At 41.7% G+C, this 72,089-nt stretch overlaps 4 protein-coding genes and 1 pseudogene across 4 annotated transcripts in view; 3 read left to right on the top strand and 2 right to left on the bottom strand.

The window, feature by feature from the left end:
* Nucleotides 1–3,046: 3,046 nt before the first annotated feature.
* Nucleotides 3,047–4,003, bottom strand: LOC117368337 (olfactory receptor 1361-like). The gene has a single exon (XM_033961911.1). It carries the CDS (start codon nt 3,998–4,000, stop codon nt 3,047–3,049), a length of 954 nt encoding a protein of 317 aa, XP_033817802.1. The 5' UTR covers nt 4,001–4,003.
* A 28,618-nt stretch (nt 4,004–32,621) lies between these two features.
* LOC117364184 (olfactory receptor 5V1-like) lies at nt 32,622–33,554 on the top strand. Its single transcript, XM_033953190.1, has one exon. The coding sequence runs from the start codon at nt 32,622–32,624 to the stop codon at nt 33,552–33,554; it is 933 nt and encodes a 310-aa protein (XP_033809081.1).
* A 6,774-nt stretch (nt 33,555–40,328) lies between these two features.
* On the top strand, nt 40,329–45,017 carry LOC117365950 (annotated as a pseudogene).
* Nucleotides 45,018–61,406: 16,389 nt separating this feature from the next.
* LOC117368331 (olfactory receptor 1F1-like) lies at nt 61,407–62,336 on the top strand. The gene has a single exon (XM_033961897.1). It carries the CDS (start codon nt 61,407–61,409, stop codon nt 62,334–62,336), a length of 930 nt encoding a protein of 309 aa, XP_033817788.1.
* A 9,736-nt stretch (nt 62,337–72,072) lies between these two features.
* LOC117364130 (olfactory receptor 1361-like) overlaps nt 72,073–72,089 on the bottom strand; it is a 924-nt gene continuing 907 nt past the window's right edge. Inside the window, exon 1 of the mRNA XM_033953053.1 lies at nt 72,073–72,089. This exon is cut by the window's right edge and continues 907 nt beyond it. Coding sequence (XP_033808944.1) covers nt 72,073–72,089 — 17 coding nt within the window.

Genomic DNA, 72,089 nt, shown 5'->3' with positions numbered 1-72,089 from the left:
AGTAAAACAGAAATTTAATCCCAATTGTTGGATATGCACAGCATTGGATTTCCGGGTTCAGCGCCGGCAGTGGGCTTTAACCGCACTGCTGCTGCCAGCTGAATTTTGGTCCATGGTGTCAGATCACACAGCTTACTTTGTCTGGTCATTTCCACTGTTGCTGTTTAGTAAATTGGTTCTTAAGCATATTTCGTTTGATATTCAGTGGGGCCTAGCTGGCTGGAAATGGCTCCCGGCTGGCTAAGTCCTGTTTGGCCAGCTATCCACTGATATTCAGTGGGAGACAGCCAGCTATCTCCTGCCGAATATCTGATTTGATGGCTAGCCTGGTGACCGGCTATGTTGTACAAAACAGCCGGTCACCATCGATTTTTATTGGCTGGCTGGCATAGCCAGATAGACCCACCTTAAAAGCAGTTCTATCTTTGGTCATTTGCCTTAGCCAGCCAGCTGATGAAAATCAGCTTTGATGGCTAACTAGGAACCGCCAAACTTTGAAGGCTAACTAGGAGCCACCAAACCCAGATATTCAAGGTTGGTGACCTCCGCATGAATATTTGGGATTGGCTGCCCCCCACGTTTTCAATATCGGGCCCATTATTCTATACTTTTTTGTATTAAATGTATTTCCTTATTTCATAACTGCCAGTAAAACAATGATGGATCATATTACCTGAACTAAAAGACAAATCCAGATGGATCAGAGTATCTTGAAATAAAAGACAAATCTTTCCTATCGTAGCCCCTTTGCAATGTCATTTATCATATGGAGCTGAATTGGATCTAGACTGGTCTCTGAGGCACTCCACTGATATTCTGTCTCTCCTTGGAGTGAACTTTGTTTATCACAATTTTCAGGGATCACTCACTTGAGCAGCTTATAATCTAATTTACCACCTTGGGACTGAACCCTAGTTTGTTCTTGAGTGTTATTGGAATCTAAATACATCACATTCAGCAGTTGACTCTGACCTAGTTCTGGAATTGGAACCCTTATTCCAGTAGATGCACTGGGGTGGCAGAAACATGACTGACATGGAGGGGCATAATTAAAAGATACGTCTAAGTCTGTTTGGGGCCTAAGTCACTAGTCTCCCAAAGTCAGACATAGGAAAATGTCCATTTTTGAAAAATATATCCAACATATATATATATATATATATATATATATATATATATATATATATATATATATATATATATATATATATATTGTAATCGTCTAACTGTACGTCCAGCTGTCTGATCATCCAGACCGCTAAGTTGTCCATCTTTATACCCCACTAGTCTTTAAGCCTGTTACATTAACGGGTACTAGAATAGATGTGTGTGTCTGTCTTTCTTTCTCTCTCTCTTTGGCTGCTATCTGTCTTTCTTTCTTTCTGTGTCTCTCTTTCCTTGACTGTCTACCACCACCCCTTGCCTACTCCCTCTGTCCAGCAGCACCCCTTCACTGCTCCCCCTGTCCAGCAGCACCCCTTCACTGCTCCCCCTTTCCAGCAGCAGGCCTTCTCCCTTCCTTTTACCTCCCCCTTGTCAAGCAGCACCCCTTTACTGCTCCCCCTGTCCAGCAGCAGCCCTTCTCCCTTTGTTTTACCTCCCCCTGTCCCTGTATTTCTCTGTTGCGCCATACCTGCCTGTCTCTCCGTGACCCCCTTCTGTTTCCCTCCCTTCCAGAGCAAAGCATGATTCCTGTCTGCCACCCAGCACACCCCTCCCCCTCAAAGCAGCCCCCTTTCCCTCTCCCCCTCTACTTCTTACCAGCACACCTCACAGCACCCGCATGACACCCTCCTGCCGTTGTAGAGACAAACCGCCACTCAATCCGTACCCCAAGCCGCTCCAAGGTGAGCACGTGCCGCAAGCTGCCCCACGCACCACAAATGGAATTCGGCATGAAGGCACACATCACAGCGGCAGGAATCACGGCCTCCTAAGTGTGCATGCGCGCTTATGGTTTTATTATAGAGGATTTTCGTCCAAAAATTCATCCAAGTCAAAAACGCCTAGAAAAAGACCTTTTAGACGTGGGCAGGGTCAGCAGAGTGATGGACTGGACACCCAAACATGGCAACACAGTAGTGGGGTACCTTACAGGGCACTGCTGTGAACTTCACAAAAAGGGTGCCACATACACATCTCACCACAACAACCATATAGGTCATGGTAAGCCCCCCCCAAAACACCCCCAGAACTGACTAGAACCACCTGTCTACCACCTCAATAGCCTTTATGGCTGCAGGTACCACTTATATGGCAGTATATAAGGGTTTGGGGGGTGCACATGTTTCACCATGCATGTAGTGGTTAGAGTGGCTTATGGGCCTGGGTCCTCCTCTCCATGGTTCACAAGCTCATCCCCCAGACCACTTAAGCCACCTCTGTGCAGCTCTACTAGGCTTTCCTATGCCAGGCTGCCAGGTGCTGATGTTCTGGAGGCAGATATGCAAAGTTGTTATTACGGTTTTTATGGCAGTGGAGGGGGGGTTAGTGATCACTGGGGGAGTGTGTAGTGTCTGTACTTTGTACCTGCAGTGGTTATCTGGTCACTTTGGATACCTTCTTGTGACTTAGGCCTGGTATTAGATGGCCTAAGTAACAACGTCCAAGTTCCGTCTAGGCAGTGTTGTAAAACCTTCGGTTATACATGCAGTATGACTAAGTCTAGAACAGCCCGCATCTCACCCAAATCCCGCCATCACCACTGCTCCTAAAACGCCCTTTTAGCTCTGGGCGTACTGCAGCACTGTGAAGGCCTAAGTCATTTTTAGATATGTCTAAAACCCAGTTCGATTATTGACACTTGGACGACTTGTCTCACTGATCGTCTAAGTACTGATTTAGGCCGGTATTTTAGACATATTTCCATTTCAATTATGAGCTCCTTAGTCTATTGCAGATTGAATGCAGTCAGCAAGTAATCCTATTAGAGATGTATCTAGGTTTAAGAATGATAGTAGTACATATTTGGCTTGAAACACGTTAAAATAACACAGGTTTCTTTTTCTTTTGCATATTTTTCAGAAACGTCAGCTTGCAGTTCAGATTAAGACATCCATGATCTTGTCTGAAGGGTACTTCGCCACACAGCTCTCCTAAGGGCCCCTTTCACTTCATTGTTCCTCAGACTGTAGATGAAGGGGTTCAAAAGTGGAGCTACAATGCTGTACATTACACTTGCTGCTCTGTCCTTCTCCAGAGAACTGCTCGCTGAAGGCCGGAAGTAGAGGGAGATCACTGTGCCATAGAATAATGCCACAACTGCAAGGTGGGAGGAGCAAGTGGAGAAAACCTTGGACTTCCCATGCGTTGAAGGCATCTTTAAGATGGCGGAGGCAATACGCAGATAGGAGACTGCTATCAAGATGAATGGTTGGATAACAACAAAGGAACCCTCAATGAAGATGACCAGTTCATTGGTGGATGTATCTGAGCAGGACAGCTTTAGCAATTTGGCCAACTCACAGAAGAAATTGTGGATAGTGTTAGACTTACAGAAGGACAGCTTAAAGGTCAGTAGAGCATGGAGCAAAGAGTGCAGAGATGCAGCAATCCATGAAGTCATCACCAGCTGGAGGCAGAACCTCCTGGTCATTACAATGGCATAATGCATTGGGTCACAGATGGCTACATACCGGTCGTAGGCCATCACTGCAAGGAGGAAGCTCTCAGCTGTACCAAACAAGATAACAAAATACATTTGTAACAGGCAGCTAGAGAAGGAGATGGCTTTTGTTTCTGAAAGGAAGTTGTTAAGCATTGTGGGAACAGTGGTAGAGGTGAAGAGTAGGTCCACCAGAGAAAGATTCCCAAGGAAAAAGTACATTGGCCGATGGAGATGGGCATCAGCACTTATCACAGTAACCATTGCAATATTCCCAGATAAAGTGACAATGTAAAGAGTCAGAAAGAGAATGAAGAGGAGTGCCCGATGCTGTTGGAGATCAGAGAATCCTAATAGGATGAACTCAGTCATATCTGTTTCATTGCCTCCTTCCATTGTTTTGGGTTTGCTGCTGAAACTTTGGAGAGATGATAGCAAGATTACTAGTACAGTCATCCTGTATATATAAAAGGCATAAAAAGCAGTTGTGTCACAGTTTATGGTAGTCTTATTTGTATTGGTGGCCACCATGAGGGGAATTCTATAACAGTGCCTATGTGGTACCTATTCTATAAAGAAAAGTAGGCCCTTACTCTATGATATTCAGCTCTATTAAACCAGTTATCTCTGCTGAATATCTGCAGTTAGTAGTTAGCCGCTAATTGACTTAGCTGGCTAGCTGCAAATATTAGGTTCTGGATGGCTATGTATAGTGGTCAACTGGACCCCATAAATAGCAGTACTATCTATGCTTGCTATTAATGTAACTGGCCAGTGCTGAATATTCACTTAGCTAGTTAAATTAGAGTCAGCCAAAAAATACCTGGATATTCAATGCCGGTTCCTAGATACAACCCAGCATTGTATATCCTGGTTGTGCGCCAGTGTTGGGCAGACAGCATGCTGCCCTGTGCTGGCTTCAAATTGCCTAGATATTTTCCCTTATAGAATAATAGCTTAACCAGGTATATGTACTGGTGTGTGGTTATGCTATAGGGCTGGTGTAAGCACTCATGCTGAATGCCGGAACAAGTTCTTCCTCTGACCACTAAATTGGGGAAAGGAGATTATGAAAACTGAGGAGAGATTTATTGAGAAAATTTGTGCTTAGAAAAAGCCCCAAACAATATTCTTCTTAACCAAATTATATACCACTGTACTGGTCATCAGCTTCTTAAGGTCTAAGAAAAATCTAAGATGTTCTGGCAGAAAAAAAGAGGATGAGCGTTACAATTCATACAAAATGCTGCGGCCAGGTTAATTTTGGGTGTAGATAGGATGACACATATGACGGCAATTTTGAAGAAATTACACTTGTTACCAGTTTCATTTCGATCCATCAAACTGTTTATCATCAAACACTGGTATTTTCAACAAGTCATTGTGAACTATAAAATAGGCAGATCTTCACCATCCAAGCTAATTCCAGCCACATACTGAACCCAGACCTTAGAAGCCCATCCACTACTGGGGCTGTCATGTAAGCACCACTCCCACACACGCCTACTCATCATGAATGAAGTTATAGCTCTTGATCTATAGAGTCTCGTGTTAATTCTATCCTCTTTTAATTCAGGAATCCTTTGTGTCTGTCCTGTGGATTTTTGAATTCCATCACTCACAGTGAATGAATATTACACTTCCCCCTTGTGAATTCCATATCTACGGATTCGCTTATTTGTGGTTTTAGACCAAAAAAACACATTTTTATTTTTCAGGCTATTTTAAGCCATGTAAGCCTTCCCTTAAGCCTTACCTTGTGGTCTAGCAATCTTCCCACGCTCCTGCCCTGTGCAGATCACTCACAGGAAATGGCTCGAGAGACTACGGGAGCTCAAAGCAGACATTTCCTGTGAGCGATCTGCACGGGGCAGGAGCGTGGGAAAATCGCTCCTGCCTGAAAACCCGCTAGACCTCCAGGTAAGGCTTAAGGGGGTTTTTAGGGCTTAAAATAGCCAGGGGAAGCGGGGGTTAGGGGCAGAACCGGCTCAAATATTATTCGCGTTTTTTTAATATTCACAGGCCAGCTCTGCCCCTAGCCACTGCGAATATGGAGGGGGAAGTATACCTCTTCTCAAATAAGATGATAGCAGAAGAGCACATATTTGTTTTTGACTGAGATTTTTGACTGACTTGATCCCAAGCTCTTAAACATTACCCACTAGAAACATCATATTGGTCTTACCATTCTCCCTATATTCACCAGAAATTGTTTTCAAGCTGGGGAAAAAACATTGTCTCGGCTGTGCTGTAGCTTCCTCCTAAGCAGGGTCAAGACAGAAACTATGAGCTGAGAGTGACAAGTATTTTCATGATGCCGGGAGCTCTTCAAATAGGTGTTTCTTCCTGAAGACTCATACAGAAAACCTAAGGGCCCCTAAAAGTATCTTGCAACCAGCTCACCAGCAGATTAAAGGAATACTTATCCTGTTATATGGCATGGGCCAAGAATATGCAGCAGCACCGTAATACACTATGTCACAGGGCTACACATTCCTAAAAATGTGCGTTTGTGTAGATGGATAATCTTTTGTGGGCCAGTTTGTTGCTAGAGTGGAGGGTGTTAATGGAATGAATCTGTGACTCCACCTCCTGCACAGCCCAAATATCTTTTGCTGCCCCACAAGTTTCTCACACATCCCCCTTTACATTACCTGAATATCCCTAGCTAGATGTTCTAGATCAGGGGTAAACAGGTCTAGCTCTTAAGCGATACAAATTGGTCAGATGCATTTGTATTTGTATGTATATACCTATTCTTTTCTAGGTATCTTGAAAACCTGACTTGCTTGTGGCACACGAGGAGCAATCACCTACCCCTGTTCTAAGAGTTTGTCTTCCAGAGTATAGAGTAGAAGGGGTAGCCTTATCTCTAACTATAGAACTATGTAATTCTGTCACTAAAGGTAACAGTGCTTCTGTATCACTGTACTGTTAGTACCCTATAAGAATGACTACTGAAGAAAAAGGATGGCGAGGTATGTATGTTATTTATGTACAGTATTAATTTATGGAACACTACTATAAACAAAATGGAAGAAATCGCTCGTGATACACACAGTCAAAAATCAGGTTTCTATGACACAACTAGAGTGCTGTATAATGAGAGGAAAAGGTCTCAGAACTCCTGCGCTTTCAATGAATGATCATTTAAATAACTTATGCAGGTCAGGTTATCATTCATTGACCAAAAACCTTTCTCTTTTAAATTTTTAAAAAGTTTTTTTATAACTTCACATAAATATTGATTATAAGAACATAAGAAATGCCTTCACCGGATCAGACCGAGGTCCATCTTGTCCGGCGATCTGCGCACGCGGTGGCCCATTTAGGTTCTCCTTTTTGGAGACCCGGATTTCCCGTATCCCTCAATATGATTTACAAGAAGGTGTGCATCCAACTTGCGCTTGAAACCCAAAACAGTAGTCTCCGCCACAACCTTATCTTAGTGCTCCATTTTAAAGTGCGATAGTGCAGTTTAATGTAAATATGCCTGACGGGTCCCATTTAATGGCTTCCTCGGGGGTCCTTATTGACAACTGCAAAAAAAATGATAACTGTTATTAAATGTCCAACACTGTTGGAACACAACTGCATTTTGCTACAGCGTTGCTGCTTTGAAAAAATGGCGCCAGTAACTCTGAGACGCCGAGCATGCGCATCTGAAATACTCATACTAGTCTCTGCCAGGCTCAAAATGTCTTTGGGATTAAAAACCAGAGGATATCCTGATGTGGTGGTGCGTCGCGCATTAAAACGCGCAAAATATCTCATTAGAGATCTTTTATTGGATAACGTAGGTAAGAAAAATGATAAAGATGATAACGTTCTTACCTATGTGATGAGATATACTGCACAGGGAAACATACCAGCAGTGATTGTGAGAAACAATTGGAAAATTATCCAGATCATCCCGGTGTTTGAGGATACGTTTTTAAGGATCGCTTTCACCACAGAGAAAAATCTCAAAGACATTTTGAGCCCGGCAGTGACTAGTATGAGTATTTCAGATGATCAAAGGGTTTTACCACGGTGATCCAAGATGGCTGCTGCTGTCTGATGCTGGGAAGACGCCTGAGAGTGTTTTCCTTACCTTTTGGGAAAAATGCCAAAAAGAAGGGGCAAGAGTGTTGGTGGAGCCTCCCAGCGCTCAGGACCCACGGTAACCACAATTGAAGACATCTTTAGACGCCTTCAAAACGAGCAAGTCGGGTCGGGGAATCGCTCGCCGGAAGCGTCGGTAGAGAGGAGTACTTCGACGACTTCCCATGGGCTAGACGTGACACTGAGCCCCGACGTCAGGACGCCTCCCCTCCAGCCGTTGCCGCTGGGAGCTAGCTCACCGCGAGAGGAGAGCACGTCAGACGGAACAGTGTTCTCCCCTCGAGAGGCCAGCATGTCGGAGGGCTTGCTGCAGGAGACAACTCAGAGGGATTTGCTACCTCTGGAGAAACCAGCGACTGGGACAACTCGTGCTACGGAGGAACAGGGCACTGAAGAGGTAGACCAGACATCTGAACTATCTTTGACTACACTAACAATTCCTTTTGTTCCAGTTAAGCCCCCAGAAGTCACTTTAGACTCGCTCTGGGAGTTAGTTGTGGCTTTGGGTAATTCTCTGACTCCTCAAATTAAAAACTTGGATAAAGAACTTAAAGACCAGAAAGAAGTCATTAAGAATTTGAAAGAAGATATAGAAATATTGAAATCTGATAATCAAGAAGATAAGAAGGACATAAAAATGATAAAAAGTAATCATGATTTATTGGTAAAAGATAATTTGATAATGAGGAGAAAATTGGAAGCACTTGAAAACAATTCCCGGATTAACAATTTACGTTTAATTAATTTTCCAAAGGTCTCTTCAATTACCCCAAGAGACATGATAAAGCGTTACTTTCTGGAAATACTAAAAATTCCTGAGAACTCATTACCACCACTGATAAGAGTATATTATTTACCTATAAAGACTCAGGATGTTCAGAAGAAAGATATAAATGGAAAATCCCAGGAAAGTTCTCTGGATGTATCCGCTTTATTAGAACAGTCGGACAGAGAAGTGGCTATTCCAGCCACTCTCCTACTGACTGTAGTTTTGGCTCCAGATAAAGACTGGATCCTAAAACTTTTCTTTAAAAATAGAACCAGAGACTTCCTGGGATTTCATATTCAAATTTTTCCGGATGTCTCTAAGGAGACCCAAAAGAGAAGAAGGGAATTTTTAATGTTGAAACCTGGTGTGACCCAGATTGGGGGGTTTATTTTTCCTTAGATATCCTTGCAAATGTGTAGTAAGGTATCATACTTTGAAATATGTGTTTTTTGAACCAGCTCATTTGACAGCCTTCCTCTCCACAAAGCGCCTTGGGAATGAAGAAAAATCAGCGTACAAGGAATACTTAGCTCTTTTTCAGCATCAGATAATGTAATTTCTCTTAGTTATTATTTTTCTTTAAATCACTCCGTTTCTTAAGTCTTGGATCCTAATTTTGAGGACTAGTGTGTGATTAAGCTGAGAATTATTTCCTCTTTTTGGATAGAAAGTATTTTAATGTTTTGTTTAATATTATGTTTGCTTAAATGCACTTTCTGTAATGCTTGTTAAATAATGTAAAAATTTCTAAAATAAATAAATTTAAAAAAAGGGTTTTACCACACGATTTTTTTTTGATGTGGTAAATGTAGCATATGTGCTCTAACAATACAGGGCAAAGAATTTCAGAATCCATTTGATGGCAAGAATTATTTGATTAATCATTTTATGATCTGTGATTCAAATTACATCATTTATATTATAGTGTGTCCTTGCACTAAAGTCTATGTCGGTAAATCCATCAGACCGTTTAGGATCAGAATGAGTGAGTATAAATCTAGCTTGAAGCATAACATCATGAATACTCCCTCAGTAGATCACTGCAAGGAAATGAAACATGATTTCAATCAGTTCAGACGCCTTTGCATTGATAAAGAAGTAAGAAATAAAAGAGGAGGTGGTCGCCAAAGAAAACTATTACAGCGCGAGGCACGCTGGATCTTTAAATTAAATTCACTGAAGCCAAATGGCTCGAATATCAATGTTGGCTGGAAGGCATTTTTTAAATAAACTAAACTAAACTAAACCTTAAGTTTGTATACCGCATCATCTCCACACTCGTAGAGCTCGGCACGGTTTACAGGGAATGGTACGGAGAAGGAACTCCAAAGAGGGATACAGGACAGTATAGAGAAAGTTTAGAGGGGCTTAGTATGATAAAGGGGAGTAAATATTACCTTTTTGAGAATAGCCAAGTTTTTAGATGTTTTCGGAAAATTTGGAGGGCGCCCAGATTCTGAACTGGGGTAGAAAGGTTATTCCAGAGCTCTATAATTCTGAAGGAGAGGGATGTCCCTAGTTTTCCTGGATGGGATATGCCTTTTAATGAGGGGAAGGATAGTTTGAATTTTTGGGTGGATCTGGTGCTGTTAGGATTCGAGGAATTCCAAGATAGTGGGAAGAGGGAAGGAAGAATGCCATGAAGGATCTTGAAAGTTAGGCAGGCGCATTTAAAGTGAACCCTAGAGACTACTGGAAGCCAGTGAAGTTTGGACAGGAGTGGGGAGACATGGTCGAATTTACTTTTTGCGAAGATTAATTTAGCCGCGGTATTCTGAATCTGCTGAAGTCTTTGAAGGCTTTTCTTTGTTAGGCATGAGTAGATGGAATTACAGTAGTCTAGTCTGGAAAGGATGATGGATTGTACGAGGACAACAAAGTGTTGTTGATGGAAGCAGGATCTCGCTTTCCTCAGCATGTGAAATAAAACATTTTTGAATAGCTAAATGTTGTAGGAGAGTATCATAAATAATGAATATCTTACTGCTTTTGTTTAAAAAACGTGGTTTTAAAATCTATCTGTGTTAACTAACGTAAGCAGATGAGGTCATAGCCTGAAATATTCTTAATGCGCATGCTCGGTGTCTCAGAGTTATCGGCATCATTTTTTGAAAGTAGCAACGCTGTAGCTAAATGCAGTAAGTACTCCATTGATTAAGATTGCATTAAATAACTCGAGAGTTGTGTTCCAATTGTGTTGGACATTTAGGGTTCCTTTTACTAAGGTGCACACAGGATATTACCGCGCGCTACACCGTGTGCTAAGCGGCTAGAACTAACGCTAGCTCAATGCTGGCATTAAGGTCTAGAACGCATGGCAATTTAGTGCGTGCTATTCCGCGCGTTAATGCCCTAACGCAGCTTAGTAAAAGGATTCCTTAATAACAATTGTCATTTTTTGCAGTTGTCAATAAGGACCCCGAGGAAGCCATTAAATGGGACCCGTCGGGCATATTTACGTTGAACTGCACTATCGCACTTTAAAATGGAGCACTAAGATAAGTGCATCTTTATAATCAATATTTATGTGAAGTTAAAAAAAAACTTTAAAAAGATTTAAAAGAGAGAGGTTTTTGGTCGATGAATGATAACCTGACCTGCATAAGCTATTTAAATGATCATTCATTGAAAGCGCAGGAGTTCTGAGACCTTTTGATTGTGTGTATTTATTTTTGGCCAATTGAAATCTTTATGAATTCAAAGTACAGTTAGCCAGTCTTCCTGATTAAAAACTACATAAATGAATATATGCTAGATTGGATGTTGTTGGATCAGATGGGTGCTAGATGGGATTTTGGCATATCACCTATTATTAATTAGGGATATATTTGTTAAAAGTTTCTATACCGCTTATACTGATTTAAAAAAAAGTTCAAGGCGGTTCACAATAAAATACATTCGTAATCAAAATATATTAAAATCAAAACATATAATCTGTTCGCAAAATCTAATTCCCCCTCCCTCCAGCATATTATCTAAGCTTTAATAAACTAGCTGAGGAGAGAATAGGGTGAGAAGCAGTCTGAACACTTATATAATGCTAGAGCTACAAGGGAGCTCTGAAAGTTATTCAGAGGCATGAAAACATAGGCCTAGTAGGGACCTCATGAAGTCATTTAGCTTAGATGCTTCTCCAAAACAGATTTACTGTACTTACATCATCTCAGGCGGATGTTTGTCTAGTCTGTAAACCTGCCACTCAGTTTCAGTGTATGGCCCTGGACATTTTTCAGTACTCTAAGTCGTGCAAGGACAAAGTCATGCTTTTGTATTCATGGATTTTGTTGGCAATTTTCAAAAGCTTCTTTAGTTTTTTCTTTGAAAATTCACTCTCCTGCTGTCTTTGCCGGTCCACTTGTGCCAACATGAGCTAGCAGACGTTTCACTGCGTCAGGGTAAAGGACTTGGCGCTCCTTCTCACGCTCATGTTTATAGTTTTTTTTTAAAACTTATTTTAGTATAAATAATTTGTATTGTGCATATTTTACTTTGAATAAGTTAGGGTCGCATTTTGAACTGCGTTATTTTGTTTTATAAGACACTGTTATTTGGATCAGAATTTTAATTACTTGTTGTAATTTCTATTGTGTAAACCGCCAAGAACTGATGGTTTGGCGGTATATAAAAATAAACTATTATTATTATTATTAAGAGAGAGATCTAGTTTTAATTCCCACTGCAGTTCCTTGTGACTGGTCAAGTCCCTCAGGGCTCCTTTTACAAAGCCGCGCTAAGGCCTTCACGCGCGGAATAGAGCACGCTAAATTGCTGCGTGTGCTAGCCGCTACCACCTCCTTTTGAGTGGGCGGTAGATTTTCAGCTAGCGCGCGCTATAGCGCGTGCTAATCCAGTGCGTGCGCTAAAACCGTTAGCGTGGCTTTGTAAAAGGAGCCCTTAATCCTTCATTGCCCCAGGTACAACAACACCTTAGACTGCGAGCCCACTAGGGATCTGCATTAGAGAATGACACGGTGACAAAATTCATCACCGTTCCCGTCCCCGCGGATAACCGCGGGAAATAATCCCATGTCATTTTCTAGTGTCTATTTCAACCTCAATCCTTCTACACCAGCATTCTTCAAAGCAAAGCTTGTGGGTCAGTGGTTGTGGCCATTCATACTCTGATTCTTATGTGAGCCAAGGATAATGAAGCCATTGTGACATCACTGATGTGATTGGCTCTTAGGCACTGGTGGAATGAGGCATTATGACATCACAATATCTGCTCTGGATACCAGAGACTGTCATTCTGTAGTGTCTGTTTCAACCTCAGTCCTTCTACATCAGCATTCTTCAAAGCAAAGCTTGCGGGTCAGTGGTTGTGCCCAATTATACTCTGATTCTTTCCTCTCTCCTTAAAGAATGACATGAAGATGGTTTCCCGCGGTTATCCACGGGGACGGGAACAGTGATGAATTTTGTCACCATGTCATTCTGCATAAACTATGCACAGTGCTACATACTAGCAGTGCTTTAGAAATACTAAGTAGTAGTAAAAGTTATCACACACTTTTTCCATCTTCTACAGCAGCTGAAAAGTACACTCAAACTGGAAAATTTAGTCTCCTCAACTTATCACTCTGAGAATTAATTTTAACCTATATGCACACACACTGTGGAAGAGCCCACACAAATTTTTAGCTGACCTGAGGACAGTTTTCAGATGGGGCGGTTTATCTGGCTAAATGGTTTTCAAATTGCCGTCATTTTCTCCCTGTGTCTCATTTCCCCCTTTTTACAAAAGCTGGCAGCGCGGGCCAGTGCGATAAATGCTCTGACGCCCACAGGAATTGAATGGACATTGGAGCATTTGCCATGTCACACTTGGTTGTACGGCTTTGTAAAAATAGGGCCTTTATTCTACTCCAGTCAGGAAAAAAAAATAATAATAATAATACGAGGGGGAAGTTGTCAACCAACCAACCAACCAACTTCCTAAATTCTAAGCATTATTTTGCCACTATAGCTGAAAAGAGTGTTATCTTATTTCGTTAAGTACCAATTTGCAGAAACAAAATTCTATATCTTGACATTGTTTCAGATCATTGATTGAACTATATCTATGTCATTCTCTTCTTGGTTAGGCTGAGAACTTTTCAGCCCCCCCTTGAGCTTGTGCTTTTCTCACCTTTGGAAGTTTTTGTTGAATTCAGGCCTGAAAAACGTGTCTTCTTTAAAGTGTTATATATCTACTTCCAAACCGCTTGTAGCCACAGAACGCATGAATATCCCATTTGCACAAAAGATACTCTTAAACCCATGCTACTACTACTCTTATTGTCAGTTTGTTTTTAATGGAGCCTGAATCTCAAAAACCTCTTTTTAAAACAGGAACCAGCTGAGATCCAAGACCCCTACAACTCACAAATAGAAAGAAAGTAAGCCTGACGCCTCCTCTTGCTCACAATTTTGAAATGCTTTCCCTATGCTGGAAGGCAGCCTAAAATCTACTGGATAATTAATATGAGACCGAGCGTCCTTTGAGAGAGAGTCCCCAAAGAAGTAATTACTTTTAGGGTTGTTGCCACAGTTCTGGTGTTTTCAAGTCACAGTGGTGTATGTTTCTTGGTCTAGAGCAGCGGTCTCAAACTCAAACCCTTTGCAGGACCACATTTGGGATTTGTAGGTACTTGGAGGGCCGCAGAAAAAATAGTTAATGTCTCATTAAAGAAATGACAACTTTGCATGAGGTAAAACTCGTTATAGTTTATAAATCTTTCCTTAATTGCTTCTGATAATTTCAGCTATACACAGCTGAAAGCAGTGCAACATGCAGAAAGTGAAAAACTATTTAAACTTCACTTTCTGCATGTTGCACCGCTTTCAGCTGTGTATAGATGAAATTATGAGAAGAAATTAAGGAAATATTTATAAACTATAAAGTTTTACCACATGCAAAATTGTGATTTAGATTCTAATCTAAAATATCAACTGCAAGAGACAAGATTTTGGCGTAGTCCTCTAGGGGAGAATCAATATCCGACTTGTGCCTTAAGTCCGCAACCGCCTTCAGCTCTCACCTCCTCCAGCACTGGACACAACTGCCATCTTACATCAAGCAGTCACCGCCAGGAGAGGTGCTGAATTTTGCGAGACTTCGTGAGATTATGTAACACGCACAACCTGCACTGTCTCCAATGGTTACCTTATGTTCTGGAGCGTTGCCCGCCTCACTGCTGTAACCTCAAGCAAGCGCTTTTTCTGCGCCTGTACGCAATGGTCCTTTCCACTCCACCTCGCAGTTGCGAACAGACGCAGGAAAGCGCTGGCGTGAGGTTACAGCAGTGAGGCGGGCAACGTTCTGAACAATAGTAACATATTGAGGGCCTCAAAATAGTACCTGGCGGGCCGCAAGTTTGAGACCACTGGTCTAGAGGATTTAACTAGGGGAGATTGTTAAGTTGCTGGGCAGAGAGGTTATGAAGTTAATTTGAACAAGGTAACTTGACTATTTAATTGTAGCTAACAGTTCAAACTTGTTAACTGTTTGGATTTATGAGAGTTGTCTGTGAGGTTGCATTTAGGAAGATACATTTGGGGGGGGGGGAATTATGAACATAGGCAGTTGTTAAGATGTGTTATTTTATTGTTAAACTGGATTATTAGTAACTAGGGGGGTCCTTTTACTAAGGCGCTCTAGCCGTTTTAGTGCGCGCTAAACGCTAATGGGTCCATTATCGTCTATGGATGTGTTAGCTTATGCTAAAATGGCTAGCACGCCTTAGTAAAAGGACCCCTAGGTCTCACTGTATAAAATGGGGTCTGTGCTACAATAACAACATCTAGTGGTAAAATAACATGTCTTAACCATAGCCCACATTGATAACTCTGCCCCTTAGTAGGTTAGAGCCAAGTATCAGGCTGACTAAATTGAGAAAATCCAGTTCAGGTTGCTCTTAGCTGGAGGAGCATATATGTGTGTGTGTGGGGGGGGGGGGAGAATACATTTTTTATTTGATTGACATATTTAGTTAAAAGTCATTTTTAACACTTAAATGTTTTGAATATCAGCCCCTCTTAATATCCATTTTCAAAGGCATTTCTGCCCATAAAACAGGGGTATAATAAGGAAAATGGGCTTTCTGAAAATTGCATGTAAGTAAAATTAAGCATGTCATGGTGCTACTAAAGAGGTAATTTTATACATTCCTTTCACACATGAAGGGCCAGATTCTATATATGTAACATAACATGAGATTCTATATATGTCCTTGTTCTGTTCTATTTCTATCATTTAAATTTCTCCAGAGCTCTATTGTTCAACGGTTCCCCCTTCTGCATCTATTCCTTTCTCTCCTCTCTTCTACCTTCCAAAGTATTTAGATCAATGCTGTATTGTTAAAATGTTTATTTTATTTTTTCTTCTATCTCTATCTTTCACTTCTTTATTACCCTCCAGGTACTTTAGTTAGATTGTGAGCCTTCGGGACAGTAAGGGAATTTTTCAAGTACCTTTCTTATTTATAATCTTAATGTAGACTTTCTGTAAACCGCTTAGAACCTAACGGATGTAGCGGTATATAAGAAATAAATTACATTACATTACATATATGTAACATAACATGGTAAATGACAGATGGTAAGACCTGAACCATCCATCCAGTCTGCCCAACAGTCACACGCATTTCTGGCACACAGACCACAGAAGTTTGCCCGATATCCTTAGGTTCCACCTACTGGAGTTGCTGTCAAAGCTCACTTCAGCTTATCCAAACCATCTTGTCAAGTGGACAGACAACAATTATCAAGGAGGACCGACAACGCGGTCCAATCTGAACGTAAGAATGGAGTAATTAATCTTTCGTCATGGGTATTTACGAAGAAGGAATTGCTTGTATTGAATAAGGGTCTGTCATTTGTTCCTTCTAAGAGGTATGACCCGTTCCAACATAGAACTAATTGAGAAAGATTTTTTTTAGAATGCTCCAGTTAAAAGTATTTTTCTCTGAAAATGTACCAAGTGTGACAGTTCAGACCTTGCAGTTAGCCCTGACACCTAGGAAAGGAGAGAAACAGTGCTTCCACGCCATAGGAATAAGCAACCATATATCAGAAAGCAGTTCAAGCCACCCAGAGCTGCCTATCCCCAATCTGAGCCTAGGCAGAGCTCTGTTAGGAAAGAGGAGGAAATTCTCCTGAGTGACCACCAGGGGAGCCAGAGGGAGCTGAAGCCTGCTTCTCCCTCAGCTAGGTTTGGGTGGGGCCCTATCAAACTTAAGCCTAGCTTGCAGAAGCTAAGCAGAGCAGTGGCTGAAAAGAGCTAAGCAGTGGTCACCAGAAGAGGACCCAATGGATTGGCAGGGACCTGAAGAACCCCAGACTCCAGAGTCATGCTTAGGAGGTGAAAGCATTGACATTGCTGAGTCAAAGCCGGTTCCTACCCTCATAGAGGAAATGGAGATAAACCTCTGCACAGTGAGCAAGTAATCATTTTTCTTTTTAGTTCAATAAGTTTTATTTGGTCATGTCACAATAGAGCAACCAGAAAACAATAGTGAGGATTGTATACAAAGTGCTACTAAATACCTTCATCAAAATGTAATAAGGGAGCTGTTAGCGAAGAATAGTAAAAATGCCATTGTCAAAATACTTATAAGTTTGATGAGAAATACATGGGTTATGAGACTAATGTATTGTAACCATTTTTGAGGGGTTTTTTTCTGTTTTGCATTTTGAGAAAGACTGAGGCCTGTGTGGGTTTTTGTGCTTGCTGAAACTTTTTGTACTGTTTGAAAGACTAGTGCTGCTAACAGTGTTCATCTTGCTGTTAGCAATGAACTGGTGGAACTGTTTCTTTTGAGGTTTTTATTTTTTTGTTATCAAAAACCTTGCAGTATTTTTGGCAATGCTGGGGATTGTATAAAATTGGGGGGTGTATGCTGTGTCATTCGGGTGGGATATTTCTTTTGTGGGATTATTTTTCTTGTATGTTATCTGAAGAAAAAGTTATTGAAAGCTGCACTGCAACTTTAGGCCCTGCAATTAGCTCTGTGGAGCAAACACCTGCCAATGCTGGTGAGAGGCAGGCATAGAGATTATTAACTGACTTGTTGAAAGTTTGTTTGTTTGTTTGTTAGTGCATACAAGGGCCTGGTGAAGAGGACTTGGTTTGGCCTACTGAAGTCCAGGCACCTTGCTGGGCTGTGGCCTTTTTGCCAGCCCTAAGCACAGTTCTAGTGTTTGGACTCTTCTTTTGTTTTACTGATAATTTGTTCCTTGGAGAGTGAAAGCAGCCCAGAAAGAGCTGAACTCTGTGGGACTTGCAAAAGCCTGGCTGAATGGATAGAAGCCAGGGTGGTGTTTGGATTTTTTTCTTGTTTTCTGCTGGCATAATAATGAGGCCTGCTTGAAATAAACTTACCTGAAATCCTGAGCTTGTCACCCTTGGAAAAGGGGATAGAATAAAACTGAACTTATCCTTTAAAAGCCAGAACTGTTTGGGAGTTGTTGGTTTGTTATTTTTTTGCTGTTTGAGTTTTGTAATGAAGCTGATTTGTATAGTTTTGGCGTTATCACCCTGAAGGACCATTCTCCCTTTCGAGTGGCGCGTTTATGTTGGCATAGTCACCCGTCCCGGCTCTACGACTTCCCTAGTGAAGGCTGGGTGGGTGACAACAGATAGATCGCTTATTGGTGAGAGAAAAAAAGCACTTGGGTTCCTCCAGCAACATGGACCCTCTTTTGGCAGGATTTGAAACTTTAGTTTATAAAAAATTGGAAACTCTGAAACAGAACAACAGAAGTTTAAGAGCAATTTGAATCTTTGTGAAAACAGGGTATTGCGTACCTTACAAGAAGATTCCACTTTTGTTATACGCAAGGCTGACAAGGGAGGGGGCATATAGTCAGTTGAAGGACGCTTCAGTTTATGTTCAGCTGGGTGAGGATCCTTTGGGAGAGATATTTACTGTGTTGCTTCACATTTTGAATGAGGAAAAAGTGGCCGGTTTCTTACCAATTCAGAATATAAATTTTTGACATATCAAAACTTTAAAGTTTTTACCTAAACTACATAAGGATTTATAAAACCCCCAAGTTGCCCCATTGTGTTAGCTAGGAACTTGTTGTTAGAGAGGGTGTGCAAATATGTGGATTTGTTTTTGAGTCCCTTGGTATCAGCTATTCCAACCTTTGTGCAAGACACGAAGCATTTTTTGAAATGTTTGGAATCTCAGTCATGTAGTTATAATGTGACCTATTTGGTCACATTAGATGTATAACAGAACCAGACCCCCCAAATTTCACCCAAAACACCATCTACATAGCAAATCAAAAATATATTCAAACCACTCACTAGACATTTACTAGTATCTTGACAATTCTCTTGTAATCCACCGAATGTATTTCGTAACATCATGACAATTCTTGTGTAATCCGCCTTGAACCGTAAGGTAACGGCGGAATAGAAATCACTAATGTAATGTAATGTACGTTCTCTATATATGTGCATTCCGCAGGTGGAAGCCATTCAAGTGGTAGAGGAAGCATTGTCAGAGAGAACACATCCTCATCTGGTGCCCACAGATTTTTTAGTGAGATAGACACCTTTGGCTATGTCCCAAAATTATTTTTTGTTTGATAACAAGTTTTATCAGCAGAAATTGGGGGTTGCTATGGGGGCTTAATTTGCCCCCTAATTTAATTTAATATAATTAGGAATTTATAGGTCGTGCTATGCCAACATAGGTTTAAGGTGACTTACAAAAATGGAATATGGAGAACTGAAAGGAATGATAAAAGGAATTTTAGGAATACATTACTGCATAGGTATATATTACAGTACAAAGAAGCATTAGGCTAAGACCTTTGGCAATTGAAGAGATAGAGAAGGTGTATTGTGTGATTAAGGTGTAGCAGGAGGTACATTAAAAGAACATATGGGGAGGAGCATGTGCAGCTAGAGAGCTAGCGTGGTTAGAAGAAGCAAGTCATGAGGTAGGTAGAGTCTGTTTCACTCATTATCCAGTGTTAGCAGAGTACTTGGTTCCCTGGTGGTAATAGGATGAAGAGTGGTATCATGCATCTATTTCTCTGAAAGTCTGTTGTGTTTGGGTCTTGTTTGATGTTGATGGATGTTGGATTTAGTTGCTGGTAGAGTCGAAGAGAAGGGTCTTTAGTTTCTTGTGAAACTTGGTGTAGTTAATTTCAGCTCTGATGGCTGTTGGGAGGTCGTTCCAAGTTTTCACCCCAGAGATTTGAACGTTGAGTGAAATATATGTTTATACTTGAGGTTTTTTGTTGTAGGGAGGTTTAACTGTATCCTATCGGGAATTCTGGGTGAGGCGGACCATGCTGAGTATAGTAGGTGAATTAGGGGTGCAACAGAGTTTCCGTTGAGTGTGTAGTGCAGGGGTATCCAACCTTTTGGCTTCCCTGGGCCGTATTGGCCGAAAAAAATGTTTCTGGGGCTGTACAAATGTGTAAACGCTGCGGCAAGACAGAGGAGGGAGCCAGCAAGACGGTAAACACCCGGGGTCAGCAGAGAAAAACACTGCATAGCCCTTGACCGGGGCTGCACAAAATACTTCACGGGGCCGCATGTGGCCCTTGGGCCACAGGTTGGACACCCCTGGTGTAGTGCATAATGCAAGATGTTTTGAATTTTATTCGAGATGACAGGTAGTCAGTGAAGTTGTTTGAGGTAGTTAGAAATTTAATCATATTTTTTTGGTCTGAAAATGAGTCTTATTGCCGTGTTTCATATGAATTGCAGTTTGCGGATAAGGGTAATATTGATGACCATGTAGATGAAGTTGCAGTAATCTATTTGAGAAAGGATCAGCATCTGCGCAAGAAGGGAAAACTGTTGTTGATGGAAGTACGGTCTGATTAATTTCAGTTGTTTCATGGTAAAGAAGGTTTTCTTCCAGAGGTTGCTACATTGCTAGTGTAGAGTCCAGAATACAGCCTAGAACTTTGGAGGATTCCTCAACTAAGAGGGTACTACCTGACTGGAGAGTGATGTTTGTCAGAGCTATCTGTTGTGGAGTTAGGAAGTAAAGAATTTTGGTTTTAGATGCATTTAGCAAACCTTTTCATGGCCAAGTTTGAAAAACAGTGGATATACACTTTTAAATTTTTCACGCATGTTGGGGTTGTGAAAGAGGTTTATTGACTATATTTTAGTTTTGTGGATCTCTACAAGAGAGGAACTGGAAGAATTTTTGACACATTTGAATGGGTGCATTCTTCTATTTAGTTTGAAATGAAATTTCATTGCACCGTTCCTTTGCTTCAGTCCACCCAAATGGAAATAGGAAGTTACTTCAGAGGGGGGTGGACTGCGGCAAAAGAAAAGTACAGAGGAGACCACCATCTTAGATATTCCTATTCTCCATTACCCGTTCCTCCCTGCCCCAGACCAACATCGCACTTACAGTCCCGATGCTCCGGAAGCCGACGCTCTGAGCTGGGCTGGTGAAAGGCATCTGCGCATACTCAAGGCTTGCTGGACTCCTTTCGAGAATCCTGAGGGTGGGAGCCAGCAGGCCTTGAGCATGCACAGATGCTCAAGGCCCTTCAGCCCAGCACAGAATGTCGGCGTCGGCTTCATGAGCATCGGGACTGTAAGTGCGATGTCGGTCTGAGGCAGGGGGGAGCGGATAGTGGAGGGATAGGAGTGCCAATCAATGAGGGGGGAGTTAGGAGTGCCAGTCATGGGGGGAGGGGTGATAGGTCATCAGGGGGGAGGAGGTGATAGCAATTGTCATCAGTGTGGATAGCAGTGCTGGTCATCAGGAGGGGAGGGAGGTAGCAGTTACGGTAATGGGAAGGGGGTGGAGCATAGCAGTGCTGGTCATCTGGAGGGGTGGAAAATAACATTGTTGGTCATCAGGTGGAGAAGAGAGGAAAAAAGCACCATCATCCAAAGGAGGTTCGAATATAAACTTAGAACCCCATTTTTGGGCCATATTTTGGGCCCCCAAATCTTGGTTTATATTCAAGTATATATGGCTTATTATTAGCTGGAAAAGCAGAGCTGTTGCAGAACTGTGATACCATTACTTAAAGAGACCCATTGGCTACCATGTTCATATCAAATTAAATTTAAGATCTTAGTTTTGGATCCATAAAGCCTTCTATTCAGGTTTCCCTCAGTGCCTTACTAAAATGCTTATCCATTATTGTCACAATCCCAGAACAGATTAGGTTGGAATTCTCAATATTTTGCTGGCTTGTATACTGTGTTTTGTCTTTTAACTATGTATGTTGCATGGTTATCTGCCTTGCATAAAGGCAGAATATACTGTAAGTTAATAAGCCATAAACCATAGTAATAATAATAATAACTTTATTTTTCTATACCGTCAACACCCAAAAAGTTCTAGTCGGTTTATAGAATGAAGAGGACTGGACATTCAAATGACAGTCTAAGCTAGATTGGATTCCAATAGAGAATCTGCATTTTTCTTTTGGCTCCATCATTGTAGAAGTCACTTCCTCAAGGTTTGCACAATGAGGTGCAATTAGAACACTTTAAAAAAGGCCTGAAGACATTTTTTATTAGATCAGCCTTTCTAAAGTCATGAAGGTGCTCAGCCAGATCAGGTTAGATGTCTGAACTTTTAGTTAAGTGCCTTTTTATGTATTAACTTCTATTGTATGTCAAGTATGGAAAAAAAACAAAAACCTAAAGGAAATAAGGTGATACCTTTTTTTATTGGACTAAATGCATTTTTTTTTATTAGCTTTTGAAGGTATCCCTTCTTCAGATCGGAAATAAGCAAATGTTGACAAATATCAGTATATACTGTATAAGCAAAACATAATAGCATTCAAATGGCAGTCTCATAGGAAGAGGGAAGGGATGGATAAGGTGAAAAATAGGGAAGGAAGGGTGGGTGGGTGGTTGGGAGACAGAGAGAAATGGATGGGTGATAAGGTGGCAAAATAGTATAATTTTATGTTTTGTAATGTGATAGGAAACCAAATCCTGGTTGGTGGATGTCAAAATATTTTATCATTTTGATTTCTAAGGTCTTACATTCCTGGATTGTCTTAAAATTTTCTTTTAGTATTCTCACCATAAAATCATTGATGCAGTGTTCTTGTTTTCTGAAGTGTTGTCCTAAAGAGGTAACATCCTGATTGGTTTTGCAATGTTTAATAGGTTGGGCCTAGTCTTTACCATCTGGCTTGTTTCTCCAATGTAGCATCCTTCTTCACACTCTTTGCACTGAATGATATATACCACATTAGAAGATGAGCATGTGCAGGATCCCCTTATACTGAATGTTTTTCCCACATGAGTGACTGTGGGATCCTGTGAAATGTGTTGGGCACAGTTTGCAGCTTGGTATTTTACTAGATATTGCCACACTCTTCTTTCTGAGCTTCTGTTGGAAGTTTGCTTTTCACTAGTTTTTATTTCAGGTTAGGTGGTTGTCAGAAGGCCACAGTATAGGTGGTCTTCCGACATCCACTATTTGTGCCAATTTGGTAATTCCAGGTTTTATAGGCTTTTCTAACAGCATTTTCTATAGAGTTCAAATAGTATCAGCCCTTCATATTTATACTCTATATCATTCTTATCTAAACATTTCAACAGTATCACCCTCTGTAAAGAATAGAGCATTTTTGAAAGAGCTCTGTGAAGCATGGGCTGACAGGAACATTTCAGCCATTTTTGGTAGCCATTTTAGAAGCCCTATGAGAGGAGCATAGAAACTGCTTCTTTCTCGGGTAATTAGAATTGCCATAGCTGGCAAATAAAATCATTATTAGATTTATTTATAAGATTTGCTATGCCACCCTTCTAACCTAATCAACGCAGTATACAGAATGATCTAGTTCTGTCAATGATAAATTACGCAACATCTATAATAATATGCCAAACTAAATTTATAACTCACTATCAAGAACTGTAGTTTGTTGGTGTTCTGCATTTTCTGTCTCTTTTGGAGACTAATTTAAGCAATGTTTATGACTTTTAAGTGCAGTGAACCTCTGCTCCTGTGTTTCTCTTATCTCGAGAGGCTATAACTTTCCCTTGTTGCCTGCATGCTCACAATACATCTAGTTGAATATATTAGTTGGTGAATAGGTCAGCAGTGAATGGAGAAAGGGCATGGAGAAGGGTAACACTTTCTCTGCCGCTGTTCCAAACCAATTGAATTGCAATCGATGGAAAGTTACTTGGGTTTTCGTAAGTTATTGAAAATTGGCTTTTCACAGAAAACTTTTGTATTGTGGAGTGAGCATTATAAATGGATAGTAAGGAGAGTCAGAATGCTAGAGGTAACAGCTATTTATTGAGGTATTTTCTCTAGTTAATGAATGGAATTGATAATGAAGGTTGAAATTAGATGATTATTATATTTAGGGTGGGTCCTATGGATGTGATGGTATAATTAGTATAATAATAATTGTTGCACAGTGAGATTTGTTAAGTTTGTAATGAGCTGTTTTTAGAATTGTAAACCACTATAGCACTTCAGTTTTTAGGATGTATTAAGTATTGCAATCAAATCAAAGGAGAGCAGGGAGCAACTCACAGAGGGATAACAAGCCATATAAGCTCAGCCAAGGGACCACAGGCAAGAATTTGAGTACCAGCAAGGAAATTCATATATTTCTGTGTTATATGATAAACAGAGGTTTTACATCCTGCTCAGTTCTGTTATTATCCTTTCCCTGGGATCTCACCCTTCTTTTGCTGCAAAATATGGAGGATGAAATTCTGCTACTTTTTTTCCCCTATCTGCATCACTGTCTGATTCTTATCTGGTGATGAAAACAGCAGCACTTGTTCATGGGCTCCCAGCAGTCTGGTAAGTAGTTCTATAGTGAAGAAGATGCACGGCAGGGGTTAAGGTGGATTGTACTGTAGCAAGGGAAGATTTTCGCAGTGTGCAAGGGGTAAGAGTTTTTGGCTTTCCAATAACATTTTTGAGAGCAGTAGTTTTCAGAAGCCATTTACCCAAGGATAAAAAAGATAAGTGCACATGCTAAAGATGAGTAAATGTGTGTATGGCGTCTCACAGAGTATTTGAGGGCTTGCTAGCCCAGCACAAATTAAAACAAAAAGCCATATTTGTCTTTTAGCTCCTTTATCTTTAAAAAGCTTGGATCTGTAATTCTGTAGATTCAATGGAACTAAATTCAGGACTGCCTCAATCTGTTCCTTTTGACATGGAGGTCTACAACAGTGTCTCCCAAAATGTTATCCAATATGACTCCAATTTAGTATTTGAAATTTCTTATGACCTCAGATGATAATGATGAAAACAAAATACCAGATCTCCCTTCCCTACTTATCCAAAGCAGAATGGTAATGGTGGTAGCAACAGTAGCCTCAGTCAGCACCAGTGGGCATTCACAGACTCCTGGACTTTGCATGGTTTCTAGTTTAACAGGGAGTCCACACAAGAAGAAGCAAAGGTTCTATGAACATTCATTGACCCACAAAGTCCATGATGGCTGCTACTACAGTCAAGGTCCAGAGAAAAGGGGAGTAGATGCACTTTTGTGACCCTCTTCACAGCTGATGTGACCCCATTTGGTGTCCTGACCCTTAGTTTGGGAACCACTATGATATGATCTTACTTTCTTCCAAGATAGAAAAATGAGGATTGAAATTTGAGGTCAAGCAAGGAGGGAGACTCGGCCAGAGATTGGAGATTATGTCATTATTAGGCTCGGAGCTTCTTTGAAAAGCATATTTTTTGGGGACTAGATTACATTGAATTATCTCACTTTTCCATTTCTGCTAATGATCTTTAATTCAAACTGGAATTAGAAGGGGCTTTCCTCCAAGTTTAAATAGGTGCATCCTTTGTACCTCAACCTTACACTTTTGTTTTCAGTGACAAATTCTCATATTTCATTTTCGTTAACAATCTGATATATGGTAGCACCCATAGTACCAGCATATGAATGAATGCTCAGTATACATGAAGTAATTCTTATCATATGCTATACTATGGATGAAGGAATTAATCTTGAGCCACTGTGGCCAGTCTGTATGACTGTGAGTACTGATACTTCTAATTTGAACAAAAATGTTGCATGTTAGAGAAGGAGCTACTTCAAATCATCAGGATCATTCTTCACATCCTAGTCAAACGCCAAATTCAATTTACGTTAAAATCCAAAATCTCTGAGTAGAATTTAATATTTGAGGAGGAAAACCAGCAATAAATTTCATGAAAATTGGCATGATTTCTGCAGAATTTGTGGTGGTAGTATTTTATAAATATACATATTTACCTATGTATCTCTATAAAAAATAGAAGAAAAATAGGTGAGTTCCTGCCCTATTTAACTAGGTGCCCTTTTATAAATGTACCCTCTATGGGTAATTCTCTTACTGGGCAGTGGCATACCTAACTTGGTTGCCACCTGGGGCGGAGCACTCCTTTCCTCCAGGCATATCACTCCCCCTTGTGTGCATGCCTGTCCACCTTTCCTCCAGTACGAGGGTACATTCAACAGTCACAGAACTGCAGTCTATAGGTGCACGGATAGTGGCTCTGCTGATCCCCTGCCCCGGAACAGGAAGTTAATGTCAAAGGGGGCAGGAGACCGACAAAGCCAACAGCCGCATGCCTGTAGACTGTAGCTCTGCGATATGGAATGAATTACCTTTTCATATAAGGTCTTGTAAATCCCTCCAGATCTTTTGCCAAACCTTGAAAACTACTATGTTCCATCACTTTTTAGGTAATTGTTCCAATGAGTGTTAATGGATTCTTTTATGTAATTGAATTATGTAAACCGAATCAAGCCTTTAATTTTAAGAGATGATTTGGTATAACAGTCTAAGATTTAGATTACCGTAGATTGTTCAATGCATCCCCATAGCGCATGCACCTGGGGTGCACCGCACCCACTGCCCTATCCTTGATACGCCTCTGTAACTGGGTGCCACCCATATAATTATAATGGCATCAGGACGCCCAGATTCCTTTATCAAATGGTAGCTTAAACTTGCCCTGGTGTGCCTAAATGAAGTTATGTTTAGTTGCACCAGGCTTATGGCAGGTATAATCGGGCACATCTAGGTGTGGCTGGCATGGCGCATAACAGTATTCTGTAAGCTGTATGTGTAAATGAATGCCCCATCCATGGCCCTCCCATGATCCACCCCCATGTGCACCCCTTGCAGTTACTTGCTATAGCATTTAAGTGTGCCCTTATAGAATGAAAGTGCCATTTTTCCACCTCGTCGGCAGATCGCATTAAGGACGTCTAAACTGTGCCTAAGTTCCGTCCATAGAATTCAGGTCTATCTGAAGCCCAAACTATGCTGAAAAGTAGACTTGGTTTTCATTCGCTTACAATGTAGGCATAAGATGGACTCCCTAGGTCACTCAGCGTTAAGCAAATGAATCGAAGGATGCCCATATTGAAGCCTCACCCAGACCATGCCTATTCCATGCCCACGCCTATTCTGTTTGGTGTGAGTTTTCTCAATGGGCTTGCATGAAATTGTGGAGGTGCCTACAAAGTGACGTCCACATCCTTTGGGCATCCATGTGCCAATTATCGCTCATTAAAACCCTTAAATGGCTCATTAACCACTTAGTTTGGATGCCTAAGTCCCACTCAGCGTTGGGCGAGACTTAGGCACCCTTTAAAGAATCAGGGCCTAAATGTTTCATTTACCAATGTCTCTTATAAAAGTAGGATAGATTGCATTTACCTTATTGTTGAAAATAAAGACAAATTGATTGGTGGACAGCTGGAATGGGACTTCATTCTGAATTGCAGGTCTGAAGATTCTCTATGTGATATTGAAAGGTTATCATGGCCTAAGTTCCACTAAAAACATTTTTGTTAAAAAATTGGATTTAATATATTGCCTTTGGTGCATGAAGAGAACAATAAAGGGAAGGAACTCCACAGATCAACTGGACAGCATGAGGGAGAAGACAGGCAACCTATCCTGAAACCAATGCAACTCATGACATCAAGGTCACTCCACTTTTCATGTTTAAAAAAAGGGCCTGCTTAGCCAGTCCAGTGTGGGGTTACCAGGCGATCAGGAAAACCCGGACATGGCCTCTTTATAGAGGTGCTCGGATGGACTTTCCAAAACCCGGTAGTTTGTCCAGGTTTTGGAAAGTTCTGGCTGCATCTGGAGGGCCTCTGGGCATGTGCGGATGATGCTGTTTGCATCTGCGCATGCTCGGAGGCCATCAGATGCGGCCTGGAGGTCAGGAAGGTAAAAAAGCAGCTTGCTGTAGCATCGGGGTTCAGGGAAGTACAGGGCGGGGCTAGAGGAAGAATGGAGTGAAGCTGGAGGTGGGACGGGGCTGGATCAGAGAAAGGTGGGGCTGGGGCCGGTATGGGATGTGGCTATGCGTCTGGGATTTTGGGGCACAAAATATGGTAACCCTAGCCTGGTGGTCACATGATATACTCCTATGCTGCTTTCCAACATAAGTCCCTATTTTGAAATATGGCTCCAGAAAAACGAGGACAGATTGAGACATCTGGTTTTTACTTACATGGCCTTCAATTGAAGTAAACATACAAACATAGAAACATGATGGCAAAGGATGTCTCAATCCATCCTCCTTTTTCTGGAATCATATGGTAACCCTATTTTGAGGGGAACAGGCCTTACACCATTGTTGCTCAAAGTGGTAGATCTTTGTGCTTGAGCAGGTGGAACTCCTTCTGATACCATGATTGCATAACTTAACCATTCCACCTGTCTCTGGGACTGTCCTCGAAACAGATCCAAACCTTACAAACCTCCAAGAGAACATCACATCATGCATAATGAGACTTCACGCCTGGTCCCTCTCAGTACAGATGAAATTAAATGAATCAAAAACAAAATTACTCTGGCTCGGCCCAAAATTAGCTCACCTGCCCGCCCTCTTCACCCTACCCACAGGCCCTGCTCTACACCTTGAGTTCTCAAGCAAGGTCCTTGGCTTCACTATCGACTCCTCTCTTTCCCTCAACGATCACCTGAATTCCCTGGCAAAATCTTGTTTTTTCAGCCTCCACATGCTGAGGAAAGTTAGATCCTATTTTCACCAAAAGCATTTCACTGTCCTTGTACAATCCATCATCCTATCCAAACTCGATTATTGTAACGCCATCTACTTAGGCCTAACGAAAAAAAGTCTTCGCAGACTCCAGCTTATCCAGAACACTGCGGCTAAGCTGATGTTTGCTAAACGCAAATATGACCACGTCTCCCCTCTACTTACCAATCTTCACTGGCTCCCATTACTTTCCAGAATTCATTTCAAATGCTCCTGCCTGGCTTTCAAGATCATTCACGGCATCCTTCCGCCCCTAATCCCTCTATCCTTCCTCGCCCCGACACCAACTACCACCAGATCTGCCCACAGACATAAACTATCCTTCCCCTCTCTACACGGCATCCTCCACGCAGATAAACTGGGTAGATCCCTCCTCTCCAAAATCACCGGCCTCTGGAACGACCTCACTGTCCCGCTGCGGAACCTGGACTCCCTCCAACTATTCCGAAAACAACTGAAAACCTGGCTTTTCTCTAGCATATAATAATCTCTTCTCCTGATTACATCCCCTCTTTTTATGCTTTGTAAACTCTTTCTCTTCTCTCTTCCCATATTTTTTTAAACTCTGTAAACCGTGTCGAGCTCCACTTCAGTGGAGAAGATGCGGTATATAAACCTAAGGCTTAGTTTAGTTCAGCTTTAGATAGGACTAAACTAAACTAATCTCGGACTCTACATTTCTGCAACATGTTGGGTTTTTTTTTGGTTTTTTTAGTTCATTAATTTTATTGAATTTATAAGTAATATACAGAAAGCAGTTCAAATACATAAAAATTGAATAAGAAATAGTGATGTAGAAACAAAAGAAACCATAATTGCTGTTATTTGCATATAGTAGATTAGTAAGAAGAATTCAGAGTATTTGAAACTGCTAAGAAAAGAAATAGAAAGGATAGAAAAGCAGAGAAGATGAATTGAAATAAAAAAGAAAAAAGAGAGATAGAGAGAGAGAGAAAGAGAGAGGCAGAAGTGTCTACAAGGCAGAATGAACATATGAATCTAAGAATGACCAAGGTGATTTATTTCGCACCAAATTTGTAGATAAACGAGATATCGTGTTCTTTTCATATGCATATGATTCGAATTTGTGGTACATGCTCAAGGAGTTCCACCAAAAGGTGTAGTCTAGTAGTGTGGGTGATTTCCAATTTTTCAAAATGTGCATAAGAGCTGTCACAATCATGGTGTCAATAAGTTTAGGAGGGCAGTTTGATAGTGCGAAACAAGGGTGTTGAGAACGAAGGATTATAATGTCTATGGAAATAGCTTCTGAACATTTGGTAATAGATTTTATGGTGTCCCATATACGAGTCCAAAAGGAATGAACCATAGTGCAGTGAAGAAGCATGTGATCAAGAGTTCCAGGCTCTTTCAAACAGTTCCAACAGGTAGGGTCTTGTTTCAGTTTCGCTTTCCACATTCGAAATGGAGTCCATACTGCATTCCACATAACAAAGAACATTGATTGCGAAACTCTTGAGGATAATAGAGGACGATTTGTAGATGACCAGAAGAGTTTCCAATCTATTTCAGAAAGCGTGGTCTTTAGGATAGAGCCCCAATGGTTCATGGATTGAGGTGTAAAGGTGAAGGTGTGATCTCTTAAGATGCTATAAAAAAGAGATATCGCCCTACCTTTCAGTAAAGCCAAAGTAGACCAGTGACGAATAGTTTGTTGAGAGGTCATAAAGTCAGGGCGCATTTGCACATTAGCTAGTATTTCAGTAAGCGTAAGCCATTGGGGATATATAGAGGATGGGAGTGAGTTTACAGAACAAAAAGTATCAAATGGGATAAATGAAGTGGAGGAGATCAATTGATGAACAAACCACACCCCTGCCCGTTGCCACCTCTTCCATGAAAGGGATCTACCCTTATTTTGAATTTTAGAATTATTCCAAAGGGACATGTTGTTTCTTATTTTTCATTTCTGTTGCCTTCTGTTGTAATTATTTCGTTGGCTGTGCCATTCTGGATTTACTATTTCAAATGTAATACTATTTTTTGGGGGGTCATTGAGCTAAGCTGCATTCTTGCAAGACTTGCAAGAGTGCAGCTTAGCTCAATGACCTAGTCAATATTCAGCCTGTGGCAATCTAGTATTTTTTAAAGTGCCGACTGCCACAGGCAGACTTAGCCCTACATATTCAATGCTGGGCTAGGTCAGGCACTGGCATTGAAAATCCAAGGCTAATTCAGAAAGTGCTAGCTGCTGGGTCTTATGAAGGTAAAACAAAACAAAACTGCAGATCTGTACAAGACGTAGGCAAAATTTATTGTGACGAAATAATTATATGTAAACCCTTTTACCAATCAAGGGACCCGAAACGGTCCGTGTTTCGGACAAACCTTCGTCAGGGGTCCATGGTAAAAAAAGGGGGGATAACAAAAAAGTCACAAAAAACTGTAGAGTAGCAACAAAGTATGAGCGATGTCAAAATTTTTTTTTTTGTTTTGCGACGGCTCATTGCAGTTGCGAATTTTGACGTCGCTCATACTTTGCTGCTACTCTACAGTTTTTTGTGACTTTTTTGTTATCCCCCCTTTTTTTACCATGGACCCCTGACGAAGGTTTGTCCGAAACACGGGTCCCTTGATTGGTAAAAGGGTTTGCATATAATTATTTTGTCACAATAAATTTTGCCTACGTCTTGTACAGATCTGCAGTTTTGTTTTGTTTGCTCTCGGTTGTTTTTTACTGCAGTTTAGATTGGGACCTTTTTTTTTTGTTTTGTTGCTTTGGGTTTTATGAAGGTCCCAGCTAATATTCAGGCAGGATCTGCATAACAGGTTTATTTGGGTTCCCGCTGAATATTGGGTTCCCACTGAATATCAGCCAGGACCTGATTTTTGGTTTGATAAAATGGGAGCATATTATGCCATATTATCAGAAACTCCATTGGTTGCCGATTGAGGCCAGAGTTTTGTTTAAGTTTGCTTGTATTTGTTATAAATCAATCTTTGGCTTGTCACCTGGATACCTTGTTTCCCATTTTTCTTTGAACCACTCAAACAAGTTCGCACGTAGAGTTTGTTTACATTTCTTTCTATTAAATTAGGTTATAAAAGATTTCTTGAGAGAACTCCTCTTTTCAGGCTACTAAATTGAATGGTTGGTTTGGAAAAATTATGCTAGGAGATTCTTCCTATCTTGATTTTAGAAAATTATTGAAGACCCAATTATTTGATAAATTTGTATCCTAATGGTATTATGTCCTCTTTTTAAACATTTTATGCATTTCTTACGTTTTATTATCTGATGTATTTCGCTGTATGATCAGTTTTCATTCCTGGTTAGGCAGTATATAAAAAAATAAAATTATTATTATTATTATTCTCCTCCTGAAACCACACCAAACCCTAGCAACAGCTCCCATCCACACTCCCCATCCCTGTAGGCCTCCTTGGAATCTCTTTGATGGTCTATGAGAGGTTGTATAGGCAGGAACAAATGCCCATTTATTTATTCTTGCAACATATTTCATAAATGTTATATTTTCAAATAACATTTAAAAATGTTAATGTTTTTAAAACTTAAACATTTTAAGAAATTTTATAGCAGAAAATTTCACCATCCTTCTGAGAAACAAAATTGTCTTACCTTCCAGAGTTTTGGGGCAGTGCTCGCTTGTGAAGGTTAATTCTGATCCCTAATAGGCAGGCTAAAATATGCTTTGTAGGCATCACATATCTTAGCAGATGTTCCCATGCAGTACTTTTTTCTCTCTTGTCTTGATAAATTGGCCATATACATAGCCTGATGTTTGCACCCTCTGAATGCCATCTAAAATAATGTAGATTTGTTACTACTAAAGCAGTTGGAACTGAACTGAGCTGGTGGGCTTAAGATTTTTATACTTATTTTGTAATACTATTTATATTAATGGACAGGCCTATGTACAAAATTAGCACAAAAAAGGTACATTTCAAAATGTCAATCTTCTGGTCACAAAAGCAAAGTTGGAGGGCAATGATAGCCATTCTCTATACTTTTGTGGCATAGGCAATTAAGAAAGAAGACTTACTACCCATGCACAAAAAGAATTTGTTACATAGTGTTATAACTTACTAGCTTAGAGAATTTCTATATGCCAATTTGCTGTCAAAGTTTGTTTTGTTTATTCACAGACAGGTGGAAATTATGGGAAGGCAGAATGGAACCGCAGTGACTGAATTCACTCTGCTAGGTCTGTCCGACCTGCCACAGCTTCAGCCATTTTTTTTTGTGCTATTTTTCTGCATATACCTGATCACTTTGGCAGGTAATGCCCTTATCATTTCTGTGATCAAAGCTGACCGTCAGCTTCACACTCCTATGTACTACTTCCTGGGGAACTTCTCTTTAATAGACATCTGCCTCTCATCGGTCACTGTCCCAAGACTTCTGGTCAACATCTTCTCCGATAGAAAAAGCATTTCTTTTGTTGGATGCATAGCCCAGCTCTATTTTTTTCTTCTTGTTGGGACTATGGAGGATCTACTACTTGGAGTGATGGCTTTTGACCGTTATTTGGCCATCTGTAACCCATTGCGCTATCCTGCTGTGATGAGTAAGGGGCTCTGTGCTCTTCTGGTAGCATCTTCCTGGGTCATTTCTTCATTGCATGCTTTGATATACAGCATCATGGCATCAAGGCTCCCCTTCTGTGGATCCACCATTATCCACCACTTCTTTTGTGATATTCCACCACTCCTTAAGCTTTCCTGTGCTGACACTACTACATATGAGCTAGTCATCTTCACCGAGGGGTCTTTGGTGGTTATGAGCCCTTGCATTTTGATCATTGTCTCCTATATTTTTATTGTCTCTGCCATTTTGAAAGTCTCATCCAAGGAAGGAAGGAGCAAAGCTTTCTCCACCTGCTCATCCCACCTCATGGTAGTTATCTTATTCTATGGCACTGATATCTTCATGTATTTCCGACCTTCCTCCTTTTACTCCCTGAACTATGACCGGGTTGTGAGTGTGATGTATACTATTGTCACACCCATGCTTAATTCTTTCATCTACAGTCTTCGAAATAATGACGTTAAAAATGCTATACAGAGAACTATTAGTAGAATACTTCAGTAGAAAATAACATGGCTATTCTCATCCATATTTTTAAGGACAAATAAACAATATGGATGTCTGTGTGAGGGACGTGAAAAATCTAGATTTTAACGTAATGTAAAAACACTGTTAATATATTATGTAATTTTTCTGCTTTTCACCCAACTTCATTGCTGACAGATCTCACTTCAATATTGTTTTATTTTCCTTCTGTCTTTATACAGAGGGCCCACTATAACATTCCTCATTTCTTTCAAAGCTGCAGTAAAAAATCTTTTTTAAGTTGAGGCTTTTGTGCTCTTTGAAGTCAGTGATAACCAATTCTGATTGTTATTTGGTTATTCAAAGTCTGATTTTCCCCACATTTTGACTATTGTAGTTCCTTGCTAATGGGTGTTCCTATGAAATATTTGAGATCTTTACAGGTTGCTCAAAACTCTGTGGCAAGGTCAATTACTAGAACTTCTAGATTTGAACACATCACTCCTGTTCTTAAAGAATTGCACTGGTTGCCAATTGAATATCGGATTTGTTATAAATTGTCGCTACTTGTTTTTAAAACATCGTTTGGTAGGAAATCTCTAGTTTTGTTAGACTCCCTTTGTATTTATCGACCAACATGAAACTTAAGTTCCTTGAATAGTAATGCCTTGGTGGTTCCATCGGTTCGTGTAATTCACGGCAAGGAATATAGGAAATCTATATTCTATGCGTGGACCACAGTTATGGAACCAGTTACCTGAGCAACTGCAAGGACTTGGCGATATTAACCGTTTCAAGATTTTATTGAAGTGTTTTTGTTTAGGGAGGTATATTGATGCTGATTTCCTAGACTTTTCATTTTCTTTAATGGCTCCTTTTACAAAGCCGCACTAGGGCCTTAACGCATGGAATAGCGCGAGCTAGATTCCCGCACACGCTAGCTGCTACCGCCTTCTTTCGAGCAGGCGGTAGATTTCTGGCTAGCGCGCGCTATAGCACGTGCTAATCCGGTACGTGCGATAAAACCACTAGCACGGCTTTGTAAAAATGTTTTGAAGCTTATTAAGTAATTGCTGTTTTAATGTATTTGTCTGTTATAAATTATGTATGTTTATTGGAATCCGCCTAGAAATGTTGATACAACAGAATATAAATTTGTTAAATAAATAAATAAATACATTTGATAACCAAGAATCTGATGTTCAAAATTACTTATGCATTTGCCTGCTAATAGTGAATGCACAACTCACATAATCAATAATATAAATGCAATTATTGTTTCCAATAACCCACTCTTATTTAAAGTAATAATACATTCCCACACTGGATGTGTGAGGAAATCAGACAAAAATTAAAGAGAAATGACAATTACATTACATTAGTGATTTCTATTCCGCCAATGCCTTGCGGTTCAAGGCGGATTACATCAAAGTTATCAAGAATTACATTAAAAGTTTGCAGGAACAGCATAAGCGATGTCATAATATTTACTTAAGAAGTATCAAAGAGTTGTCGAGATCTTAAGGTGATAAATGTTGGGTAATAAGAATTACCAAAGAGAAGTCAAGATCTTAAGGTGATAAGTATTGGGTAAATTAGAAGCATTGTAGACTTTGTTGGGTAGTTAGAGGCACATTAGAGAGTATTAAGGGTATAGAGAGGGTTGGGGAGGTTGGGTAGGGGCTGGTCGTGCTAGATGGGTTTTATGTATTTTTTGAAGAGTATGGTTTTAATATCTTTCTTGAAGGTTTTGTAGTTTGTGGTCGATGATAATAGAGTGGTGATTTGTCTGTCCAGTTTAGCTGCTTTGGAGGCTGTTAGGTTGTCATATAGTTTTTTTTCGTTTGACATTTTTGGATGATGGGTATGTGAATAGTGAGTGGGTTCTCCTGTGCCTGGTTGAAGAGGACTGAGTTAGTCGGTTATTCCAGTAGGTTGGCCTTTTCCATTAATAGCCTTGAAAAGTAGGCAGTAGAATTTGAAATGTACTCTTGCTTGTATTGGAAGCCAGTGTGAGTCATGGTATGCCTCTGTGATATGGTCATATTTTTTCAGTGAATAGACGAGTCTCAGGGCTGTATTTTGTATTGTTTGTAATTGTTTTATCATGGTCGCTGGGCATGGGAGGTATAGTATGTTGCAGTAGTCTATTAGTCCAAGGATAAGAGATTGTACCAAAAGTAGGAATTGCTTCCTGTCGATGTCAAACGCTCAGAATGGATCTCTCAATGGGCGGTATAGCAAATACTGAGGAAACTTGAATAGCACACAGTGCACTTACTTTTGTAAATGCCAGCAATTAAAGTGCTTACGTGTAAGGGGCACTTAACTGCATGCGCTTAGTTGTAGAATTGCACTTTACATGAATAATTATAAAGTTAGACTGGCATTTTCAACGCTCAGGATTCAGTGGAGTGCATATTATGTACCTAGTTACATAGTAAATGACAGCAGATAAAGACCTGAATGGTTCATCCAGTCTGCCCTGTAATTACATGCATTACAATTTCATGATTAAATTAAAATGTCTTTCTTTCTTTGTTATTTCTGGGCCATCGATCTTAGAAGTCCACCCGGTACTGTACTTAAGTTCCAGCTACTGGAGTTGCTGTTGAAACTCACTCCAGCCTATCCAAACCATCTCATTTGTGGGATTCAGACTATTAAAGTCTGCCCATTCATATTCTAATTAGAGATCTTCTCTGTTCATCCCATGCTTTTTTGAATTCCGTCGCCATTTTCCTCTCCACCACCTCCCTAGGGAGGGCATTGCAGGCATTCACCACCCTCTCTGTGAAAAATAATTTCCTAACATTACTCTTAAGTCTACCACCAACTTCAATTTACGGTATGACTTCTAGTTTCACAAAAGGTATTTCACATGGTTCAATGTCAGCTGAAATCTTTTATTAAGATACTTAGTCTTAGTAGAAGTATAGATCCTTCCTCACCCTGAGACACCATTCCAGCGATTCACCTGGCTATTGTCACCTCATAGATGTTACCATACTTAGTCCCAACTTTATTCAACTAGCCATTCTAGGCATAGGCAGCGGAATGCTTTTTTGTTTGGGAGGGCCCAAACACTCTGCCCTAGACTCTGCCCAATCTCTGCCCCAGACCCTGCCCCCATAATTGTAATACCATTTTGTCCATTCATTTTTCATATACAGTATACACACAATATAATCTTATTAACAACACAATGGTTAACCACAAAATTAAACTACACAAAACACACTGTATGCTTCTCACCATTCATTCCTACCAGAACACAGATAACCCCCATGCAAATAAGGAACCACAAACTAAAAGTACTAATAAATTCAAACGAAACCCTAAGATGCAAGACTCTGCATGCAGTACAACCCCAAAGAAATAGAAACAAATGCATTTCGTCCTGAACAGCGCAAAATATAGACAGCAGATGTAAATTCTCAAAACTGACACATCAAACCATCTTTTCCTAGTCTCTGGCTGCACTTCCTTCTGTCTGTGCTCTTAACTGTATATTCAGGACCACCTTATCCATTTGCTGTTTTTCTCTCCTTCACTTTCTGCCATATATCCATCTTTAGCATTAACTTTTAACATTCATCTTTCTTCCATTTTTCTGCTTTCTTCTCAAAATCTATCTACTTTTCCATGTTGTTGAAGAATTCCTGGAATTTACAGGTGTGATAGATGTCACAGATGATATGAAAACAACTAGACTTTGTGAATGAATCAAAACTGTATACTGTATATATTAAAGTTTAGGGAATTAAAATGAGATCTAGTGAAAAAACCTGAGACCTTGTAATTAAAGATTAAAATAATTGTAAAAGTCCTCTGCTCACAGATTGGCATGTCTAAATTGCTGTATCTGCATTCTAGCTATGCTAAGTAAGTTCAGAAGTTTAGTTTGACTTTGTGACTCTTAAGACAAGGGCAAATTTAAGTACCATTGTCCATATACATCCATGGGACTTAAAGATAAGGTTGTCAGAGGAAGCAGGAAATCTGTTCTTGTACATGGAATCACAAATAACCAAAAAGGATGCCTGCATTTCTAATGGATGTTAGCATTTCTATAAACACGATGCCTGTGTTGCTATAGATTAAGCTGTAGGCCTATCCTGACATGATTTATTTCTGAACAGGTCACAAAGGTCAACAGTCATTTGAAAGTCATATGGAGAGAAAGAGTAACACTGACGTCTATTGGACTTGAATCGACAAGTGAATTGTCTGTCTTTTACATTGTGATTTTATTTTCGGTCCAGGATATATCGAGTTAACTGAATAATTACATTGAAAATATATGTATTTGTAAATGTACCAGACTCCAGAGGATGTACGTGTTTGGAAAGTCTGGACATCATACTATTGTATGTTAATGCTGGAAAGGGATGTCAGGGAAAGGATAAAATGTATAGCTTTGTCAGAACTGCCTTTGAAGGAATTAGAACCTGAGAAGGTAATGCATTTTCTTATTCCTTCCTTGAACACAAAATTACTTTTAAATTTAATTTGATATCTACTTTGCATTTATTAAATAAAACTCAAATATTCTGCTCTTGAAGCCTTCAGTGCTTTGTGTCCAATTTAACAAGCCTCAGGACGGGAAGCTCTTCTTTTACTGCCTAAGAGAGGAATTTTCATCCTGTGGAACTTCTCCTGAACTTGTATCCAGGTAAATAGAAGCCCCTGGATAATGTCTTCCCTTCCCATCTATCCATGTATACCAGTGGTCTCAAACTCAAACCCTTTACGGGGCCACATTTTGGATTTGTAGGTACTTGGAGGGCTGCAGAAAAAATAGTTAATGCCTTATTAAAGAAATGACAATTTTGCACGAGGTAAAACTCTTTATAGTTTATAAAACTTTCCTTTAACAGTTAAAAGGAAAGATATATAAACTATAAAGAGTTTTACCTCATGCAAAATTGTCATTTCTTTAATAAGACATTAACTATTTTTTCTGCGGCCCTCCAAGTATTCTATTTTTTTCTGCAGCACTCACATTTAAAGTTCAATATCTTTTCTTTCTCAAAACTGGCACATTTCAATCACTAAATTGAAAATAAAATCATTTTCCTACCTTTGTTTGGTAATTTCATCAGTCTCTGTTTGCACTTTATTCTTCTGACTGTGCATCCAATACTTCTTCCCTTCTTTCAGCCTCCTGTATGCTTCCTCTCCTCCAGACCTCATTCCCTCCCCCAACTTTTTCTTTCTTTCTCTGTCTGTCTTTCTCTGATTCCGTGCCCCATTTTTTGCTTTGTTTCTGGTTCCCTGTCCCCCCTCCTTCTTTCTTCCTTCCTCCGTGCCCCATTTTTTGCTTTTTTTTCTGGCTCCCTGTCCCCACCCCACCTTCTTTCTTCCTTCCTTCCTGCCCTCCCCCATGCCACCGCGGAATAGGCTGCTGCTGCTGCCGCTATCGGGAACAGGCCATCTCCCTGTTTCTCTTCTGCACGGGGCCGACCAACTCTCGCTGCCCGATGTCAATTCTAACGTCGGAAAGGACGTTCCGGGCAGCCAGGCAGCGATTGGCTAGCCAGAATGTCTTCTCGACGTCAGAATTGACGTCGGACCACCAGAGTTGGTCGGCCCGGCAGGGAAGAGAACAGTGGACTGCCCCCCCCCCCCTTGGTACGTCACTGGAGCAGCAGCGTGTCTGGCCGGCTCGTTCGTTCAAAGCCGCGGGTGGCGGCTCCTTGCGAGATCCGCGCCTGTGTCTGAAGCCTTTCTGATGTTGTGACATCATAGAGGCTTCCGATGCAGGAGTGGATAGCGCAAGGAGCCGCCAACCCGCGGCTTTGAGCGAACGAGCCGGCTGCTGCTCCAAAAGGAAGAGAATGATGGCCTTCAGACTGCGGGCCGCAAATAAAACCTGAAGAGCCACATGCGGCCCGTGGGCCGCGTGTTTGAGACCGCTGATGTATACCATCTCTTCCCTCTTTCTTCTCCCCTATTCCCATCTATCCATAAGAAGCATTTCTTCTTATCTCTTCCCTGCTACACCCATCACTGTGCACTATATCCTCCCTCTGTCTCCCCTTCCCCTCCATCTCTGTGCACTATCTCATCCCTCTCCTATGGTCAGACAACTCTGTCTTCCCCCTTCCCCCCCCTCATATGGTCTGTCATCTTTCTCCTTCCCATAGCTTGGAATCTCTCTCCTCTCCCATGGTCTGGCATCTCTCTCTCCTTCCCTCCCTCTTCCTGAGGACTAACATCTCTCTCCTTTCCTTTCTGCGGTCTGGCATCTTTCTTCCCTGCAGTCTGGAATATCTCTCCCCTCCTTCCCTTTCATTTTGTGGTCTGGCATCTCTTTCTTTCCCATTCCAGTGGGACATCTTTCTCTTCCCTCCTTCCATTACCCTTCTCAAGAATCTAACATCTTTCCCTTCTTTGAGTCATCTCTCCTCTCCACCACTATCATGTCCAACAATTCTCCTTCTTCCCTATGTATACCATCTCTTTCCCTCCCACTCCACACACTTTGACATTTCCATCCCTCATGATGAACCTGTCATGGTTAAGTCTGTGGCTAAGCCGGTTTCCAAAGGCAGAAAGGCAGCTGAATATAGAGCCTCAGAGGCTGCAGAAGTCAGGGCTGCCTATCCTGAACAGAATGACCTAGATCCTGACACAGAGCCCACTTTTGACCAGGTACCTGCCAGGAGATCAGTCTCCCATAGAAAGCTGTCAGTTCCTAAGCTGTAATTTTCCTAGTGAAATGAGAGGGAGCCAGAGAGCAGACAAACTTGTGCCCCAGCCAGGTAGGTTAGGGAGTGGCTTTAACAAATTTAAACAGCTCTCAAAGACTGTAAGGCAGGCAGCTCAGGAAGACCTGGCAGACAGAATACTTCTGGCCAGGCAAGGACAAGGCACAAAGTAGGAACCGCACTGATTCTGTGAATGTTCCAGAGTTGGAAGTCCTAGAGCAGGGGTAGGGAACTCTGGTCCTTGAGAGCCGTATTACAGTTGAGTTTTCAGGATTTCCCCAATGAATATGCATGAGATCTATGTGCATGCACTGCTTTCAATGAATATTCATTGGGGAAATCCTGAAAACCTGGAATACGGCTCTCGAGGATCGGAGTGCCCTACTCCTGTCCTAGAGGAATGCATGGAAATGGCAGAGATTGAGATGCCTGGAGCTGAGTCCCTGGAACAAATGGATGTGAGTTTTGCAGTTTCCTGCCAATGATTTATTTTGCTCTTTATGGACAATTTTGTTTTGGACATTTTCCTGATTAAGAAAGTTACTATGGAGAAACTTTGGGCAGAATAAGTAGCTACAAAGGAACTGTTTTTGTGAAGGTTTTTTTTTTTCAGAGCAGTGGGGGCTGGGCTAGAAGCAGTGCTGGAGTTGTGCACAGCCCTGATTGCTTTGCTGTGAACCAGCTGGGACTGAGCTGTGGAGAAAAGAAAGTTGGTAGGGTTTTTTTTTTTTCCTTTCCTTTCTGTTTCTTTGTGACTGTGTTAGATTATGGCAACCTTATTCATAAAGTGAACTCCAGAATTGTAGGGCAGGCTTAACTCAAGATCTGGGGTTGAGATTTATTGAGGGTGCTTATTGAAAGCTTTTTGTCATATGATACTGTGCTGTTTGGTATGGCAATGAGAGCAAAAAGTCAGATTTCTTCAAATAATAACAAATTATTACTTATAATGACTGGGGTTGCCATTCAACAAAATTACTTATAATTGGAAGAACTGGAGTAGACTAAATTATAATTTTTGGTGGAATTCTCTATGTCATATATATAAAACGGAAAGATTTATTGCAATACAGAAAGGGTGTTTTAAGAAATTTCAATATGTGTAGGAGCCATTAACAAAATATTGTACTGATTAGTGGACATTTTTTCCCTTGAATTTACAAGTTCAATTGTGAGGGGGGGAGGGAGGGTAATTTATTATTACAAATTGTACAAGGTATTTGATTATATGATAAGAGCATATCATTTGTACCATTGATGATTATTAAGTGATATATTTATTGTTAATTTGTTTGAATATATTGTCACACTTATTGTAAGTTTGAAAATGAATAAAAGATTAAAAAAAAAAAAAAAGCTTTTCGATAGAGAAAGTGAACCAAGCAATTCTGCCTACCAGTTCTCAGGAACTGAGAAGTTGCCGTGGCCTAAATAGGCAACTGTATTAGATTCTTTTGGAGGAAAGGATAGAATTATTGTTGTTGGTTTTTTTTGTGAGTTTTTCTTCATGTTGAAACTGTGAGAGCCTGTTGAAGATAGAGACTGTGTTCACTGAAGCCAGGTCTCTTTAAAGGAAGTAGAATTTGTTTTTCACCTTGTGGAACTGTATAAAGCTACTACCAGGACATTATAATGAACTTGGAGGTACTTACCTGAAGGAAGTGCCTGGGTTTTGTGTGCATGCTGGCTAATGTGAAGTTTTGCTATTGGAATAAAAGCCAGTGAATTTGTTTCTTTTTACTTTTTGATCATTCACTGAGGAACTGTTTAAACTGATTAGCAGTTAGTGAAGAAAGCCTTTAATGTTTGTTTTGCCTTAATTGAAAATTAAAAGGATTGCAAGGTTCCGAGGCATTTTTTTTTTCTCTCCTCTAACTTAAGCACAGAGTGCTCTGTGCTGGCTGCTTTGTAGGGTCTCTCCCCCCCCCCCCCCCCCTCTTTTTGTGAGTCATGCCAGGATCCGTGCTGCCTCCTGCCGGCTGTTCCCTGCTGTCCAAGAATTTTCTTTTTCTCTTCCCTCACCCATCGGCAGCATCTCTTTCCCTCCCTTCCTAACGCCAGCCTGTACAGCATCATCCTTCCCAACCCCCTCCCAGCCCGTGCAGCATCTGTCCTTCTTGCTTTTCCAATTCCCCGCAGCCCGTGCAGCATGTCCTTTCTTTATTCTCAACCCCAGCCCTCCCCTCTCAACTGGATTCTACGGTACGACAGTCCCCAGTTCCCTACTCCCCCACCTACCACCTCGCCGCCGCTGAAATTTAAAATCTTCGGGCAGGCGACACGAAGCCAGCCTACTGCCTCTTCCCGCATAGGCAGGATGCTGCAGAAAGAACACTTCGGGACAGGCCGAAGGTGGGAGGTAGGCTTCGCATTGGATGCATGAAGATTTTAAATTTCAGTGGCGGGGAAGGTAATAGGTGAATGTAGTGTCAGGCGCACAGTCACGCGGGCCGCATAAAATGGTCAGGTGGGCCGGATTTGCCCTGCGGGCCTTGTGTTTGACACATGTGACTTAGGCAATTGGAACCGAACTGAGCTGGTGGGCTTAACATCTTTATAGTTTCAAGTTTATTAAAATTTGATTAATCACTTTACAAAAAATTTTAAGCATGACAGAGCCAAAGACTCTAATCGACAAACTGGAACATTAGGAAAAAGGGTGAACTACAATTTGTATAGGAAAGAAACATAAAAAGAGCAGAATGAAGGGAGAGGGAAGAGAACCTAAGAAAAAAAGAAGAATGTTTTGACATTGCCAAAAATAAGGCAATACTAAAAGTTCAGAGATAAAGTCAGAATTAAAATTCGAACGCATCTTTAAAAAGAAAGCTTTTAAGTGCTCCTTTAAATTTATTTCCTCGCTTAAGAAAGAGGGCAATGAGTTCCATGTGAGCGGAGCTGTTACTGAAAACACAGTATTATGACGCATGTTGATAACTTTCCGTGAGGGGACCGTCAATAGATTTTGAGAAGTAAGTCTAAGTGAACAAGCTGGAGTGTGTGGTATGAGAATTTTGTCAATGAAACTGGGAGCATTCGTAATTTGAACTTTGAACCTTAACAGTGCTATTTTATATGTAATTCTATGTATGATAGGGAGCCAATGGGCTTCTTTCAGAAGGGTAGTGATAGGGTCGAATTTTCTGGAGTTGGTAATAATCTTGATAGCAGTATTTTGTATTAATCTGTATTACTGTATTATACTGTATTACTGTTTGTTGATAGAGAGTTCTTGAAGTTACTTTAAGGGGCCCTTATACTAAGGCCTATGGCCAAAATTAGCGTAAAAAAGGTACATTTCAAAATACAGTATCACTGTCCTGATCACAAAAGCAGATTTTGAGGGAAATGATAGCCCTTTTCTATACTTTTGGAGCATAGGCAATTAACAAAGAACACTTACTACCCATGCACAAAAAACATTTGTTACATAGGGCTACTTTTACAAAGGTGCATTAAGGCCTTAACACGCGGAATAGCGCACCCTAAATTGCCGCGCACGCTAGCCGCTACCGCCTCCTCTTGAGCAGGCGGTAGTTTTTCGGGTAGTGCGCGCTATAGCGCGTGCTAATTCGGTGCGTGCGCTAAAAATGCTAGCGCACCTTTGTAAAAGGAGCCCATAGTGTTATAACTTACTAGCTTACAAAATTTCTACATGCCAATTTGCTGTCAGTTTGTTTTCTTTATTCACAGACAGGTGGAAATTATGGGAAGGCGGAATGGAAGCGCAGTGACTGAATTCACTCTGCTAGGTCTGTCCGACCTGCCACAACTTCAGCCATTTCTTTTTGTGTTGTTTTTGTGCATATACCTGATCACTTTGGCAGGTAATGCCCTTCTTATTTCTGTGATCAAAGCTGACCGTCAGCTTCACACTCCTATGTACTACTTCCTGGGGAACTTCTCTTTGGTAGACATCTGCCTCTCATCGGTCACTGTCCCCAGGCTGCTGGTGAACATTATCTCTGGTAAAAAAGCATTTCTTTTGCTGGCTGCATTGCCCAGCTCCATTTTTTTTCTTCTTGTTGGGACTATGGAAGATCTACTGCTTGGGGTGATGGCGTTTGACCGCTATATGGCCATCTGTAACCCATTGCGCTATCCTGCTGTGATGAGTAAGGGGCTCTGTGCTCTTCTGGTAGCATCTTCATTTCTTCATTGCATGCTTTGATATACAGCATCATGGCATCAAGGCTCCCCTTCTGTGGATCCACCATTATCCACCACTTCTTCTCCACCACTTCTTCTGTGATATTCCGCCACTCCTGAGGCTTTCCTGTGCGGACACTACTACATATGAGCTGGTCATCTTCACTGAGGCAGCTTTTGTAGTTATGAGCCCTTGTGTTTTGATCATTGTCTCCTATATTTTCATTGTCTCTGCCATTTTGAAAGTCTCATCCAAGGAAGGAAGGAACAAAGCTTTCTCCACCTGCTCCTCCCACCTCATGATAGTTATTCTATGGCACTGATATCTTCATGTATTTCCGACCTTACTCCTTTTACTCCCTGAACTACGGCCGGGTTGTGAGTGTGATGTATACTATTGTCACACCCATGCTTAATTCTTTCATCTACAGTCTACGAAATAATGACGTTAAAAAGGCTATCCAGAGAACTATCAGTAGGATATTTCAGTAGAAAATAACATGCCTGTTCTCATCCATATTTTTAAGGACAAATAAATGATATGGATTAGTTAAGGAGGTGTGTGATAAATACTTTGGGATGCCTATGTGAGGGATGTGAAAAATCTAGATTTTAACTTAATGTAAAAATACTATTAATATATTATTATGTAATTTTTCTGCCTTTCACCCAACTTCATTGCTGACAGATCTCACTTCAATATTATTTTATTTTCCTTCTGTCTGTATTACAGAGGGCCCACTATAACAGTCCTCATTTCTTTTGGTAACCAAGAATCTGATGTTCAAAATTACTTATACATTTGCCAGCTGGTAGTGAATGCACAACTCACTTATGCATATATTTTAAGCCCTTATATGGGTAAAATCAGGCTGTTTATCTGAATAAATGACAAATTTTTATCCACAGAAATGGCTACAAATGGGGAGGAGCAAAGACTGTGCCAACACTCTTTTTCTAGAGATGTTCACCTGTTGCATGGATAAGTTATGGGCCCGATATTCAAAGCCGCTGACCAGTTAAAGCACTTGGTCAGGGCAAGGTGCTAATACTCAGCAGTACTTAACTAGTTAAGTGCCACTGAATATCACAGAACTGACCACAAAGTTGGTCATGGCTTTGAATATCTGGGAATAATGTCATCGTTGGTGAGCAAAATGCGTACCGCTGATTGCTGAATATTGATCCCTATATGTTTAAAATTAGACCTGCTATACAGTATGTTAGGTCCAGCTTAAAATAGATCCTCACCAGTGCAGTCACTGGTCAGCAAATATATTCAGCAGTGCTACTGAATATACACACAAAGTTAAGACAACCTTCTCTATGCCTACCTTTATATTCTGACAGGGCCAGTTGAAAATCAGATCACAAGCATTTTTGAGATCCACAAAAAATATCCCAGAGATAATTGAAACTTAAAATAGTTTAATCACAAAAATATATGTTGTAATCGCACAAAATTCAAAACTAAAAACCCACCATAGCCATATTTCAGCAGAGTTTGCATCTCTCCTCTCCCTTCCTTTTTCTTCTCTTGTTTTCCTTCTCAATTTATTTTCTGCATCTGTCTAAATTCTTACTATCCGGTCCTCTAATTTCCTTTTTCACTGTGTACCTAGTACCTATAGCTTGCCACCTCTTTCCCTCACCCACTCCAGTATTTCACTAACTCTATATTCTCTCTCCCCCTCCCCATCCAGCATGTGCCCTTTTTTACTTATCCACTACTTCCATCATGTGCCCTCTTTCTCTACTCCTTCCATCCAGCATCTTCTTCTCTCTTTCCACGTCTATCCAGCATCTGCCCTCTCTCTCCACTTACATTCAGTGTCTGTTCCCTTTCATTTCCTCCTCCCCACTTCCTTCCTGTATCTGCTCTCCTCTTTCTCTCTCTCCTCCCTACTTCCATACAGCATCTGCTCCCCTCCCAACTAACATCTCTATCTATCCCTATTCCATCAGCATCTGCCCCGTCTCTCTCCCTTCACCCCACTTCCATCAGCATCTACACCCTTTCTCTCCCTCCAGCTCAATTCCCTCTAGTATCCTTCCCCCATCTCTCTTACCCTTTCCCTGTACCCCAATTCATCAGCATCTAACCCCTCTCCCTCTACCACCCTTCCATATCAGTATCCTGCTCCCTTCTTTCTCCTTCCATCTCAATGCCATCCAGTATCTTGCCCCCTCACCTCCCCACTGCTGCTGTATGCTTCTGGAACCAGCAGCAGTGGCTGTAAACTTAAACACTGTTATCACGGGACCTTGCTGCACCTCCTGTGGCTGCTGACTCTGCTCTGGAACAAGGAAGTGATTTTGGATGGGGTGGGCCGGCAACCATGGGAAGGTGCAGGAAAGTCCCACAATGGCTGAATTTAAAGTTTACTACCGCTGCTGCTGCAGGTTCAGCAAAGCAGCAACAGCAGAGTAGAGCAAGAGGTTCCAGACCCAGTGTACCAGCTGCGCACCCCCCTTGGTACGCCACTGGAGATTATGTAAGGGGAGTGAGTGAGGAACTCAAGGCTTTTGGTGATTCCTTTTCTCCCACCAAAGTCCTGTGTACATAGGGAGACTCCTGTGGTTCCTGGGAGGGGGTGGGGGAGAGAGAGAGAGAGAGAAATCTGATATTGCTAGTTAATTTTATTTATTATGTATGTTTTATTGTGACCCGCACAGAATTGTTGGATGCAGTGGGCTATAAATTTTTAAATAGACTGACCACCAGATAAATGAGACCGAAATTCAAGGGCTTGATTGTCCTCTTTCTCCTGCCAAGGCCCCTTGCACAAAAGAAGACCCCTGTTGATCCCTTGGGGGGAGGACAGAGAATAAGCAGTTACTCCAACCAGATAAATCTGAAGAAGTAAATAGTTTTGCATTTAATTTGAGTTTATATAGAGTTAAAAAAAAAAAAAAGTTCCAATTATTCAATTGTACCTTGGACTTGGCTGTTTCCTTCAGTGTGAAAGCAGTCCTGGTCTGAGTGGGGTGATTGAGACCTGGGATTTTTAATCTCCTTCGGTCTACTGGAGTTATTCGTCCCTGACCTACACCCAAGCTCAGTAAGAACTGTGAGTGCATTGCAGTGACTAATATTAACTTTTTATGAGTCCTGGTTGCGGGTCTCTGACCTGATGAGCTGGCCAAAGCCCATAGGGTGGTCATATGCCAGGGCTACATTAGCATAAGAAGTTGGCTTACCTCAATCAAGCAGAAAACAAACATCACACCTTGATAGTCTTCCTCACAACCCCTCTGCTTCCCCAGGCTTCTCCTTGGCCACTGCTAAGGATTATTTAGATTCATCCAGATGCTTGCCTTCAAAAGTCTACAAATAATTAACAGATATTTCACCTTGCCAGTCTTTCTCACAATCACTTGAGGGCCAATATGCTTTCCAGGCTTCTCCTCAACCCACTGCTAGGAAAGATCTCTCCTTCTGGAGACCTCTTGTCTCATGGCCTCTCTGAATGACTCTACTCTAGAGCATATGAACTCCTCGTTCCCAAGTTCACCTCCCTGACACAGCAGGGTTGTCCCACCTAAGGTAGCTTATTCGTAACCTCTGTGAGCTAGCACCCCCTGCTGTTCAATGGTATAAATGCAGTACCAATTAGCTAACGCCCTCTGCTGTACAGTGGTGTAATTGCAATATCAATGAGGAAGTGCCTCACTGCTCTGCTGGAATGTCTGTGTGACTAGTGTATTAAAAATGGTGGCCCCTCCTATATCCCAATGGCTTGTTCTGTGTGGTTTTCATTTGGACATTTTTTTTAATGGTCAAGAAAGTTGGATACACTAAGGGCAAACACATCTAGAAATGGTCATTTTCTCTACTTTGAGTTTTGGACACACTTCTGAAAATGTCTAACGTTGGATTTAGATGCCATATTGAAAATGGTCCTCCACAAGTTACTAGGAGACTCATTTTAGGAGGACAGTCTATTCACAGTTGAGTAATCCATTATACAGACTACATCTGTAGGTGGAGGCTGTACTAATGATATTTTAGGGAATAAATGCTAAATCATAATGAAAACAGATTTCTTGGGAGAGAGAGAGGTTTTTGACAAACATGAAGTCATAAACACCATTTTATATTCTCGTAGTTTGTGTGCTAAGCAGAGTTAGGTCTCTGGCTCCTTTCTAATTGCATCAACGTGACTGTACCTTGGGACTGACTCCCTTAAGGGCCTCAGAGAGCCTCATAAAGACCCATCAACATGCTGCCTCATCTGCCCATGACTGTCTTTCAGAACTGTTAGACTTTCATGGAGAACAGGAACAGTTATATTCTATTGAATGTTTACTGACACATCTCTAAGCAGTGTCTGTATCTGTGTACTGTATATACTGTTGGAGTTGTACCTAGGAAGTGTGAAGCCAGAGCTCACCAAAGAGGTAGGTTTTAAACCGAGAATGCCTTTCTTTTTACTGGTATTCTTTATTTCATTTTGATTTTAATTGAAACCACAGGGAGCAAGACTCTTTCAGAAGGCTGGAAGAGAGAAAACAACAGGGGAAAAGAGTGAGAGGAACTCATTAATTTGGAAATACATGTACAAATGGTCATGCCAATGACATTTCTTGAATCCAAAACTGACTGACAAGGAGAGAGGACAAACGGAGAAAGGGGAACAGACAGTGGCTTAGTAAGGGGACCCGCGCCTAGTAAGTGACATCTGAGAGAAGCCAACGCGGGCAGCAAGTTCGTGGCTGCTCGCTCCGACATTAAAAAGGTACGAGGAAGGGATGCACATGTGGCAGGGAAGAGGGCAGGAGTGAGGTGCCACCATTCCCGGCGCGGCTCACCCTCATTACGCCACTGGAACAGATATATGAGCAAGTTGATGTGGGGCAGGCTTCTGCCACTTCTCTTTCTCGGTCCTGGGCGGTTCTTCTACTTCGGACACCAGTGGCATCTGGTTGCCTTCTGCTTCGTTGACCTGTCTTGCTTCCTGTAAGCGGAGCTCAAAAATGACCACTTAGAAGTCTGTAAATTACTATTCATTATTTTCTTGATGGTGGGGAGAGGAGGGACAACTGGGGAAGGAGGAAAGGCAGAAATAAATCCGGGGGAAAGAAGCAAGAGGATAGATGCAAGGAAGGTTGGTGGAAGAGGCAGGAAGGCGGTGAGGAAAGAAATTGAGGTTTAGTGGCAACAAGAGCAATGAACAAGAGGATTTGGGGATACATTTTAAAATGCACTCAAAGCTTCTTACAAAAGGCACCAATGCGGTGTGCTGAGTGCCAGCTCTATAATGGCATCTGTGCACCAAAATGCCCTTATAGAATACTAGCATAAATCCGACTTGGCATACCTAAATTTAGCATGACTTGGTCAATGGCAGGTATAATGGGTACACCTAAGTGAACTATGCAAAACATGTAACTTAGCATTCTATAAGATTCAAGTGCAAGTTGGAAATACCCCAGTGGTATCACCCACATATATATCCCCTTGCAGTTATGCATATAGTATTTAGGCACAACATTATAAAACAGCACTAGTGTGCATACGATTTATAAGCTCTATTGAGAAGGGATTGTTTCTTGAATGTTTTAATATACAGTGCTGAGTACGTCTAGCAGCGCTACAGAAATGAGTAGTAGTATGTACCTAATTACCAAGTTTGGTACCACTGATACATAAGTGTAGGTGCCAAGTTATAAAATCACCCTTTTAATTTTTTTTTTTTTTAAAATACTGCAGATTAGTGTTGCCCGATTCAGGAAAAAAAAATTTTGATTTGAATTCAGCCTACTGTATCGATTTTTCGATTTTGATTCGATTTTCCTGCCCCATTGGGTGATTTTTTTTTTTTAAATTTCAAACATCCTGGTGGGTTTATTTTATAGCCTCTTCACCCCCTTTGCCTTCTCCTAACCACACTGGTGCTGTGGTGTAAACAAACAAAAAAATACTTTTCCTCTCTCTGTTAAATCCTAGCTCATGTTTGTGGTCTAACAAAAGCTCTGGCAGGATACACATTTCAAATCTGACATATTGTAATCACAAAACAGAAAATAAAATTATTTTTCTACCTTTTGTTGTCTGGTCATTGTTCAAATCTTGTTGGTCCCAGGCTCTGGTTGTCTTCTGATAGCTTGCTTGCCAGGGTCTCCTTCTTTCTCCGTGCTAACCATCCATCTGCCATCTCTGTCCTCCCCTTCCGTTTCCCTTCCCTCCCCTGAAGGTCTGGCATCTTTTCTTTTTTTCATCTCCATCTACAGATCCACCTTTTCTCAACTATCCTTTCATCCAGCATCTCTCCCTTTCTGTAACTTTCATTCCTAAATCCCATTGTCCACCATCTCTCGCCCTCTCCTCTGTTTTTAGACCCCTTATTTCTTCCCCCCAAAGTCCAGCATATGCACATCTCTTTGAACCCCCCCCTTCCCTCCGTGTACTTCTACACCAGGGCCCCCTCCCCTGAACGTCTGCATCTTCCTGAAATCCTGCGTATTCAATTTACCTAATTTCAGCAGCCTGCCCTGCAGAAGATTGCTGGCTGTAGCGATCTTTGCAAGCTGCCATACGTCATCCGAGTTGTCTTCTCTCTGCCGCAGTCCCACCCCTCCTCTGATGTCAGACCGCGGCAAAGAGAAGACAACTCGGACGATGTATGGCAGCTTGCAAAGATCGCTAGAGCCAGCGATCTTCTGCAGGGCAGGCTGCTGAAATTAGGTAAATTGATGCGGGGAAGCCGGACACCAGCGGGGAAGCCACTTCCCGACTGACCCTCCCCACTCGCTCTCTAAAGTAGGAGCAGCAGGCCAGTAAGAGGCAGCGCTGTCGCTCCTGCTTTAGGGGCGAGGGGGGAGGGTCAGTCAATGAATCGGAAGGCAGATTTGTGTTTGTTTTTTTGTCGTGGTAAATCGATTCAAATTGTGAATTGGGCAGCCCAATTCTCAGCTTCCCCAGCCCCCCTGCCCAATTCTCAACTTCCATCCCCAGCCCCCAAGACTCACCAGCTCCCCTGCCGATTCCCAGCCCTCAGCCCTCCTGCCGATTCTCAGCCCCCAAGCTGCCTATTCTCAGCCCCCCCGCCACCGATTCTCAGCCCTCCTGCCGGTTACCCTTTGCTTCCAAGGTCTGCTTGCTCCCCCCTCGACGCTCCCACGTTCTTTAGTTTCTTCTGATGTAACTTCCAGTTTTGCAAAACCGGAAGTTACATTAGATGGGAACGAGTCTGGCAGCCAGTGGTAAAAAAAAGAATGAACTTAATCGGGGCTGAATCAGTGAGTCCGTTTTTTTTACAAAAACGAACCAATTTGAATCGATTCACCTGATTCGAATCGGTGAACCGATTCGAATCCTGAATCGGGCAGCACTACTGCAGATATGCCTCATTTGGACACAGCTTGGTGGAGTGCAGTCAATTTATATGTGTTGTACAAGTACGTAATGTGTAGACATTTATTATGCCTGTTGCATACAATTCCCTGTGCAAGCACTGACTTTTTTATTTTTAAGATTTTGCTCACACCTTTTTCAACAGCAGCTCAAGGAGTTACATTCAGGCAGACAGAAATTTTCGATTGCCCCTGTAGCATTGGAGGGTTAAAGTGATTTACCTAAAATCACAATGAGCAGCAGTAGGACTTGAACTTGACACCTCTGCATGTCAAGCCCAGTGCCCTAACCACTTGGCTACTCTACTCCTGATCCTATTTCTTCTAGTTCACAGTTTCAATCTAAGCCAGTGTTTTTCAACTTTTTACACCCGTGGACCGGCAGAAATAAAATAATTATTTTGTGGACCGGCAAACTACTAGGGCTAAAACTTAAAAACCCCGTTTCCGCCCCATCTCCGCGAGCTCGGTCACCTCAGTAACTATAGAAAAATAGACAAATATAGTGCAAAATATAGACAGAAGATATAAATTCTCAAAACTGACACGTTTTGATCACTAAATTGAAAATAAAATCATTTTTCCTACCTTTTGCTGTCTGGTGATTTCATGAGTCTCTGGTTGCGTTTCCTTCTGTCTGTGTATCCTTTCTTTCATTTCTTTTTTTCTGCACTCAGGCCCAAGAATTGTCCCTTTCTATTCCCTCCCTTTTTCCTTCCTATGTCCTTAGTGCCCCCGGTGCCTCCTTCCCATGTCCTTAGTGCCCCTTCCTGTCTTTAGTGCCCCCAGTGCATCCTTCCCATGTCTTTAGTGCCCCCAGTGCCTCCTTCCCATGTCCTTAGTGCCCCTTTCTGTCTTTAGTGCCCCCAGTGCCTCCTTCCCATGTCTTTAGTGCCCCCAGTGTCTCCTTCCCATGGGTTTAGTGCTCCTTCCTGTCTTTAGTGCCCCCAGTGCATCCTTCCCATGTCTTTAGTGCCCCCAGTACATCCTTCCCATGTCTTTAGTGCCTCCTTCCCATGTCAGTGCCCCCAGTGCATCCTTCCCATGTCCTTAGTGCTCCTAGTGCCTCCTTCCCATGTCCCTCTCACTGCCTTCTACACTTTGTCCTACCCCCACCCCCGAAGCCAGCCTGCCTGCCTGTCTACCTCTCTCCCTCCCTCCCTGGCCAAAGCCAGCCTGTTTGCCTGCCTACCTCCTTCCCTCCCTGTTGCGCAAAAAAAAAAAAAAAGCCTCCCTCCTTCCTTTCCTCGGGTCGGCTGCTATCTTACCGCCCTGCTGCTGCTACTGCTAAAGCCAACAGGAAGTCTTCTTTTCGACGTCAATTCTGACGTTGGAGAGGACGTTCAGGCAGCGATTGGCTGGCCCAGAACGTCCTCTCAGACGTCAGAATTGCAGAACTGGATAAGGCACAGAGATGGGCAACCAAAATGATGAAAGGGATGGAATGATTCTTATATGTGGAAATGCTAAGGGGTTATATCTTTTCAGCTTAGAGAAGAGTGGGGTGAAACAGGTAAATTAAAATCATTCATTCATTCATTCATAGAATACAAAGACTAGGGCATATGCCATGAAGTTGCAAAGTAGTATATTTGATGGAGTTCCTTCCATAAAAAATATTTATATTGTAAACCGCTTAGATTTGTCATATGCTGAAGTGGTATAACAAGTTCTAATAAAACAAACATTTGAGATAAATAGGAAAAATATTTTTCATTCAAAGAATAGTTAACTTTGGAACTTGTTGCTGGAGGATGTAGTTAAAAAAGATAGGATGCAGATCATTGCTGGAGGATGCATTCAAGCTTTTATAGTGTAACTGTGTTTAAAGAGGGTTTGGAGAAGTTCCTGAAGAAATAGTCAGATGTTTGGAAAGCCACTGCTTGTTCCTGAGGGTAGGTAGCATGAAATCCTTCTGCTTTTTGGGATCCAGCTGGGTACTTGTGGCCTGGCATAGTCAGGGTTGGAAATCAAATACTGGGCTTAATGAACCTTTGGTCTCGCAATTCTTATGTTTTTAGGAAATCACTTTCAAACAATTTCAAAACCCCAAGGAGAGGTAACAAACTTCATCCAAATACATGATTAGGAGGCGTTATTCAGTATGACACTGCCTTAAAGCTTTGAGAGCTTACTTTTGAAATTGGCCATAGGTTGATCTTCAAATCTGCTCGTACACATCATGTAAATCCTCCTTTTTAACATGTGCAATGTGATTAAATAAAATAGTGTAATACACACGTGTCCACAAAATCCCTTATATTCAAAATCCAACAATGTCTCTTATATCCAGGTTCCAAATAATCAGGCCACTATAAAAACCATGCTGATAATGATATAATACGGTATTTCTTCAGAGCAGTGACACGTCAAAAATAGTACTTACCTGGTTATGATATCGGTGGTATGATAGTCCCACAGAGCACTACATTTCAGAGAATCCTTCTTTAGGGACAAAAAGTTTTTTTCCACCATTTTATACAATCATGCCTGTCCCATGGCTTTGCCCCTTTTTGGCTAAACATTTACACACACATTTTTATAGAATAGTGACTATAAAGATGCATGTGCAAATTCCAATTATTACCAAATAATGCCTAGAGTTGATTGCTAGTACCCCGATTGTCAGTGCTAACTGGCTGGTAAGCAATTAAATTCAGTGCTCAAATTGGGCACACACTCTAATTTGTGCATGCAGTTTTGCGTACCATGTACACAATTTGGGGATAAATGCTAGTATTGTAAACATTTAGGTACATGAGGAGGGGCATAATCAAAAGAAACGTCAAATGCCTGGACGTATACTTAGACAATTTTCAAAAAAAGAAAAATATTTTAGATGTATTTTTCAGGAATGGACTTTTGACACTGCCAATTTTGGCCTAAGTCGCAAGTCGCCCAAAATTGGCAGTGTCGAAAGTCCATTCCTGAAAAATACGTCCAAAATATTTTTCTTTTTTGAAAATTGTCTAAGTATTCGTCCAGGCATTTGATCAGCCAGACCGCTAAGTCGTCTATCTTTATACCCCATTCTCGTCCAAAAATTTGTCCAAGTCAAAAACGCCTAGAAGAAGACATGGGAGGGGCCAGCAAAGTGATGGACTGGACACCCAGACATGGCAACACAGTAGTGGGGCACCTTACAGGGCACTTCACAAAAAAGGAAGCCATGTATACATCTCACCAGAACTCCCTTATAGGGCATGGTGAGCCCCCCAAAACCTACTAGAGCCACCTGTCTACAACCCCAATAACTCCAGACTACTTAAGCCACCTCTGTGCAGCTCTACTAGGCTTTCCTATGCTAGATGCTGATGTTCTGGAGGCAGATATGTAAAGTGTGTATTCTGATTTTTATGGGGGGGGTGTGGTTGGGGAGAATCAGTGATCACTGGGGGAGTGTGGCGGGTCTGTACTTTGTGTTTGCAGAGGTTTTCTGGTCACTTTGGATAACTTCTGGGTTATTAGACCTGGTTTTCAATCGCCTAAGTCACAACGTACAGGTTCCGACCAGGCAGCCTCGTTTAACTTTCGGTTATACTTGCAGTATGACTAAGTCTAGGTCAGCCCACATCCTGCCCAAATCCCGCCCTCACCACCCCTCCTAAAATGCCCCTTTTAGCTCTGGGCGTACAGTAGCACTGAAAGGGCCTAAGTCATTTTGAGATATGTCTAAAACCTGGTTCGATTATCGACACATGGACAACTTGTCTTACTGATCGTCCAAGTGCTGATTTAGGCCGGTTTTTAGATGTATTTCTGTTTCGATTATGAGCCCCTTAGGTACATAAAGTGTAAATATTGTGCTTATTTTACAGAATTGCTCCTTTGACAGATAGGTAACTCCCAATTCCACCTTAGGTGTGGGAGGGAGAACTAGGGACCTTGGGATTCAGAGAGTAGAATAGCGATGCTGAAACTGGGCAATAGCAGTGACTCTAGATTGATTGGTGATTCGGGAGAGGTGAGATTTGGCTTGCAAGAATTCAATAGGGATTGATATTGTGAAGATGGGGTTGGGAGAGTAGAAACTTGGAGATAAGAGTTTTATTTGTTTATTTAATTCGTTTTATATCCTGATCTTCCCAAAGAGCTCGGAATGGGCTACAGGTTAACATACATAATATACAGTTAACAGGTTACAATTTGACATAGTTACAGTGCAAGATTTATCAATATAAATTTTTATCCTAATGTGACACATACTGATGATCTAGTATTAAAATTTACATTTCTTTGTAATCTGTTGGCCTTAGTCAGGGGAGTTAGATGAAGAGGTATGTTTTTATTACTTTCCTAAAATTGAGGAGTTCTTCAAGGGATCTGATCTGTGGGGGCAGTTGATTCCAGTGGCTCGGTATGAAGTGGGAGTAGGAATGCCATTTGGTGGTTTGCAGTTGAAGGTCATGACTAGGTGGCGTTTTGAGGCATATTTCATTCTGGGAGCATGTATGGAGGAAGCTTGGTTGTCATGTAGCCTGGTGCCATGTCATGTAAGGTTTTGAATGCTAACATCAGGCTCTTGAAATCGCAACGTTTGGCTTTGGGTAGCCAGTGAGCTGACAATAAAGTCTGGGAGACAAGGTCGCGGGCATGGATGCTTTTTTTTTTTTAAGAAATCCGATTGCCATGTTTTGAATACACTGGAGACATTGTATGTTCTTTGCTGTGAGATCGTTGAATAGCGCATTGCAGTAGTCCATGCGGGAGAAGACTAAGGCATAGAGTAGTTGGGTGAACTCAGACTCAGAAATGTAGTTCCTTACTTTTTTGAGTTGTCATAGGTAGTAAAATGAGGAAGATACCACCTGAGAGACGTGTTGCATGCTTGGTCCTTCGCAGTTATGGTAGTTGAGGGATGGGTGCGGTTGCAGTGTCCTTTGTGGATTTGAGGGTAGAGTAGGGATCCTAGGATGGGAAATCAGAGACTTAGGGCTCCTTTTACTAAGGTGCGCTAGCGTTTTTTAGCGTTGCCATGTGCGCTAACCCCGCACTATACGCCAAGAACTAATACCAGCTCAATGCTGGCGTTAGCGTCTAGCGCGCGCTAAAACCACTAGCGCAGCTTAGTAAAAGGAGCCCTTAGACTCGGCAAAGACAAGGAGGACAGTCAGGACTTGCCTAGTGGATGGGGTTATGAGTGATAGTTTAGGCTGAGAGGGTTTAAGTTAGGGGTTTGGAAAGGGGACATCGTTGTGAGACAGGTGTAAGATAAAGGGGGTAAAGGCTGGGAAGAGGTCTGGAGTGGGATAGTAAAAAGGGAGTAGGAGGGAGACAAGACAATGGAAAGAATCGGGAGAGACTGGAAAGGTAAGACACCATGCAAAAGGGTTGGGCTGTGAAAAGGATGAAAGAGTGGAAATAGAACTGAGAAGGTGATGAAACAGTGTAATGAGAGCATAGGTGGGGGTAACAGATAGAAGACAGGGGCTGGAGGCAGAGGAATGGATGAATGACAAGGTACTGTGGCATATGAGGGCTAGAAAGGTAGACAAAAGTAAAGGGAGTGGGTGACAGACTGAAGAATAAGAGAACAGGGGAGAGTATTGGGAGGACCTGCAAGAGGGAGGAGAAGGGGGATAGCCCTGCCTGATTTAAGGTCTTTATACAGTGGACATCTGCAGCAGCAACAGGGATTTTAAAAACTGTGGGAAATTTTGAATTGTTGCGGAAAACTATCGGGTCAAAATTCAGCCTGTGACGGTCAGTGTTTTTGTAACAGCAATCTGCCCTGGGCTGTTTAAGCATGGATACTTGGTGTTGGACTGCACCAAATACCAGCACTCATTATCCAAGTATTTGGAGGGGTGGTGGCTGTTGGCTGTTACCTGGGTGTCAGCAGATAAAGTTAGGATAGCATCTTTGCTGAGCAGGTAAAAAATCTACAAGTGTATTCTCCACTTCATAAACAGAATGCATATGTAGGAACTACTATTTCTAACTTAGGTTTTACAGCTGTTCTCTGGCATGTGTGGCTTTTAAAGAATGATTATTTCGATCTGTATAGGAGAGATTAAAAGAGATATCCTCTTTAATCCCCTACTGTTTATTTCCCTCTCCAAATTGAAAATAACAAAGATTACGCTTTTTACATTCACTTATGTATATAAATTTGCCAACTGGCTGACATGAGCAGGTATAAGTTGTGAAAAACCAATTTAGGGCTCCCTTTATCAAGGTGCGGTAGGCAGTTAATGCACGGAATACCGCTCATTCAACCGCCTGCCGCGCTAGTCGCTAATGCCTCGGTTGATGAGGCGTTAGGTTTTTGGCTTGCCGTGGGGGTTAGCGCATGATGAAATCTCTGATGCGCTAACCCCCGTAGTGCAACTTGATAAAAGGAGTCCTTAGTTGCTGCGTTTCCTCCATTTTATTTTTTTCCACATGTATATTTATAAATTGGATGTTGGCTCTCCGTTGGTATATTCTATTCTAAAATATTCTCAGAATCAAGCACTTCTCAACTTGAATGTCTCAATTCCGATCTCGCAGTCTGCTGAAAAGCTTTGGACCCTAGAAGATTTTATGTGGTTTGCCAAGTTTTAATATTATTTTAATATTAATAAAAGTCCATCTCAGGAACATCATTTCTCCACATTGTTTTTTGTTTCTTCTTAGATTTGTCTTTGGAGATCATTGGGTCAATTCTCTTGTTTTCATCAATTCCGATCTCTACATTCTATGTAACATGGGGCTGAAGGGGTAGAGAGGCAACATAATAAAAAAAATTAACTTTATTAATTTTGGTTTGGAAGTAATCACACCATGCATGAATATATCATTCCATGACCTTTTGCAATATTATATCAAATATCTTATATCAAATGCTTTTCTAAATATTACAGCATCATCAAATATTTTTATGCATAAGAACTTAAGAGATGCTGCTGCTGGGTCAGACCAGTGGTCCATCGCGCCCAGCAGTCCGCCCACGCGGCGGCCCTTTTAGTCAAAGACCAGTGCCCTAACTGAGACTAGTCTTAACAGCGTACGTCCTTTTTCAGTAGGAACTTGTCTAATTTTGTCTTGAATCCCTGGAGGGTGTTTTCCCCTATAACAGGCTCCGGAAGAGTGTTCCAGTTTTCTACCATTCTCTGGGTGAAGAAGAACTTCCTTACCTTTGTACGGAATCTATCCCCTTTCAACTTTAAAGCGTGAAAAATGTAGTTTTCTTCATGTCCTGTTTCTACCTCTGGAAAAAGTGGACACAGTTAAGCTCAAGTACACATTTCAAATCCCTGTATAAACTTTCCAGACCTTCACTGCAGGCACAAAGCTCAAAAGTACTTTTCAACCTCATTGTGCACATATATTCTCTTTCTTCAGAGGGAAACTCTGCAGAGTTTTCCTTTGAAAATCAGCCTGTATTTATATAGATAAAATATGCTAACAACATGACTTCAGTGCCCCACAGGAGTTTTCATTTAAAAAAATTTTTTTATTGGAATTTTAAGATATGAAATATAACATTAATTAAATATAACAGGAAATTTTACAATACAGATAATACATATTAAACACAGATGCATAAAGGATAAACGAGCATCCATGTAAACTAATCTAATATAAATATGATGAAGCCATATAAAAACATTTCCTATGGAGTCCAAGATATTAAGGTATAACTAATCTAACAATATGAAAAACATTAGAGTTAAATATTGTACCTATGTATAAACCAGTTGAAATGTTCCCAAAATTCAAGCCTGAGAAGAAACATTTGTTATTGATGACCATATTTTATTTGTTTTAAAGCTCTTAGTGAGGGAATTAGCATTGCATTCATAATTATGAATTATCAGGACTGTAGCCCACCAAAAAGAGGTTATTTAATAGTTGGGCAGATTTCCAGTGTGATAAGATCATTTGTAAAGTAATAACTATTAGAATATCAAATAACTTGGAATGCCATTTATCTAAAGCAGGGCTGCCCAAATGGTCGATCACGATCGACCAGTAGATCGCAAAGGCAAGTCGATCACGTTGCCTTTGCAATCTTTTTCTTCGTGCCTCCCCAAGCCAGGCTAGGTGCGTACAAGCGCCGGACCCACAAAACTTCACCTCCGACATCAATTCTGATGTCGGAGAGGAAGTTCTGGGCTAGCCAATCGCTGCCTAGCTGGCTTGGAACTTCCTCTCCGACGTTAGAATTGATGTTGGAGGTGAAGTCTTGTGAGCTCGACGCTTGTACGTGCCAGGTCTGGCTTGGGGAAGCAGGGAGAAATCGGCGTGGTGGCTTGGGGGGGGGGTAGGGAAAGAATCGGAGAAGTGGAGAAATCGGCGTGATTTCTTGGCTTGGGGGCAGGGGAAGAGAGAAAGACAGGCAGGCAGGGGGAGAAAGAAAAAGGCAGGCAGGCAGGGGGAAAGAGAAAGACAGGCAGGCAGGCAGGGGGAGAGAGACAGAAAGAAATGGGAGGGGGCAGAAAGAAAGAAATACTGGATTTACAGAAGAAGGAAGTGCAACCAGAGACTCATGAAATCACCAGACAAAAAGGTAGGAAAAATGATTGTATCTCAATTTAGTGATCAAAATGTGTCCATTTTGAGAATTTATATCTGCTATGGCCCCCTTTTACTAAATTGCGATAGCGGTTTTTAGTGCATGGAGCCTATGAGCGTCGGGAGCTGCGAGGGGCATTCAGCGCAGCTCCCTTTGTTAAAAACCGCTATCATGGTTTAGTAAAAAGGGAGGGGGTATATTTGTCTATTCTTGTATAGTTGTTACTGAGGTGACATTGTATATTTTAAAGTTATCTGCATTGACCACTGAAAAATCCCCCGAATACAAATGATAATAAACATTTTCTCTGTGTACAGTGTGCTTTGTGTTTTTAAAAATTTTATTGTTGGTAGATCATTTTGACTTGGTCATTTTAAAAGTAGCTCGTAAGCCAAAAAAGTATGGGCACACCTCATCTAGAGTATCAGGCAAAGCAAGAGATCGAAAGAGAATAACATCAAAAGATAGTTGAGAGGAAATAGGAAGTATGGTACATATGGTATTCCAGACAGATCTCCAAAAGGAATTTTAAACTTGAAGAGTAAGAGGGAAGAACAAACAATGTCAAAACAATGGAATTCTAAGAAAAATGACTCCAAAGTTCTAAAGATTCTATTATATACATCAAGAGTTATTTTTAAAGGCTGTTTGATTATAGTTTTTGATGTGCTGCCTACTTATGACAATTCTGATGACAGGTTTTCAGAATGAACTTTAGAATGAAGGAGCATTAACTAACTTCCCCTTATACAAAATTGTGCAAGAGGTTTTTAGTGCCGGCTGGCATGCTGAATGCTTTGCTCTGACGCTCTAGGAATGCTCTGACCAGAGCAGCGCAGGCATTCAGCATGCTAGCCGGTGCTAAAAATCTCTTGCACGATTTTGTAAAAAGGGTGGGGGGACTAAATTTGTGAAAAATATGGACTTTGATCCTTTTTTCCCTCTGAATTTTCAATTGCTTTCTGAGTACTATTATTTCTGAATACTGGACTTTCGTTGCCAACAGTCCCCTTTCTCCCCAGTGAGTGCATTTGAGATCAGCTCAATACAGTCAGAAAGGTAGCTTGAAGACAGTTTGCAGCACTGGTTTCAAGACTCTCTGAGACTGATTTTTAGATTCCTACTATCTTGTGCCAGTCTAATTTTGCTTTGTTCCCTGCAGATTTGTCACAGATGGATATTGGAAATCGGTCTTCTTTCACAGAGTTTTCTCTCCTGGGGTTTTCTGACTTCCCAGATTTCTGGATGTTGATCTTTGCCTTCTTCCTGATGGTCTATATCATCACCATCTTGGGAAACATTATCATCATCTCAGCAGTACTACTTGTTCCACAGCTCCACACCCCAATGTATTTCTTTCTCTGTAATCTTTCTGTGGTGGATATGGGCTTCACCTCTGTCACTGTCCCTAAGTTGCTGGCCAATACACTTATGGAGAAGAGGACCATCTCTTCCAATGGATGCATCGCCCAGATGTTCTTCTTTATTTCTCTAGGGAACATGGAGAGCAATCTTCTAGCTGTGATGGCCTATGATCGCTATGTTGCCATCAGTGACCCTTTACATTATGCTGCAGTAATGGATAGGAGACACTGCCTCCTGCTGCTTCTTGCTGCCTGGGCCAGTGCTCTGGCACATTCCCTCCTACACACTCTCATGGCATCCCAGTTGTCCTTCTGTGGACCTATCGCCATCCATCACTTCTTCTGTGAAATATCCCTCTTCCTTAAACTTGCCTGCTCTGACACCACTGCCAATGAGATAGCCATTTTTACTGAAGGTGCCTTTTCTGTTATGGGGCCTTTCATCTTCATAGTAGCTTCCTATATATGTATCATGGTGGCCATTTTGAAAATCCATTCTACCAAAGGAAGGCACAAGGCCTTCTCTACCTGCTTCTCCCACCTCATGGTGGTCAGTTTGTTCTATGGAACTATTTTTGCCTTATATTTCCATCCTTCCTTGGCACCCTCTGTCCTGAGAGATCGGGTGATGTCATCCATGCATACAGTTCTTACACCCATGCTCAACCCAATCATCTACAGCTTGAAAAATAAGGCTATTAAGGGTGCACTGAAGAAAATATGTAATCCAAATATCTAACCATAGGCATTGGAACAGAGTGAGCCACAGGTACCATGGCACCTCCAAAAATCAGAGCCAGGCCCAAGCTCCCACTCAACCAATGTTTCATCTAAGCTTAGTGGCCACACAGCCGGTGAGGGTTGAGACCATCACCTTCACCTTCCCACACCATTTTCTCGCCCTCTGCCGCTGCTGCTGTTTTCTCAAATCAGGAGCAGCAGCAAACTGAAATAGAGCGATCGCATGCCCACAGCCACTGGCCCACCCCCCTCCAATGTCACTTCTTGTTCCAAGGCAGAGCTGGCAGCTGCGGGCATGTACAAGAAGATCCTGCAATCACTTTATTTGGGTTTGCCACTGCTGCTCCTGATTCAGAAAAGCAGCAGCTACAGTAAGGATGTGATGAGGCAGATACTGGTGGAAATGGGGTGAGAGAGAAGGGGGGGCAGATGCTGATGAAAGTGAGGAGAAGAGAGAGAGGGGGCAGGCAGACGCTGATGGAAGTGGGGAGAAGAGAGGGGGCATGCAGATGCTGATGGAAGTGGGGAGAAGAGAGAGGGGGGCACACAGACGCTGATGGAAGTGGGGAGAATAGGGGACAGATGCTGGATGGAAGGAGGGGATAAAGAAAAAGGGTAGATGGGAAAGAGGATAGAGTTAATGAGGTATTGGTTGAATAAGAGGAAATGAAATATGTGAGCTGAGGTGAGGGAAAGAGTGGCAAGCTGTAGGTAGACACAGTGAAAAGAGGCAAATTGAGGACTGGATGGTTTTAGACGGAGGCAGAAAATAAAGAAACCTGAAAGGAAAAGGAGAGAGAAGCAACAAAAGAACAGGAAATCTGGCAAGAGAGTTAAGAGACAATGAGGGAAGCAGTAACCAGAGATTGGGATCAACACAATTGTAAAAAAGCATAGGTAGAAGAAAGAACATACTTTCCATTTAAGATAAAGTAGTGTGGTAGCTGTGTTAATAAATGTTAACATCTCATTTCCATTTTCTATTTTTATTTATTATCTTTTTATTGGAGTAATTTTAATACTTTTTTAACTAACAGAGACCTCAGGTCAGAGCAGGATACTATAACAGTAGTTTACTGTTCTGACCTGAGACAAGGGTTTTTGCCTTTGAAAGCTAATTGAAAAATGTATTTAGTCCAATAAAATGGTATTATATTTTTCATTTCTTGTTTTACTTATATTTGTTAGTCTGTAATGTAGTGATTGTAGTATGTCAGTTTTTTCAAATTTACATCTGCTATCTTTTGCAAAGTACATGTATCACTGTTTCTTCTCTAGTGTTACGCTGTATGCAGAGTCTGGTTTCATGGGAGTTCAGTTTAATTTTTATTTCTATTTTTAGTTTGTGATTACTTATTCTTTACCGGGTAAGGGTCTGTGTCCTGCATGTGTGAAAGAGACATGGTTTTCTTTAAGCATGTACTAATCTATCTTATTTAGTTTTCCAATTGGTTTACTGATGTTCTGGCATCCACTGTATTGCTCTGTCCCTAAGTGTGTGACCCATGGAAGTTATGGTATGCTTAAGATGACCATACGTCCCGTTTTGAACAGGACGGTCCCATTTTCAGACCTCCTGTCCCGTTGTCCCCACAGACAGCTTCGGGATGCCAAAATGTCCCGTTTTCTGGGACAGCGTTCCAAAGCTGTGCTCGGGGATAACGGGACAGGCGATCATTTTTTGTCCCTCCCTGCCGCAAAAAAAAAAAAGCCTCCCCATCTTTCCCCCTGTCTGCTGCTCTTACTGCCCTGCCGCTACAGCTGCTAAACCCGACAGGAAGTCTTCTTTCCGACGTCAATTCTGACGTCGGAGAGGACGTTCTGGGCCAGCCAATCGCTGCCTGGCTGGCCCAGAATGTCCTCTTCAACATCAGAATTGACGTCGGAAAGAAGACTTCCTGTCGGGTTTAGCAGCTGTAGCGGCAGGGCAGTAAGAGCAGCAGACAGGGGGAAAGATGGGGAGGCTTTTTTTTTTTTTTTTGCGGCAGGGAGGGAAGGAGATAGGTAGGCAGGCAAGCAGGCTGGCTTTGGCCAGGGAGGGAGGGAGAGAGGTAGACAGGAAGGCAGCCTGGCTTGGGGGGTTGGGGTGGGACAAAATGTGGAAGGCAGTGAGGGACATAGGAAGGAGGCACAGGGGGCACTAAAGACATGGGAAGGAGGCACTGGGGGCACTAAGGACACCGGATAGAGGCACTGGGGGCACTAAGGACATGGGAAGGAGGCTCTGGGGGCACTAAGGACATGGGAAGGAAGGAGGGAGGGAATAGAAAGGGACAATTGTTGGGCCTGAGTGCAGAAAGAAAGAAACAAAAGAAAGGACACACAGACAGAAGGAAACACAACCAGAGACTCATGAAATCACAAGACAACAAAAGTAGGAAAAATGATTTTATTTTTAATTTAGTGATCAAAACATGTCAGTTTTGAGAATTTATATCTGCTGTCTATATTATGCACTATATTTTGTCTCGGCGAGAGGGAGAATTGGAAGTCCTTGAGCATGCGCAGATGCATGCTCAAGGCAGGCAGGCAGAAGCCGGAAGATCTTCTAGGCACACGATCTGTGCCTGCGCTAGACGGGGGGGGGGGGGATAAGTTTAAGTTGTTTGGGCGGGGGGGGCGGTTCACACAGGGGGGTGCCGGTTGGAGCGAGGGGCCTTTGCGAGCGGGGGGGGGGGGAGCGATGCCGGTTATCGGGGGGGGGGGGGGACGTATCAAAGCGAGTTTCCATTATTTTCTATGGGGAAACTCGCTTTGATAAACGAGCATTTTGGATTACGAGCATGCTCCTGGAACGGATTATGCTCATAATCCAAGGTACCGCTGTACTGCATTTTTGCAGTACATTTTTGAAGGGGTGAATGAACATGTGGATAAAGGTGAACCAGTTGATAATGTTTTTGGATTTTCAAAAGGCATTGGTGTGAGGAAGAGGGATTTCTCTTCGTGAGGAACTAGGCAACATTCTGGGGCAAGAACAAGCTCTTCAAGAAAGATGGTCTACACCTGAGCACGGCGGGAACTAGACAACTAGCAAATAACATCAGAAGAGCAATAGAGCAAGCTTTAAACTAAGTAGAAGGGGAAAGCCGACAGTCGACCAGGTATCGACGGTTAGGGAGACAGTATCCAGTGAAGGTACTGAGGGGAAAAAATGCTGGGAAGACACACATGGCAAACAATACGATCTGAAAAAACAAGGGAGACAGACGAAGCAAGAGGAGGACAGGATGAACGTGCTACAAGGGGGAAGTCAAAATGGAACTGGACGATGGGAAGGAACAAGAGGAGGATGATAGGAGCACACCAAAAGGAGAAGGCAATAGGAACATACCACAAGGGGAAGACAAAAGAGACAATAATCAGGAGTTGGCAGGTCAGGAAGGGGGCAGTAAGAAGAATGAAAAGCAAGGGAAAATAGCAAGGAAGGGAAAATAATAGGACTTGAACTGCATGTACACTAATGCAAGGAGCCTAAAGAACAAAATGGGGGAATTAGAAGTCTTGGCCAAGAATGAGAGCCTAGACATCATAGGGATCAAGGAAACATGGTGGAACGAGGAAAACAAATGGGATATAGTACTGCCAGGGTACAAATTCAACCGAAAAGACAGGACATATCAGAAAGGAGGAGGAATAGCACTATACTTAAAGGACGCCATTCACTTGACCAGTGTGGATGCAGCAGCGACGAATGACCAACTGGAATCATTGTGGGTTAAAATAGCAGGAAGAAACGGATCCGAAATAAAGATGGGACTGTACTACCGTCCACCTGGGCAAACTGAAGCTGATGATACAGAAATGGTAGCCGAGCTGAGGCGGGAATGCAAGAACGCTAACACCACAGTTATGGGAGATTTCAACTATCCCAGGATAGACTGGTGTCTTGGAAATTCAAAATGTACAAAGGAAACAGAGTTCCTGGAGGCCGTTCAGGACTGCTTCATGGAACAACTTGTCAAGGAACTAACGAGAGGGTCAGCGATTCTGGATCTGATCCTCAACGGGCTGAAGGGACCTGCAAAGGGAGTGGAAGTAGTAGGACCGTTAGGGAACAGTGACCACAAAGTGATTCAGTTCAAAGTGGAAGTAGGATTACCAAAGGGAAAGAGAACCAAGGCAACAACATTTAACTTCAAGAAAGGGAACTATGATGCCATGAGACAAATGGTGAGAAAGAAGCTTAGAAACAGCTCCAAGAAAGCTCAGACTGTGAAGCAAGCCTGGTCCTTATTCAAAGGCACGGTAAACGAGGCACAAAACCTATATATACCCAGATTTAGGAACGGATGCAAAAAGAATCAAACAAAAGACCCGGCATGGATAACCAATGAAGTTAAGAAAGTGATAGGAGACAAGAAAAAAATCGTTTCGAAAGTGGAAAAAGGACAAAACCGAAGAAAATTGGAAAGAGCACAGGAAGCATTAAAAAGAATGTCACCGAGTGGTCAGAAAAGCCAAGAAAGAATACGAAGAGAGACTAGCCAAGGAAGCACGAAAGTTTAAACCATTCTTCTGATATGTGAAAGGAAAACAGCCGGCGAGGGAGGAGGTGGGATCTCTGGATGAGGGGGACAGGAAGGGAGTGGTGAAGGAGGAAAAAGAGGTGGCTGATAGACTAAACATGTTCTTCTCGTCGGTCTTTACAAAAGAAGACAACTAACGTGCCGGAACCGGAGAAAATCTTCAAGGGGGATCAAGAGGGAAAATTATCATGCATGGAGGTAAGCTTCGAAGACATACTCAGCCAGATAGATAGATTAAAAACTGACAAATCTCCGGGCCCAGACGGAATCCACCCAAGAATACTGAAAGAGCTCAGAGACGAAACACTGGAGTTACTGCGGCATATTTGTAACCTATCCTTGAGAACAGGAGTAATCCCGGAGGACTGGAGGATAGCGAATGTTACACCTATCTTCAAAAAAAGGATCGAGAGGCGACCCGGGGAACTACAGACCGGTGAGCTTAACCTCAGTTCCGGGGAAGATGGCCGAATCACTGATCAAGGAAAGTATCAATGAGCATATAGAAAAAAATAATCTGATGAGAACAAGCCAGCATGGTTTCTGTAAAGGAAGATCATGCCAAACGAACCTTCTGCATTTCTTTGAGGGGATAAGCGAACAATTGGACAAAGGTGACCCCATAGACATCGTATATCTGGATTTCCAGAAAGCCTTTGACAACATGAGCGCCTACTGAAGAAACTGTAGAGCCACAGGGTGGGAGGGGACATGCACAGATCAAAAATTGGCTGGCAGACAGGAAGCAGAGGGTAGGAATAAAGGGACACTACTCTGACTAGAAAGGGGTCACAAGTGGTGTCCCACAGGGGTCAGTGCTGGGACCGCTGCTGTTCAATATATTAATTAATGACCTGGAAATGGGGATGAAGAGCGAAGTTATCAAATTTGCGGACGACACAAAACTCTCCAGCAGGGTCAGAACTGTTGAGGAATGCAAAGAACTGCAGAGAGACCTGAACAAACTGAGTGAGTGGGCAAATAGATGGCAGATGAGCTTCAATGTAGAGAAATGTAAGGTCTTGCACATAGGGAAAGGGAACCCCATGTACAGCTATACGATGGGAGGGAGGGCACTGGGGGAAGGCAACCTAGAAAAAGACCTGGGGGTATTGGTGGATAAAACAATGAAGCCGGCAGCACAATGTGCAGCGGCCTCAATGAAAGCGAACAGAATGTTGGGCATTATCAAAAAAGGTATCACTACCAGAACGAAGGAAGTTATCCTACCGCTGTATCGAGCGATGGTGCGCCCGCATCTGAAGTACTGCGTCCAATACTGGTTGCCGTACCTTAAGAAGGATATAGCGATACTCGAGAGGGTACAGAGGAGAGCAACAAGGATGATAAAGGGCATGGAGAACCTTTCATATGCTGAAAGGTTGGACAAGCTGGGGCTCTTTACCCTGGAAAAGCGGAGACTTAGAGGGGACATGATAGAGACTTATAAAACCATGAAAGGCATAGAGAAGGTGGAGAGGGACAGATTCTTCAGACTAGCGGGGACAACAAAAACAAGAGGTCATCCAGAAAAATTGAGAGGAGACAGATTCAAAACGAATGCTAGGAAGTTCTTCTTCACTCAGAGGGTGGTGGACACCTGGAATGCACTTCCAGGAGAGGTGATAGGACAGAGTACAATATTGGGGTTCAAAAAGGGACTGGATGACTTCCTGAAAGAGAAGGGGATTGCAGGGTACAGATAGAGGGTTACTTACAGGATATTAAATAAAAAGGGTATAAACATTTTAGGTAAGGAGCACTTACAGGTCATGGACCTGGGGGGCCGCCGTGGGAGCGGACTGCTGGGCGCGATGGACCCCTGGTCTGACCCGGCAGGGGCAATGCTTATGTTCTTATTTGACAAAGTACCTCATGAAAAATTTCTGAAGAAATTAGAAAGTCATGGGTTAGGAGGTAATGTCCTTTTATAGACTGAGAACTGGTTGAAACAAAGAAAACAAAGAGTGGGTTTAAATGGCCAATATTCTTAATGGAGAAGGGTAAATAGTGGGGTTCCCCAGGAATCTGTGCTGAGGCCGCTGTTTTTTAACATATTTATCAATGATCTACAGATGGTAATAACTAGTGAGATAGTTAAATTTGTTTTTTTCGTATCAGGCAGCATTATGGGGTACAGATTTGGAAAAATTGCTTTTGCTTACTAATACTTATGAGGAATTTAGGAGACCCCTAAACATATTTGTTCTTGAAGCACTTAGGTAGCTGATTTGCAAAATCTTATACAATAACTGATCTTTAAGGTTTTTAGTTACTAGTTTTTAACTTTGTAAGTTTTACTCAATTTTTAGTATTTTTAACTATTGTAAACCGCATAGAACTTTACGGTCCTGCGGTATATAAACTTTTATTATTATTATTATTACTGATGGCACAAAGTTGTTAAATTGCAATAGGATTGTGAAAAATTGCAAGAGGAACTTGTGAGACTGGAAGGCTGGGCGTCAAAATGGTAGATGACATTGAGACCCGAATTCCATATAGGACGCCAGTCCCGGGCATCCTATACAGAATCGGAACAAAACCCGCCCAAAGCAAACGTGATTCTGTAACCGGCATCCATATTGCAGATGCCGGTAACGGAATTGGGTTTGTTTAGACGCGGCTGCTATACTTAATTGCGGCAAGGGATCTCCCTGCAATTAGTATAGCGGCCACGGCTATGGCTGCCAGTCTCCCCTGCCTCTCCAAAGATCGCCGGCAGGAGGGTACCCAACCCCTCCTGCTGGCCCCCCCCAATGACCCCCCCAAACAAAATGCCCCAACCCCCCTCCCTGGACCCCCAATGGCCCCCCCCGAAGATCACCGGCAGGAGGGTGCCCAACCCCTCATGCCGGACCCCCCCGGAACCCCACCTCGTGCTTACCTGCAAGTTCTCGCACTGTCCAAATGAGGCAGGCCTGCCCCTCCCCTGCCCAACCCACAGGATCCTAGGTAGAGGGCACTCCTTGGAACCCAGAAGGAAACCTGTTGCCTCCAACTAATACAAAACACTGCTGTTAAACTTCTCTACCATGCAAAAAAAAAAAATACAATCATGTTACTCCCCTTCTCTGCAAAGCTCATTGGCTGCCCATCTCTCACCGTTCTACCTATAAAATATTACTTCTTGCTTTCAAAACAAAAAACACGCATCAACCAGCCTTCATTGATAAACTTTTAATCCCATATACATCTTGCAGGACTCTCTGATCTAGCAATCAAAACCTGCTCACCATCCCTCCAATACACGAACTCTTTTACGACACTACCCGCAAATCCATCTTCTCCGTCACAGCTCCCACACTGTGGAATGCTCTTCCCGCTGATTTTCGTCTAGAAAAATCTTTAGATAAATTTAAATCCAAGCTTAAAACATTCCTCTTTAAAGATGCCTTTACTCTGTAAATTCCAGTTCTTTTGAAAATCGATTATCCTTTTTCAGAAATCTCAAGACAAGCAAAACACTTTTTATTTTTAAGCGACCTCCCCAGCCTAACTATACTTCCCTTTCCCATTCTCCTTTTTTATTTTTATTTTCATCTCGATGTATTTATTAATCTCTCCCTCCCATCCTTTCCTAATGTATCATGTATGTCCATGCGTAAATGTTCCCCTTTTCTTAGTTTAGATAAGTTTTATTCTTTTTATAAATTACTTTTTATTCTTTTTATAAATTACATTTTATTATAAACTGTTTAGATACCTTTATGATAAATGGTATATCAATAATAAAGAAACTTGAAACTTGAAATATGTGAAATGTTTTGCACCCTTTTTCTACCTGAAACAATTGAAAACAGCTTCATAATTTTGTCTTTTTATGTGTGGTGCTTATAGCATACACGGTGCTGAAAAAGTGTATACTGTAGGTAAAGTTTGTGCACTCTTTCCTATAGTGTACACATGCACAAGTAATCTCGCTTGCGCAAATAGTGCAAACAGAACGAAGGCACCCACTTTTGAAAAAAGCATTTATTCTTCTGAAAGAGAGCACACTGTTAGTATAGGACAGTGTGGGAACCAATCTGGTCTGCTGTGCCACATAGAGCTCGCAGCTTGATGTTAAACTGTTAGGGCCTGATTCTCTAAAGGATGCCAATCTCAGTGGCCGCCGATCGCTTGTCAATCATGCTTTAACGTCCTGTAGAGAATTATTTTACTAACAGACACCTTAAATGTAGGCCAGTATTTTACAAACCTACATTTAAGGTGTCCGTCTCACACCTATGGAGATGCATAAGGATGCCCAAGGCTACTTCCGGTGGAGACAACACCATACCTGACACATCTTAAAGCCTATGCATCTCCGTAGATGTGGGACAGATGCCTACAATGTAGTCATCCTTCCCTGCCTGCATTTAAAAAAAAAAAAAGTGCATCACAATTGGCTGTGAGACGGCAGTAGGATGCCTGCCACCCGTTTGTAGAATCAGCCCTTCTATGTTTTGACATTGCTATAAGTGGTCCTTTGGGTTTGGGGAGGGAGGGATATGGAATTATGGTTTCTAGGCTTGGCGTAAGGATCCCCGCCAAGTATGGTATGGTTTATTTCTGTTTCTTCTGTTGGGGTAGAGAGGAGATTGGAGGAAAAGGATTTACTGTTTGTATTTTGTATTAATAATACTGTTCTGTTCCTTGTTCTTGTTAATTTCTTTTTATTGAACAAGGAAACAATTTAAAAACACGTGCACTATTTTCAAAAGAATGAGCCCTACTAATGATATTTCTTCCATAACGTACAAAATTGTTGGATGTTGCGAGTAACAGATTTTTAATTAATTAATTAATTAATTAAATAATGAAAAATACATTTTATAAACCTGAACAAAATGACAATGCCTGTAAATGATACAGGAAATGATACAAAAAGAAAAATTCAGGCAGGGCACCCCTAGCTGTGATACCTTTTATTGGATCAACAAAATAATTACTCAGAAGCCTTGAGTGAACTTTTTTTTTTTTTTTTTCAAACCACATAGGTCACTTCTTATTGGATTTCTTCCATAGCTCTGTAATATATTGTCCTCAAGGTTGTGATGATGCATCAAAAGAGAAATTTCCCTCAGAGCCACAACCTATAAAATTGCATTTCTGAGGTAAATTTCCTTGCGTGAGAAATCTCAAGTAGTGGTTATTATCCTTTCCTCTATATTAAACAAGGATACCATCAAGTTCTCAGAGAAATGGAAGCGCCCCCATCACTTATTTCCTGATTGCCC

This window comes from Geotrypetes seraphini, chromosome 1 (genome assembly GCF_902459505.1).
Source record: "Geotrypetes seraphini chromosome 1, aGeoSer1.1, whole genome shotgun sequence".
Lineage (NCBI taxonomy): Eukaryota > Metazoa > Chordata > Amphibia > Gymnophiona > Dermophiidae > Geotrypetes > Geotrypetes seraphini.
The sequence above is the reverse complement of the archived record's forward strand: the minus strand, read 5'-3'. Positions and strand labels throughout refer to the sequence as shown.

What these genes read in the sequence shown, in the direction of transcription:
- LOC117368337 (XM_033961911.1), bottom strand. Translation starts at nt 4,000, where the DNA reads ATGGAAGGAGGCAATGAAACAGATATGACTGAGTTCATCCTATTAGGA.
- LOC117364184 (XM_033953190.1), top strand. Translation starts at nt 32,622, where the DNA reads ATGGGAAGGCAGAATGGAACCGCAGTGACTGAATTCACTCTGCTAGGT.
- LOC117368331 (XM_033961897.1), top strand. Translation starts at nt 61,407, where the DNA reads ATGGATATTGGAAATCGGTCTTCTTTCACAGAGTTTTCTCTCCTGGGG.